Source organism: Oryctolagus cuniculus, chromosome 7, assembly GCF_964237555.1.
Source record: "Oryctolagus cuniculus chromosome 7, mOryCun1.1, whole genome shotgun sequence".
NCBI lineage: Eukaryota > Metazoa > Chordata > Mammalia > Lagomorpha > Leporidae > Oryctolagus > Oryctolagus cuniculus.
The window spans coordinates 145,405,851-145,475,448 of record NC_091438.1 but is presented as its reverse complement, the minus strand read 5'-3'; the positions used below and the strand labels follow the sequence as shown (position 1 = coordinate 145,475,448).

The following is a 69,598-nucleotide window of genomic DNA, read 5'->3' as shown; positions in this document are numbered from 1 at the left end:
GAACCGAAGAGAGACCCAGCTCCTCTTGGGGTTCTGGGTCCACCCATGTAAGACCCCCCAAAACAAGGGAGCCTTGGAGCCGACGGGCCCCAAGATCATCTGCACACGCCATGGCAATGGCACCCACTTACATATTTGGTACCAGACACTTTATGCATATGAACGTACTTCAGAAAGTTCATGGAAGGTAGAATGAAAAAATAAATTTAGTTTGGTGCAAAAAATTTTGAGATTCAGGGCTGATGCCGTGACGTAGTAGACTAAGCCTCTGCCTGCGGCTCCGGCATCCCAAATGGGTTCGGATTTGAGTCCCAGCTGCTCCACTTCCCATCCAGCTCCCTATTAATGCGCCTGGGAAAGCAGCAGAGGATGGCCCACGTCCTTGGGCCCCTACACCCATGTGGGAGACCCAGAAGAAGCTTCTGGCTCCTGGCTTTGGATCAGCCCAGCTCTGGCCAATGCGGCCATTTGGGGAATGAACCAGCGGTTGGAAGACCTTTCTCTCTGCCTCTCCCTCTCTGTAACTCTACCTCTCAGGTAAATAAATAAACCTTTTAAAAGTTTTTGAGATCCGGCCGGCGCCGCGGCTCACTGGGCTAATCCTCCACCTAGCGGCGCCGGCACACCGGGTTCTAGTCCCAGTTGCCCCTCTTCCAGGCCAGCTCTCTGCTGTGGCCAGGGAGTGCAGTGGAGGATGGCCCAGGTGCTTGGGCCCTGCACCCCATGGAGACCAGGAAAAGCACCTGGCTCCTGGCTCCTGCCATTGGATCAGCGCAGCGCGCCGGCCGCGGCGGCCATTGGAGGGTGAACCAACGGCAAAAGGAAGACCTTTCTCTCTGTCTCTCTCTCTCACTGTCCACTCTGCCTGTCAAAAAAAAAGAAAAAAGTTTTTGCAATCCATGCAGTCTTTTTCATAATAACACTTCGCATGAACTTTTTAAAAAACCCTCCTGTGCATGGATTTCACTCCTGTTTTATTTACCCTAAAGGCATCTGACCTACTGGATTCTTGTTTATTTATTGCCTGTTTCCTTCCCCCTGGGAACCAGGCTTCGGGAGGGCAAACGCTTTGATCCATGTCCCTGAGCCCTAGTACGGTGTCTGGAGAATGAGTGAATATTCAGCGAGTAAGTGGGTGTTGGATGGTGTCGTGCCTCATTTTCTGTTGGCAAGCTGACAGAAATGCGTGCTACTTTTGATCAAAAGCAGCCAGTGATCTCCGGGGAAACCGGCAGGCTGTAGACTGTGACAGAGTGAAGAGAGAGCCACAGGGCGTGGGCACACTTTTAGGAAGAGAGGCCACTTATGGGAGAAGAGGGCATCCAAGCTGCCCGACGGGGTGGGGTGCCGGACCCTGGGTTAACGGGAGTGCACACGGAGACCTGCAGAAGCAGGCAGAAGCCGGTAACTGGAGAGGCTGGGGGCGGGCGGAGCAGCTCGGACTCAGGGAAGAATGAACAAAGCCCTCTCAGCTCCGGCTGGGGCGGACCGTGTGCCTGCCACCAATGCTTTTTCTTCCTCCAGAAAGATAAGGGGAAGTAAGTCCTCCCTGTGGCACCGCCACTGCCCCGGATTCACAAAGTCCCTTTGCAGCCGTCCTGGACCCGGCCCCAGCTGATAGCTTGGGGCAGGACTCTGGCCTCGTTGGGGATTAAACAAGCTCCTGTATGTGATATCCCCCCTCCCCCCCCGCCAGGAACAAGGCCTGGAAGATGCAGGTCGTGGGACGCTCACTGCATTGCAATCCTTTCTGAAAATCTGGTACACGCTGCAAATTCTCTCTCCCGTCCACAAGTGTCCTGCCACTTGAAGTTCTGCCTGCGGTTTCAAGGGTGAGAGCCCTCCAGAGAGCCACTGAACCAGGGGTTAAGCAAGTGCCAGGAGACCAGCTGGCTGCTAGGCCAACAAGATTTACCAACGCTTTGCTTGAATATATTTAGACACCTTAAGGAACAATGTGACCAGGGAGCAGAGGTTAGAGAACCTTGTAGGAGCTCTGAGCTTTAGCCTGGCCCAGCCCTGGCTGTTGAGGGCATTTGGGGAGTGAACCAGAGGGTGGAGGATCTCTCTCTGTCTCTTTGCCTTTCAAATAACATAAGTAAAAGATAAAAAGAAAACCTTGGAAACCCATGCAGAGAGTTACAGAGGCGAATATAGGCTGTCCCCATCCAAGCACTGCTAAGAGAGGAGCACCCCGGCCCAAGAATCTGTGTGTGCATCCCCTGGGGCGGTGGCCGAGGCCTGCAATGGAGGGTGCCCGCTGGGCTCAGCCTGACATTCCTAACGTTTGGATCACGTGCTGTGATGTGCTGAGACGGAGAGCGCTGGTTTCCACCTGAATTTCCTTCTGAGCAAATTCTCTCAGGAATCCACCCAAAGGAACTCACTAGAAGCTGAGATGTGTAAATACACAAGTGCATGTAAGAGATACACAGTACTGCGGCCCGCGCTGTGGGAGACCCAGAGGAAGCGCCTGGCTCCTGACTCCTGGCTCCTGGCTCCTGGCTCCTGGCTCCTGGCTCCTGGCTCCTGGCTTCGGATCGGCGCAGCTCCGGCTGCTGTGGCCAATTGGGGAGTGAACCAATGGATGGAAGACCTCTCCCTCTCCCTCTCCTCTCTCTGTGTAACTCTGACTTTCAAATAAATAAATAAATCTTTTTAAAAAATAGACACCACTTGGGACACCTCCATCCCATTCCATCCCATATTCGAGTGCCCGGGTTCAAGTCTTGGCTCTGCTTCCAACTGCAGCTTCCTGCTAACACTCCTGGGAGGCAGCAGGTTGTTACTGGTTGCAGGGGCGGGGGGAGATGGTTGCCGGAGCAAGTTTTTTAGATTCTTTTCCTCAGCTCAGTATAGAACGAAAATGTCAGAAAACAATTTGCAAAGAAGCAGAAACTTTGATTGACAAGCAACAGAAAAGTGTCTGCTCTGAGGGGAGAGCAGGCCGGGGGCCCGCGCGGGACGCTGGCTTTGAGGAGGGGCCCGGGGTTTTCAAGGCATCGTCACTGACTGTTCATTGGGTCATTCTGTAGGGGTGCCCATTAGACAGGGGTCTCACATACTGTATGTTGATTGGCTTGGGGCTTGTGGAGATAGTGGGGGTCTCCTGGAGACGGCCCGATTCTCCTTAAGGGCTCAGCCCCCGCCCCTGCTAGCTCTGGGTGGAAGACTACAACTAACTCGAAGGTGAGGTTTAAAGCCGCAAGGTCACACTTGCAGCACAAGAAGCGGTGGGAGGGGCGATGCCGGCAGGTCTGGAGACAGCTTTCCAGCCACAGCCGGCAGCCTGCTTGTGAGGGACATTCTACCTGTGTCTGAGGGGCCCCCAGACCCCCAGCCCCACTGGACGGCCTCACAGGTGATGGCTCAAGTACTTGGGTCCCAGCCACCCACGTGGGGGACCTGGATTGAGTTCCAGGCTTCTGGCTTTGTCCTTGCTCAGCCCTGGTTGTTGCAGGCATTTGGGATGTGAACCAGCAGACGGAAGATTTCTTTTTCAAATAAAAATGAATAAAATGTAATTAAAAAAAAAAAAAAGAAAGAATATGGACTGAAGGCTGAGACCCTAACGTGGGAAGAGACAGCTCCTTGGGGAGCGAAGTCTCTGACCTCAGGGCCCAGGGACCCAGGGACAGCAGCCTTTCTCCTGAGGCAGCTTGGAGGAAGTCTTCTAGGGGCTGCAGCTCCGGGTTTGGCATTGGCTGGAGCAGGAAGGAGAGGGCGTCCCCTGGGCCTCGGCTTTACTTCTTGGAAACCAGGAGGCTGCAGAGGCCGAGCAGCAGGGCCTGGGGTTGGAGGGCCGTGGAGGCAGCCACCTAACTCACCCTGTGGTTCCACCCTCGCCTTCCAGATCTGCACCCAAGGTGGTGTGTGTGGGAGTGAGACAAAGGTGGGCGGAGCATCTCCTGTCCCGCCCCCTGCTTAGGAGCCAATCCCAGGAGGCCAGTGAGGGCGGAGTCTGGGCCTGGCCTCCTCCCTGCCTGGGCCAGAGCCAACTCTCCCAGCAGAATGCGCCCTATCTGATAAGGGCTTGGCCTGGGAGTCAGCCATCCAAGTCCCCGTCCAACCATGACTCAAAAAAGGGCAGTTCAACACGGTCATTCGATGCAGGGGACATTCGAACATGGGGCTCATGTTGATAGAACCGAGTCAAAATAAAAAATTACCAGGTAGTTTATGAAAGGCGTGCTCAACCCTTACTTCCTGTCTGATGCTCGCCCTACCCCGACCTTGCTTCCACCACTGACCTTGACCCTGTTCTTGGTTTCCACCACGACTCTGACCCCTTCCAGAGGTGGCAGCTGGCATGGTGAGGCTCGGAGAGGAAGTGAAGACGTTTGCTTCGCACATACCACTTGACAGTAAACAAGTTATCAATTGATTGCTTGGATATTGAACTCTTTTTTTTTTTTTTTAAGATTGATTTATTTATTTGAAAGAGTTACACAGAGAGGAGAGGCAGAGAAAGAGAGAGAGAGAGAGAGAGAGAGAGAGAGGTCTTCCATCTGTTGGTTCACTTCCCAGATGGCTGCAACTGCTGGAGCTGCGCCGATCTGAAGCCAGGGGCCAGGAGCTTCTTCTGGGTCTCCTATGCGGGTGCAGGGGCCCAAGAACTTGGGCCATCTTCCACTGCTTTCCCAGGCCATGGCAGAGAGCTGGATCAGAAGTGGAGTAGCTGGGACTAGAACCGGCGCCTGTATAGGATGTCGGCACTGCAGGCAGCAGTTTTACCCACTACACCAGACCTGGGTATTGAATTGTTTAATTTTTTGAAATATTTTTATTTTGTTCATTTGAAATGCAGTTATATATATAGAGAGAGAGAGAGAGAGACAGAGACAGATCCTCTATCCACTGGTTCACTCCCCAAGCAGCTGCAACGGCTGGGACTCTGAACTCCAGAAACCCTCTCCTGGTCTCCCACGTGGGTGGCAGAGGCCGAAGCACTTGAGTCATCTTCTGCTGCTTCCCAGGCACATTCGCATGGAGCTGGATTGGAAGTGGAGCAGCTGGGACTCAAGTAGGTGCTCAGATGGGATGCTGGCACCGCAGGCAGCAGCTTAACCTGCTGTGTTACAACGCTGGCCCCTGTTTTACTTAATAGGCTGAGACAGAGCCATTTCCCATCTGCTGGTTCACTCCCCCTAATGCCCACGATAGCCAGGACTTGTACCAGGACAAAGTCAGCAGCTGTGAGCTCAATCCAGACCTACCACATGGGCAGCAGGAGCCCGGGTATTTGAGCTGTCACTGCTGCCCCTCATGGCATGCATTAGCAGGAATCTGGAATCAGAAGTGGCACTGGGCCAGCGCTGTGGTGTAGCAGGCTAAGCCTCTGTCTGTGGTGCTGGAATCCCATATGGGTATCAGTTCGAGTCCCGGCTGCTCCTCTTCCCATCCAGCTCTCTGCTATGGCCTGGGAAAGCAGTGGAGGATGGCCCAAGTGCCTGGGCCCCTGCACCACGTAGGAGACCTTCAGGCCAGGGTGTTAACCTGCTGCGTCACAGCGCCGGCCCCCCAGATCGGCTTGTAGAGCGAATGCCCGCATGTGGATGGCTATTTCTAAACCTGCTCAAGGTGTTGGAAGTATTCCTAAACAAGTGAGAGGCCTTGGCTGGGGGCTCACACACGAGAAAACCAGAGGTCCCTGAGGCAGGAGAGAAAGCACCCCCTCTGGGAAGGAAAACCCTGGGGCTCACGTGGGGCTGCGGCTGCTCTGTCTGTAGGCAATCCTGCTCTGGGGGCTCTGTGCCCTGTGCCACTCCACGCGGGTCTGGTAAATTGTCACAGTGCAGGAGGTGGCCATGGCACAGGCCAGACCACCCCGGGACCTCCCTCCTGTCCACAGCAGATTGGTGGAGGGGGGCACCTGCCCCAAGCAGTGCCAGCCTCCTTCACGGGCGCTGCTGGTCAGGTCCCTGGGAGAGGACACCTCCGGGGCCTTCCCCTGGGACTGCAGACTAAGGAGGACAGGATTCTGGGGCTGCTCTACCCGTCCTGCCTCCATGTGGACGGCCAGCGGCCCCCCTTCGAATGTCCTGGGCCAGTAAGTTCCCGTTTTGCTTCCACTCCTGGGCACGCATGGGGAGGCTGCCTGTGGATGGCCCCGCCCACCTCCCCCCCCCGCCCGGCTTCTTGTGGATGGCCCCGCCCACCTCCCCCGCTTCTTGTGGATGGTCCCGCCCCCCCCCCTTCCACACACAGGCTTGGGGGGAGCCTGCACCAGCTTCCTCCCACGCTCACCAGCCAGGCTTTGCTCCTGGAGGTCTTTCAGTCGGGGAGCGCAGATTGAGGCGCGCGTTTTGGTGAAGCGTCTGACCTTTGTGAAAACAGACTTCAAAGTTTCCGGAAATGAAGAACTAAGACTTAGGCTGCCACCAGACCTCTCAGGCCAGCAGAACTGCATGCCGGAAGACAGGAAAGTGAGGGAAACACGAGTTTGTCCCTAGCACTTTCTCCTGGGTATGTTCAGGTTGTGCTGGTTAAATCGGCGTGGCCAGGGAGACGTCATTCGGGGAGCCCTGTGTGTCGAGGGGGAATCAGGTGCACCAGGATTACGCGACCACGGCCTGCTCCAAAGCAGAAGAGCAGGAGGGAATCCTGTACATTGCGGGAGAGACGGGTGTTTGGCAAAAAATAAATGCAAACGAGAGAAAGATCAGAAAACGTGGGATGCTACAGTAAAGTTACCAGACTCACGTCTCAGAATCTTCATTCCCCAAATCAGGATGTAGGCGGTACTTATCTCATTGCATTGTTGGGAAAGGGGTGGGGGCTGTGGCCCAGTGGGGGCCCGCATTCCACATGAGGGCCTGGTTCGAGTCCCAGGTTCTCCACTTCTTGTGCAGCTTCCACCTGATGCTTCCTAGGAGTCGGAAGGTGATGGCTCAAGTCCTTGGCTCCATGCGAGACCCAGATGGAGTCCCTGGCTCCCGGCTACAGCCTGGCCCAGCCTGGATGCTGCCGGCATTTGGAGAGTGAACCAAAGGATGGAAGATCTCTTTGTCTTTGTCTCTCTGCCTTTCAAACTGATAAAATCAATCAATAAGCTTTTAAAAGTTTTTGTTTAAAAGTTGGGAAAGTTACAGGAAATGATGCCTATAAGGGGGCTGGCTTTGTGGAATAGCAGGTAAAGCCACCACCTGCAGTGCCGGCATCCCATATGGGTGCCGGTTCGAGTCCCAGCTGCTCCACTTCCAACCCAGCTCTATGATATGGCCTGGAAAAGCAGTGGAAGATGGCCCAAGTGTTTGGGATCTTGCATCCATGTGAGAGACCCGGAGGAAGCTCCTGGCTCCTTGCGGTGACTGTTTCTCGCCACTGCCAGAGAATTAGGCAGGCTGCCCACAGCTTGCCTTGACCGAGGTGCCACCCGCCACTCAGCCTTCCCCAAACCTGGGGGACAATCAGGCGCGGTGTGGAGCCCAGTCAAAGCAGGGTCTCACTTTATTGTAAAAGGGAGGTGTATATATAGCTGAGGTACGGAGCAGATGAGCGGATGCGGGCAAGGGGTGGGGTGATGTGATGCAAAAGGGTCTTAGCCACTCCTGTTATACCACCTTAAGGATCCTTAGGCAGAAGCGTCCTGGGGCTGGGGTGTTTGCCACCAGGGATTTGAAACTTAAAGACAGGTTTTCAAATTCGAGGCAGGCTCTAGGCCTTTCCGGATTCAGCCTCCCCCACAGCTCCTGGCTTTGAATCGGCGCAGTTCCAGCCACTGCAGCCATTTAGGGGTAAATCAACAGATTTAAGACCTTTCTCTCTGCCTCTGCCTCTCTGTAACTCTGCCTTTCAAATAAACAATCAAATCTTAAAAATAATAATAATAATAATGCCTCTATTCCCCAGCTCAATTCCCGGAACAGGCAAATTCCGTAAGTATGAGTATTAACTCCTGGTAAATAAGTTGTCTGAGACCACACAGCTAATAAATGGGTGTCTAGGATTTGGGCATCTTCTGTGACCCCTAAGTCCAGGCCTGTAGCCACTGTATCCTAATGAATACTGACGACACTAACAGCCACTCACTAAACATGGTAATTCCTGCTCCACCTTGGCTAGCTCATTGCCTAGCACGGCTCTCTTTCACACAAGAAGACAAAATGGGTCATCACTTTCCCCCCTTGCTCACGCCCACCTGCTCTGGGGCCCTCTCCCCACCCCGTCCCTGGCAGTCAGGAGGTGTGGGTCCCATCCCCACACCTGCCACTGAGCAGCCTGCATCACCGGGCCCCGGTTTGCCCACTCTTTGCAGAGCAGAGCAGGGGCTAGGTCAGAGAGTGAGCTGTGGTCCCTCTAAGCTCTGGTCTGTTTCCGGAGGGCAGAGTCTATGAGATCAGGCCGCGTTCAGGAAGGAGAGAGGGGTCTGTATGAGTCTGACAGGTACCCGTCCCCACCTGACTGCACATCAACCAGCAGAGGTCCAGAGGCGCCGAGAAGTGAGTCCGGGTCTCTGAGGCATTAGCCACCGTCTGCTCCTGCTTCCCGGGGGACTCCGGGGGCTGCTGCTCCAATTACCCCGGGGTTGATGAGGGACTTCTGGGCTGATGAAAGGGTTAGCGAGACCAGAGGACCCCGTGGGAGATCTGAATCACACAGCCTGGAGCAGAGGAGGCAAGAAGGGCCTGGCTTTGGGTCTCCGGTGAGGACGGGGAGGGGGACAGGGCAGGGTGAGGAGAACAAGCGGTCAGGATCAGGGCCTCTGGGCCTGGTCCCGGCGCTGCGAGCCACGTGACTTCGCTTGACCAGCTCCTTCACTTCTCTAATCTTTCGTTTCCATATAGCAAAATTGGAGAAAGCCTTTTAAACCAACAAGTTATCGAAAGAAATGTATTACAGCTAAGAACTAGAAACGGCTCAGCTGGCCTGGGAGTGGGGGGACAGGCTCGGGGAGAGGGGGTCGAAGCAACAGAGCAGCATCGCCCACGGGCAGGCACTGGGCAGAGCCAGCCCTTCGCACCTCATCGCCTTTACAATCTTCAAGAATCTTCTGAGGCAGGTGTCGGTGCCACCGTTCCACCTGTGCCGAGGCCATGGGATGCTGAGTCACCTGACTAGTTAATAAGTTATGACATCAACACTCACATCTAGGGTGCCACCTGAGCCGGAAGCCCCTGGCCCTAACCTCTGCACCGTGCTGTCGCAGACAGGCACGTATGGAACGGTGTGCGGTGCAGGAACCCTCAAGGCTCCAAATGCACGTTAGGTTTGGAATTTTTTTTTTTTTTTTTTTTGACATAGTGGACAGTGAGAGAGAGAGACAGAGAGAAAGGTCTTCCTTTTTTTGCTGTTGGTTCACCCTCCAATGGCCGGCGCGGCCGGCGCGCTGCGGCCGGCGCACCGCGCTGATCCAATGGCAGGAGCCAGGAGCCAGGTGCTTTTCCTGGTCTCCCATGGGGTGCAGGGCCCAAGCACCTGGGCCATCCTCCACTGCACTCCCTGGCCACAGCAGAGAGCTGGCCTGGAAGGGGGACAACCGGGACAGAATCCGGCGCCCCGACCGGGACTAGAACCTGGTGTGCCGGTGCCGCTAGGCGGAGGATTAGCCTAGTGAGCCGCGGCGCCGGCCTAAGGTTTGGAGTTTGTAAGTCACAGGCCATTCCAGATCTGGGAACTGCCTAGAGTTTAGCTCTTTCTGCGGAGGTTCTGGTAGGAGAACCCGGTGAAGCCAGCAGACCCTGAGGCGGTGGGTCTGTGCAGTTCTAGACGAGCAGAGGGGGAGGGGACAGCTGCGCTTCATCCCCGGGGAGACAGCAGCTCTGCTCTCAGGACTCTGCTGCTCCGAGCCCCCCCCCCCCCCCCCCCGCTTCCTTCCCGGTGCTGCGGCTCTGCTTCCCAGCCTCGGCTGTGGGTCGGACTCACTCGTGACACCGCGCCCATCCCCAGAGATCCATGTTTGACGGATCTGGGAGTTGCTTTGGCATTGAGTACAGACCACTGCCTATACGATAAAGGCTGAACTCCAGTGTCTTCAATAAGTGCCCCATAGCCTTAGTTTCCACCAAACCAGTTACAATGTCCTGAACATGCTATGCCCTGCCTTTTTTTTTTTTATTTTAAGATGTATTTATTTAAAGGCAGAGTTATAGACAGAGAGAAGGAGAAACAGAGAAAGGTCTTCCATCTGCTGGTTCACTCCCCTAATGGCTGCCAAAACCAGAGGTGAGCCAAGCCAAAACCAGGAGCTGGGCTTCTTCTGGGTCTCCCACATGAGTGCATGGGCCCAAAGACTTGGGCCATCCTCCACTGCTTTCCCAGGCACATTAGCAGGAAGCTGGATTGGAAGTGGAGCAGCCGGGACTAGAACTGGCGCTCATATGGGAGCTCATATGCTCATCGCAGGCTGAGGCTTTACCCACTGTGCCACAGTGCCACCCCCTCAGCCTTCTTTTACAAAGCTCCAGAGCACAGTTGCTGGCAATCACGGATGTCATGGTGAGGGGGTCCTGAGAATTTTCTTAATAATCCAACGAAATCCTGCCACTCTGGGTGTATCCAGAGCTCCAGACAACAGGACAGGAGATGTGGGTTTTAGTTCAGGTTTTGCCAACTGCCTGCTGAGCCTGCCTGACTCCGGATGTCTGTCTGTCCTCTGGACAGCCACCTGCTGAGCTTGCCTGAGCTCTGGTTTCCTCCTGGACGGGACAACTCCAGGGCTCTCTTGATTCCAAAATTTAATTATGATTCTGCATTTCTGGCTGGCAGCTACTCCTGTTTCATGAGCGAAAATAGGCAAACAGGCTTAAACCATAGCAAGGAGTCTCAGAACGTGGCTGTGTGTCAGGAATACTCCTGGAGCTTGTATATGCGTATCTCCCTCTCCCTCCCCCTCCCCCTCCCTCCTCTCTCTCTCCCTCTCCCTCTCCCTCTCCCTCTCCCTCTCCCTCTCCCTTCCCCTCTCCCTCTCCCTCTCCCTCTCCCTCTCCCTCTCCCTCTCTCTCTCTCTCACACACACACACACACACACTCCTGGACCCACACCTTCCGGAATCAGCACCTCTGAGACACGGCCCAGGCCCCTGTATTCTCACGTGGGCCCCAGGTGATGCCCGAGAGCTGGGAATCGCGCTTCTACAACGCGTGGACGTCTAGTGTTTCTCTGCCGGCTGCTTGGCTGCGGGGCTCACAGAGCACAGCACTAAATGGCTTTCTTCCCTGAACTGTTCACTTCATACGAGGTGTGTGGCTGGATGGCGCCCATTCTTACGCTAGAAAAGCAACGCAGGACAGAGTCGAATCTTCAACAGTGCCCCAGCTGTACTCAGCTGGGCTGTTGGAGCCGTCACAGCGTCAGGAAGCTCTGTCTGGGAGGGGCAGTAATGAGCGGGCACTCAGAACACTGACTTTAGGTTCAAATCCCGGCTCCAGCACTTGCATATTGGATATTTGGCTGGGTCAGCAAATCTTCTGCTTTGTGTGTTGAGATCAATTTGCATAGGATATAATCCAGCCTTTTAAGATAAATAACCCAACAGCTTTGGTTTGTTCTGAGTTGTGCTTTAGGACATTTTTATCACCCAAAAAAAGAAACTCCAGAACTAGCAAATCTTTCCAAAGCTCAGCGTGGTGAGGACAACATACACTGCCTTGCAGGAATGGCGTTAGGGCTCAGCGGTGGGGTGCACATGGAACACGTAGCACAGTCCCTGGCACAGAGTAAATGCTCAGTAAGGAGTAACACGTCACGGCCGAAGCTAAGCACGGCCCTTTATGTTATTAACAGCAACACGCAGTCGTCCAGAGCTCTGCACAGGACACGCACCTGCTCTCACATCTCACCTGCACCTGCTCCTCAGCTCTGCCCAAGCCACCCTGGGGTGGGCAAGGCAGACGGCAGGGGCTCCATTTTCCAGAAGACGAAACAAAAGCTCACGAGGGTTCACGGACTCCAGAGCAAATGGTGGGGAAAAAAAAAGCGTCCCTGCCGGGATTCAAACCTGGGTGTGATTCCGTGAAGATCTGTAATTATCTATGCGCACTCGGCAGGCTGAGCTCTAGGGGCCATCTGGCTGAGCAGCCTGAGGGGGCCTGAATTTCTGAGCGGCTTCTTTTTTTAGATGAAAGCAAGATGGGGAAAGCAGGCTGGCAAACCGCTTTCCCGCACTGCCAAGCCCGGTCCGCTCTGCGCTCTGCGCTCTGCGCTCAGCCCTGCCCTCCTTCTGACGGCCATGTGCTCCTCGGCCCTGGCGCTCAGAGGCTGGCTCTGGCCACCCTTGGCCGCACGGCTGCTGGCTCTGCCCTGGCCCCACAGCTGGGGTCTGGGAAATCCAAAGGCCAAGGGAGCAGGGGCAGCTGGAGCCACCCCGGGGCTGGGCGGACACCAGCTGCTCCCAAATCTGGCTGGGGAACAAGAAAATGATGGGAGGGTGGGGGGCAGAGGGTGGGGATCCCTGCTCCCCACGTCAATCAACAGGAGGCTGCTCTTTCCCGACCAACAGATGGGTATGGCACGGGCTGTGCTTCCCCCGGGGGCAGAAGGCCAAGGGATCAAATGTTAGCTGAATTCAATCAAGGAGGCGCTCAGGGAGGAGTGGGACTAGCAGCAGCATTTGTATATTCAGAGAGGAGGCTGGGAGGGCTTGGCAAGCAGGAAGAACATAGCGGAGGCGGAGGTGTTGGGGGGAATGAGTGGGGGTACCAAGGGGACTGTGGGGCGGGGAGGAAGAGCGCAAGGCAAGGAGACAGGAGGAGAAGGGCGAGGCCGACAGAATTAGGACAGGAGAATGTGAGATGCTGCGATGCGAGATGCATTCCTGACAGCCACCAGCAACCACCGCCCACACTCCCAACTGCAGACAGGGACGCTGCTGCTGCCGTCCCAAGAGGAGCAACACACCCAGTAGAGACGACCAGAATGCGGGGCCCCACGCAGCCCCTGTGGGCATCTGACCCCAGACCATCTTGGCAACCCCCGCTGTTGATACAAAGTAGAGATTCAGGCGGATCTGGCAGCAGGAAGCCGAGGGAAAGGAACAGAGAATTCAGGGAGCTGTCCCCCCCCCCCGGCCCCCCCGACCCACGCTCACCCCAGGGGAGCACACCACGGCCAGGGCTGGATGGCAGTTAGGTGGCTCCCTGTGAGGAAGGGACTGAATCCACAGCAGCTAGACTAAGACTTAGACTCGATCAGGGGCCGGCACAGGGGCACAGTGGGTTACGCCCGCTCCCTGCTAATGCACCCGAGGGGACAGCGGAAAATAGCCCAAGTACTCAGGCTCCTCACATGGAAGACCCAGATGGAGCTCCTGGCTTCTGATTCCGCCTGGCCCCGCCCTGGCTGTTGTGGCCATTTGAACCAGTGGGTGGAAGATCTCTCTCCCTTTCTGTTGCTCTGCCTTTTGAATGAATAATTAATTAATTAATCTTTAGACCAAGACCAGCGTGGGCCACTTGATGAAAGGGCCAGTTGTCTCCTTGCAGGTTTGTGACGGCCAAATAGAAGAGCGTTATCCGACCTAACGTTTCCTGTGCCCTTCATACACACACTAAGGGCTCCCAGCTTTATCTCATGCGAGTGTCACAGCACCCAGTACTGTGAGAATGCTCTTTTTACCAGTGAGAAAACCGGAAGTCACAGGAGTTAACAAATCAGCATGGAGTGACAGGACGAATAGTGATTTTGAAGACCACATTCTTCTTCTTCTTCTTTTTTTTTTTAAATTATGTATTTGAAAGTCAGAACCACAGAAAGAGATGGACAGGGATCTTCCATTCGCTCCCCCAAATGGCTGCTATGGCTGGGGCTGAGACAGGCGGAAGCCAGGAGCCAGGAGCTTCAACCGGGTCTTCTACGTGGGTAGAGGGGCCCAAGCACTTGGGCCATCTTCCGCTGCTTTCCCAGGCCATTAGCAGGGAGCTGCATCAGAAATGGAGCAGCAGAGACTTGGACCGGTGCCCACATGGGAGGCTGGCATCATAGGCTGCGGCTTAACCCACAGTGCCATAACACTGGCCCCCAGGAACTTGGGTTTTCAAGCCTAAATAAGCTTTTCCAAATTCTTGCTGACAGTGAGTGTGATGAACTCAGGTCTCTACCTTCTGTCTCCTCGTACCTAAAACGCAGCACACACCGCCGACCTCACAGGGGTCCTGTGAGCAGCAATGGGCGAGGCACCAAAGCACGGAGCACAAGGACAGGCCCGCTGAACACTGGCGACCACAGCCTTGGGCTTCTTCTTGCCAGGAAGCTCTGGCCAGGGGCACGTGGCCTCTGCATCTGGCTGTGGTGGACAGAATGTGAGCCGCATGACAACAAGGAGTCCCAAGCATGGCCTCTCCTGTCTGTCCCTTTATGGGCCTGGGAACAGCTGTGTCTCCGGAGAGAACGTGGGCAGCGGAAGGCCCCCGCACGCCAAGGCACGGAGACGATTCCAGACCCCAGCAGTTTCCTTGCAGAAGCCAAGCGGCTGTGTCAGGACACACAGTGGAAAGGTGTCCAGGGATCGATCGTGTTGGGGACTAAACGAGAACCCAGGAAGTGGGCAGGGTCACAGACCCTCCCAGCAGGGGTACAGAACTACAGTGGGGTGGGGGTGAGGAAATGCACATTGAAAGATTCACGGGCTGCAATTCCTCAGCACACGTCAATCAGCGTCAGGAGGACCTTGCTTACCTAAACGCCATTGGTCAGGTGTTCCCTGAGAGCCAACCCCAAAGCGGAACAAGCGGCCAGAGGTCCCACTCCGCGCAGCCACGGGGACCTCAAAGCCCGAGTGCGAGTCTGATTGCAGGAGAGCCCCTGGAGGCCTCTCGCCAAAACCATCCCATCTTCTTTCAATTTTTTTTTTGACAGGCAGAGTGGACAGTGAGAGAGAGACAGAGAGAAAGGTCTTCCTTTGCCGTTGGTTCACCCTCTAATAGCTGCTGCGGCCGGCACGCTGCAGCCAGGGCACCAGGCTGATCCAAAGCCAGGAGCCAGGTGCTTTGACTGATTTCTCAGTCCACTGCACCCCAGAAGTCCCCAATGTGAGGAGGACAGGGAGGGCTGCCAGGGGCTGGCACATTCAAGGCCGTGAAGAGAGATGGCCAGCATTATTCTGCTTCTCGTTCCTTTAACTAAAATACCCGAGAGGCGGTTCCTTGGGAGAGCCAAGGTCTGTTTCAGCTCACAGTTGGGGTCATGGGATCAGGCGGTTCCATGGCCCGGCGTCCACGATGGCCGGTTACGGTGGGTGCAGGGGCAGGACCACACCGCGGCCAGGGAGCAGAGAGCACAGCGAGGCAGAACTTGAACTCAAATCATCAAAACCTCTCCTGAGAACCACCCTCCAAGGGCACGTCCCCAGAGACCCAAAGACCTCCCATGGGCCCCGCCTCTCAGGTGCCGTCGTTAGATCAAGTCTCCACTCCTTTTTTTTTTTTTTTTTTTTGACAGGCAGAGTGGACAGTGAGAGAGAGAGAGACAGAGAGAGAAAGGTCTTCCTTTGCCGTTGGTTCACCCTCCAATGGCCGCCGCTGCAGCCGGCGCACCGCGCTGATCCGATGGCAGGAGCCAGGATCCAGGTGCTTTTCCTGGTCTCCCATGGGGTGCAGGGCCCAAGCACCTGGGCCATCCTCCACTGCACTCCCTGGCCATAGCAGAGAGCTGGCCTGGAAGAGGGGCAACCGGGACAGAATCCGGCGCCCCAACCGGGACTAGAACCCGGTGTGCCGGCGCCGCAAGGTGGAGGATTAGCCTATTGAGCCACGGCGCCGGCTCAAGTCTCCACTCTTAATCAATCATTGAGACATTAAACAGCTGCACGAACCTGGGGAGACAAATCCAGCTCAGCGTCTAACACTGACCGACACATCCTAAAAGCTGAGTGAGGCCAGCTCACTTTGATCCAGAAGTGTGTGTGTGTGTGTGTGTGTGTGATCTTTCTGGTACATTGCCACTCAGAAACATTAATATTGTACTGTGTGGCTTAAGGAATAATTTTCAGCTACTGGGAAAATTCACCTACTCCAAGGTTGCTGGGAAAAAAAAAAAGTGAGCACTGCGGCTCACTAGGCTAATCCTCCGCCTTGTGGCGCCGGCACACCAGGTTCTAGTCCCAGTCGGGGCGCCGGATTCTGTCCCGGTTGCCCCTCTTCCAGGCCAGCTCTTTGCTGTGGCCAGGGAGTGCAGTGGAGGATGGCCCAAGTGCTTGGGCCCTGCACCCCATGGGAGACTAGGAGAAGCACCTGGCTCCTGCCATCGGATCAGACATGAGCCCAGTGCAGGAGAGGGGGCTTCCACGTCTAACACCGCCTGTCTCTGGGGGTGCTGGGTCTCCTGTCAGGGTCTTGCCAAGTTCACCTGCATTGTTTAGGGCGCCCAGGCAGAGGGTGGCTCCTGCCTGTGCTCCCAGCACAGGGTGGCATCTACCTAGGCTGGCCCAGGGCTGGCTCCGTGACTGCTGAAGGGCTCTGGTCCCCACGCGAGGGCTGGATGGCTCCATCACCTTCCTGAGTGCTTTAACCCATAGTGTGCTGTTGAGGACGAAAGTGAACAACTGCAGGTATCCGTGGAACATCTGCAACTCAACCTCACCCTGGGCCAACAAGCAAGTTTCAACAAATCTTTTTTTTTTTTTTTTTTGGATTTATTTGAAAGAGTTACAGAGAGGTAGAGAGGTCTTCCATCTGCTGGTTCACTCCCCAAATGGCTGCAACAGCTGGAGCTGAACCAATCTGAAGCCAGGAGCTTCTTCTGGGTCTCTCACATGGGTGCAGGGGCCCAAGCACTTGGACCCCCTTCTACTGCTTTCCCAGGCCATAGCAGAGAGCAGGATTGGAAGTGGAGCAGCCAGGACTCAAACTGGCGCCTATATGGGATGCTGGCACTGCAGACTGGGGTTTTAACCTGCTGCGCCACAGCACTGGTCCCTTCAACATATTTTGAAGGATGGAAGCCACTGGGTCATTGTCCCTGGACATGAAATCATTAAGCCATAAAATCATAACTATAAGACAAAGAGAAAAATCTCTTATTTTTGGAAAGTAGGAGATATGCTTTAAAATAACCAAAGGGATATGCATCTTGTCACTCAATCCTCCTAACTATTCATAACGCAGGCACTCATTTTAGAAATGCAGAACTGAGATTGGAAAGAGAACATAATTCGCTCCCGTTCACCCAGTTAGCAGCGGCAGAGCCAGGACTCAAAGCCAGGCTAGGTTCCAGGCTCCAGGCTCCAGGCTCCCGGGCACCAGGGCTGTCCTGTGAGGCCGCTGAGGCTGTCGCTGGACCCACAGATCCACCCCAGGTCCACAGGCTTGCTGCTGGGAGGCGATGGTCTAGTCCCAGCTGGCTGGTGGCCCTGTGCTGTAGACGGGTGTTGGCTCCTGCCTGCCGCAGGGTCCCCTCCTGGGAGCAGGGTGAGAAGTCCTCAGTAGTGGAGACAGAGTTCCAGGTTGATCTTCCCACACGGCCTTGAACCAGATACCCGGGAAGACTTCCCCTCTGGGGCCCAAGGGGAAGCGAACAATTACAGACAGAAGGAGCAGGCATTTCCCATCTTGCTTTATTGCAGATTAAACAGAGACCATTCCAACTTTCATTGGTATTGATGTCATTCATATTGTAAATGGGACAGAATGGAAGTGTGGACTGTATTCTGACTTATGCTGGGGCAAAGGCCTCAGAACCAAAAGACCAAACAATCGAAGCACGCTGGCCCTGAGCAGGTTGGCAGCTCACGACCTCAGAGTTAAGAGGCGAGACACAGGTGTTCCTACGCCTCACCAGGGAAGGCCTCCCGGGTCAGACTAACCAGCCTCCTTCCCTCTTGCAGCAAGGGCCTGCTTAGCACTGATCCTAACACTCCCACCTCAACCTACTTGTGTTTCTCCTGTCAAGACACATTTTTGGCAAGACCTCAAAGACTTCTGGAGCTTCTGAGGGAGCCCTCTGCCGGGAGACCATGGCTGCTGGCCCCGCCGTGGGCTCCCAGGTGTGGCCCAGTACTGCTAAGTACCCAGTACTACATCTCACGCAAGGGGCAAGGCCTGCAAATGATCAGAAAATCTGAGGATGTCCACACTCCAGCAAGTTTGCTCATGTGCTCACTTTTCACCAAGCGGCCCAGGAGGCAGCAGGCTGAGAGCGAGAAAGAGACAGAGCCAGGCGGGGCTGGGGGCCCTCTGGCGTTGACACTTCCACTAGAGAAGCAACTGTGGTGGGAGCAGAGGGAGCAGGTGGGGCCCAGGCTTCCTACTCAGCCTCAGGGCACTAGGCTTCTTCCCCACACCTGCAGGGCGCAGGCCCCAGAAAGTCACTTGGCCAAGCTTCAGTGATCCAAGCCCCAGGGTGAGTTTAAGATCAAGTCCAAGATCAAAGCCCCCCATTATCCAATCAGCAGTGTGATTACATCCTCTCAATCTGAGGAAAAGGGTGGAGCTGACCACTTCCAGACAGAGGTGACGGTGCCCCTGGGCAGCCCCCAAGTGGACACAGCTCAGGTGACCTGTGACAAATGGCCAGCTGTGCCTACAGGCTAGACAGGTGGGTGGGGGCGCCAGGAGTGAGCCACGGCCCAATGCCTTCGATGAGACTGTTCCATTGATCGTAGTCCTCCTTCAGGTCTGAATGGGAGAAAACACGAAGGTTAGGCAGAGCGTCAGGCTGGGACAGAGCGGCTCCCGTGGATCTAGCAGGTCGTCCCAGAGAGAGGGGCGCCGGGGAAACACGGGGACCAGGCGCAGTGCGTATGATGGTGGAGACGGCAATGGTCACTATTCAGTGCATTTACGAATGACTGACTTTGTCTATGACAACCCAATACTGAAAATAAGAGGACAATTCGTCCCGGGGATTGTGCTTAATGCTTCAAGTGCATTGATGCATTTAATTTCCACCACATCCCTACGCACTAAGAGAACTCTGTCAGCCGTACTTAGAGCGGAGGACACTAGCTCAGGGAAGCTAGGCGAGCTGTCCAGGGTCGTTACAGCTGGGGAGAGATAAAATATTCACACCCAGAAACGCAGAGCAGATGCAAAATCTCCCAGGCTCCGCTTCCACTGCTGAGGAAGAGGAGGCCCTCGGGGCCGGCGCTGTAGCGCAGTGGGCTAAGCCTCCACCTGCGGTGCCAGCATCCCATACTGTGCTGGTTCAAGTCTCGGCTGCTCCTCTTCCGATCCAGCTCTCTGCTGTGGCCTGGAAAAGCACTGGAGGATGGCCCAAGTACTTGGGCCCCTGCACCCTCATGGGAGACCCAGAGGAAGCTCCTGGCTCCTGGTAGGCCCAGCTCCAGCTGTTGAGGCCATTTGGGGAATGAACCAGCAGATGGAAGACCTTTCTCTCTGTCTCTCCTTCTCTCTCTAAGTATCTCTCAAATAAATAAATAAAATCTTGAAGAAGAGGAAAAGGAAGAGAAAGAAGAAGAAGAAGAGGTCCCTCGGGCCGGAGTTGTGGTGTAGTGGGCTAAGCTGTCACCTGCAGTGCCAGCATCCCATGTGGGCACTGGTTTGAGTCCCGGCTGCTCCACTTCCAATCCAGCTCCCTGCTCTGTGCCTGGGAAAGCAGTGGAAGATGGCCCAAGTCCTTGAGACCCTGCACCCACGTGGGAGACCTGGAAGAAGCTCCTGGCTCCTGGCTTCTCCCTGGCCCAGCCTAGGCGGTTGCGGCCATTTGGAGAGTGAACCAGTAGATAGAAAATCTCTCTCTCGCTCTCCCCGCCATGTGTAATGCTGCCTTTCAATTAAATAAAATAAATCTTAAAGAAAAAGAAAAAAGATGAGGTCCCTAGCACTCCGGTCTGTGGGAGCAGATCCAGTGTCTCCTTGGTGAAGGGCAGAACCACAGGGCCACAGCATCAGGTAGCCGCCCAGCACAGACCAGGCAGATGGGCCTAGTCACAAGGCAAGGACGACCCAGCTGGGTCCAAGTCCTTGGGCACAGCCGAGCAGGCAAATGGTGTCACAGCTCAACGCGAGCAGAACCCAGGGCAGAAGGGAGGGGCCACTCAGTTACCGCCAGATCCCCGCTCCTTGCCAAGCACCTGGCGTGGAGCGGAAACCTGTACCTTCCTAGAACTCCTCGTCCAGCAGGCAGCAATACATAACACAATCAGTTACACAGGAGGCAAGAAGGGGTCAGATGGGAAAGCACAGGCAGATCAGGGACGCGTGGTGGCAGCTGGGGAAGTACAATGCTTTACAAAGGGTGGTCGGGTGGCCTCGCTGAGCAAGGGTTTAGCCAGGATTATTGTAGGAGAGGGGACAGCAGTGCAAAGGCCCTGAGGCAGAGGTGTGCCTGGAGCACTGCAGGCCCTCACAGGAACAGCAAAGCAGGCAAGGCAAGAGCAGCAGGAGCTGGAGGGCCACGTCACACAGGCTGGGCAGGGGGCAGGACTGAGGCGGGACTGAGGCCCAGGGGAGCCACTGAGCTGAGCAGAGGGCGTCAGGACGGACTTCCTGAAGGGAGCACTCGGCTGCTGCACTGAGAAACAACTGTGCCGCGGTCAGGAGACGGAGGCGGGGTGGGGGTGGGGTACCTCCTGCAGGAATTTAGCTGTGGGGTACTGACAAGCGATTAGATTCCTTGTGTAGCTTGAAGGCGGAGCCGGAGCCGTGAGGATGTCCCAAGGGACCGGCGGGTGAGGGTGTGTGTGTGCGAGAGAGAGACAGAGACAGAACAGATGGGATTTGAGAGAGAGAGAAAGAACAGATGGGACTTAGATTCTGACCAAGTAACTGGAAGGATGGAGCTGAACGGAGAGGCTGCAGTTGCCATTAGCTTTCTTGGCAGTGTTGCATCCGTTAGATGTCCAGGTAGAGACGCTGAGTGGCAGCAGTGGGTCCTATAAATCCAGTGTTTGTGGGCCATCACACTGCAGATGCAAGCCAGGGAGTGGCCGGCACAGAAGTGGTATTTACAGCCATGAGAAGTAGAAAAGTAGGCCAGAGAGGGGCCAGTGCTGTGGACGGAGGGTTAGCCATCACTCGCGACGCCAGCATCCCACAGCAGCGTGCGGCTGAGAGTCTGGCTGCTTGGCTTCTGACCCAGCTCCCTGCTAATGCACCTGGAAGAGCAGCGGATGATGGCCAAGTGCTTGGGTCCCTGTCACCTCCGTGGGAGGCCCGGGCGGAGTCCCTGATTCCTGGCTTCAGCCTGGCCCAGCTCCCACCATCCTGGCCACGTGGGGAGTGAGGATCTCTGTCATTCTGGCTTTCAATAAACTAAATCTGAAAGAGGCCAGAGCGGAGCAGACATGGAGACAGCAGACTCCACAGTGCGGCTCTCCGAAGCAGAGGTGGCGCTTCCCAAAGGAGGGCACCATCCACTCGTGGGCAGCCACTGCGAGGGGCGAGGCGAGGGCCGAGGACTCCTGGACTCGGCACCGCGGCGGTCGCTGGGGCGGGGGACAATGGCAGCTTTCAGGGAGCCTGGCTGGAGTGGGTGTAAGGGAGAACAGGAAGGGACGGAGTAGGAAATTCTCTGAGCAGTTCTGCTGCTGCAGAGAACAGGGTAACCGGAGGGCACACTGAGGCCAAGAGAGATTTTTTTTTTCTTAAAGAGAGACTTCATCATGAAATGAACCAGCAGGGGTGTGGTGAAGCGCAAGGGGCGCGTATCTGACTCGGCAGCTAAGACGCCCGCGTCCCACGCTGAGGTGCCTGGGTCCGCTTCTGGTCCAGCTTCCTGCTAACGTGCACCCTGCACCCTGAGAGGCAGCGGGTGATGGCTCAAGTACTTGGGTCCCTGCCATCCATATGGGGTCCTGGATGGAGTTCTTGGCATCTGGCTTTGACCTGGCCAGACTACTGCAGGCATCTGGGGAGTGAACCGGCAGATGGAAGATTCCTCTCTCTTCCTTTCAAATAAAAGTGCTGTTAAATAAATAAACAAGGTAAAGAGGGAAAGACAACTGGTGCAATCATGCCCACAGATGGCAGGGTGAAGTCTGGCATGGGAACAGTAGGCTGGCCCGAGTCCCACACCTGGAACGGAAGCTGCATCTATGTAGGAAGGTGTGCGGTCTTTTTTTTTTTTTTTTTTTAAGATTTGTTTTATTTTTATTTGAAAGGCAGAGTTGCAGAGAAAGGGAGGGAGGGAGAGAGAGATCTTCTCTCCACTGGCTCACTTTCCAAATGGTGGCTACAGGGCTAGGCCAGGCCAAAGCCAGGAACCCAGAACTCCATGCGGGCCTCCCATGTGGGCAGTAGGGGACCATGCCCTCATGCCATCTTCCACTGCTTTCCTAGGTGCATTGGCAGGGAGCTGGATCAGAAGCTGAGCTGCTGGGACTCGAACTAGCGTTCCCAAGGGCTGCACTGCAGGCAGCAGCTTAACTCGCTGTGCCATAATGCCAGCCCCAAGGTGCAGTCTTTTTTTTTTTTTTTTTTTTTAAGACTTATTTACTTATTTGAAAGGGAGAGTTACAGAGAGGCAGAAAGGAGAGACAGATTGGTTTGCTGCCATGGCTGTGGCTGGGTTCTGGGCCAGCCAAATCCAGGAGCCTGGCACTCCACCTGGGTCTCCCACGTGGGTGCAGGGGCCTAGGCACTTGCGCCATCCTCTGCTGCTTTCTCAGCCTTGTCAGCAGGGAGCTGGATTGGAAGCAAAGCAGAGCAGCCGGGACTCAGAACTGGCACCCGTGTGGGATGCTGGCATCACAGGCAGCTTAATCCGCTTCGCCACAACGCCGGCCCTGGCCTCGGGTACACAGTCTCGAGGGAGTGAGTGGTGAAGTGGGAGGCAGAATTAAGCAGCTGAGGGAAGAGGGCTCAGAGGTCAGAGGAGGAGGGAGGGGAGATGGCAGGGGTGGGGTGGGTGGGGGTGATTTCAGGGGTGGAGGCGGCAGCTGCACACGGTGCCTGTGAAGGCGGCACGGGTCCTCTCACAGCTCTCTGGGATTTTCCAGAGAGGTTCAGCCGGGCCGCCGGCAGCTGATTTTTGTTTCCCAGGTGACTGCACGATGTGGCCACACAGAGGCCTCCTTGTCGTTGTGAGACGTCAGCCTGAGAGCCGGGGCCTCTTTCAGACCCTGTCCGATGTCCCACCACCTGGATTACTGCCCGCGCCGCCCACCTGAGCTGTCCACCTGCACTGCCGCCCGACCGCAAACACAAGTCCAGTCATGACGCTCTCCTGCCTGGAACCCACCAAGGGCGCCCCACAGCCTGGAGGATAAAACCAAACTTCCCTCAGCACCCGCATGGGCCTCCACCTCTGCCATCTGCTCACTTCTCCGCCTTCGTCCGTAAGTCACTCTCTTGAGGTGGGCGCAGAGGATTAAGCCACTGCCTGTGACACCAGCATCCCAAATCTGAGTGCTGCTTCAAGGCCTGGCTGCTCCACGTGGACCCAGCTCCTTGTTAATGCACCTGGGAGGCGGTGGATGACAGCTGAAGGACCTGGGCCCCTGCCACCCGGGAGGGAGACCCAGATGGAGCTCTAAGCTCCTGGCTTCAGCCTGGCCCAGCCCCAGCTGTTGCAGCCATTTGGGGAGTGAAGCAGAGGATGCAAGATCTCTCTCTCTTTCAAATAAATAAATAATCTTAAAGTCACTCTCCTGAGAGCCAGGCTACAGAACCTGTTCCCCAAGGCACCTGGGCCGCCCAGCCCGTGAGCCTTCTCCTCACTGTGAAGATGAAAGGCAAGCACCGCGGTGCGCAGGATACCTTCCTCCCGCCCTTCTCCCTCCCCTCACGGTGGGAGCCGGTCCTGGGTCTCCCCAGTGCTGGGTGCAGACTACACCATCATAGTCACCGACGGACAGCACTGCGCAGCGGCTCGGCGCGTGGGCTTCGCAGCTGGACGGCCTGGCTCGCATAGTGGCTTTGCCACTTAACACCCAGAGAACCCTGAACAAATTACCCAAATTTTCTTTTTTTTTTTTTTTTTTTTGACAGGCAGAGTGGACAGTGAGAGAGAGAGACAGAGAGAGAAAGGTCTTCCTTTGCCGTTGGTTCACCCTCCAATGGCCGCCGCTGCAGCCGGCGCACCGCGCTGATCCGATGGCAGGAGCCAGGATCCAGGTGCTTTTCCTGGTCTCCCATGGGGTGCAGGGCCCAAGCACCTGGGCCATCCTCCACTGCACTCCCTGGCCATAGCAGAGAGCTGGCCTGGAAGAGGGGCAACCGGGACAGAATCCGGCGCCCCAACCGGGACTAGAACCCGGTGTGCCGGCGCCGCAAGGTGGAGGATTAGCCTATTGAGCCACGGCGCCGGCTAGATTACCCAAATTTTCTAAGCTGCCGTGTCCTCATCTGCCCAGCAGAGTTAGTAACAAGGGTCCCTCCTGGGAAGGGCTGTCTTCAGACCCTTACTCCAGAACGCAGCTGCAATGCTCAAGCACCGGGCACACAGGAGTCCTCAGCGAGCGGCCAACCGTCAGAGCCGCCTGCCTCCCTCCATCGCCGCTTCTGTGGTCGCCAGCGCTGGGCACCTCAGCTCACAGGCGCTGCCCCTAAAGCGAGCCTGCTCACGCCTTGTTCCCCATCGTCTCTGCTCTTAGCCCTTATAATGCCATGGTGCTCGCGAGGAACAGGGAGAGTGGGTGGGAGAACGGGACACTGACACAGGGATCCCTTCCCCTGCCAGGGTCTCTGTTATCAGCCCTGAAGTCTCTAAACCCAATTGCTGACAGCTGGCTGGATGAAACGACAGGCATAAATACAAACACGAAATCTAGGTTCAAAAGGTCACTGCACTAAATAAAAGGATATACGTTTTAAAAACAAACTCAGTCCAAACCAGACTGCTTGTGCACTTATGGGAAAGGGGGTGCACTCGGGTCATCCAGCCAGACATCCAGTGTCCAGGGCACAGGAGCAACAGTCCCACTGGCCCGGGCTCTGGTCAGGCCCTTCCTAGCACGTCACACGCAAGCCAGGACTGCACACTTTAAAAGGGCGCTGATGAGCAGCGCATCCAAGGGGCATGGGTGCCGAATGGCAAACTAGAGAATTAGACAGGGTACAGTGGTGGTGCCACGGACACTGAGCTGAACAGAGAAATCTTGGAGGACATCACAGGTGTCTTCTCGGGGGATAACCCCGCAAGTGGAGAGGGGCTAGTCTCAGGTCTCGCCACTACCCTGGAGTTAGGTCAAACCTTAGAAATACGGGCAAGCCTGGCTCCCTTCGGATGGCAAGTGCTGCCCAGGGCCCAGCCTCAGGTAGACAATGGACCCTCCTGTGTCCTGACTGTCGCAGAAAGGGGCTTGTGACCTGGAGAGCGCAGGCCTCGGCTGCACGGCGGCTACCGTGTGTGTGGCCAGCAGGGTGCAGCTGATGCGACCGCCTTGCCCCTCTTGTGAATCTGGCCTGGAAATCATGTTCACGCGGCTGCGAGCAGTGAGAGCTGAAGACTGGCGGGCTGTGAGCAGTGGGAGCTGAAGACGCGGAGGCTACAAGGCGAAGAGAGCAAGCCTCAGCGGCTCGGGCCCGGTGAAGTCATGTGGAGCAGAAACTCAATGAGCAGATCCCCTCCGCGAGGAGAGAACACAGGGAAGAAGGGAAACAGAAAACCAGACACAGTGAGAGGAAGGAGACACAGACTGAGCCCGCGAGACAGACCAGGAGATCAGCTCTGCACGTTGTGACTTCGGCTCCTAAAACTCTACCACTTCCTTAGGCCAGCTGCACTCTCATCAACTCCCCTTTGCACTCAAAGCAAATTGGTGAACTTCCAGTCTTTGCCATTCAAGCTTCCAGGGCTGCAGCGGACTTGACAGCAATGTGGGGAAGAAACAGGCGCCGCCTCCTCTGAGTGGAGGCTGGACAGAGACCTCTAAAGACCTCGCCATTCATCCAGCCTGTGATTTTTTTCTTAAAAAGACTTATATAGAGAGAGGGAGAGACAGGGAAAGAGGGAGAGACAGAGAGAGATCTCTCATCTGCTGGTTCACTCCCCAAACGCCTGTGACAGTCAGGGCTGGACCAGGAGCCTGGTTCTCTACCCAGGTCCCTCCCATAGGAGGTACTTGAGTCATCACCCACTGCCTTCCCAGGATGTATCAGCAGGAAGCTGGACGGGAAGCGGAGGAGCCAGGACTGGAACTGGTGATCTGATATGGGATGTGGGCCTCCTAAGCAGTGGCTTAACCCGTTGTGCCACAACGCCCACCCCTGGTCTGTGGTTTCTGACATCAGTTACAACCCACCAAGGGTTTCTTTAAACCTTCCATAGATTTAGCTCAGGTATCATCAGGAGCTCCCCCACAATTCAGACACAGTGAATGATGATAAGTTTGGATTAGGACAGAGATAGCAGAGCGGAGAGGTAAGGAAACCAAGGCTCAGGGAGGCCAAGGTCATTGACACAGTAAGAGAGCAAGATCTCCAAACTCTGTCAAGTGCTTTTCCTATAACTCCATTAACTCTCTCCTTCATGCTTGTTTTCCATACGCCGTAAAGTTTCCTGGTTCCCAGCTGTGTCAGTATAGACCACTGGGCTGCAGGGGAATCCAAGGGACCCACTGGCTGGCTGCCCCAGGGGCCCCAGGGCGCTCCTTACCCAGGTGCTTCTGCAGGAAGGCCAACATGGCGTGCACCATAGTCTCCTGACCTTCGTAGGGGTCCAGGCTCCCACGGGTGTGGCTGGATAAGTATTTAACAAGCAAGTTGCCAGTCACAAAAGCAAAGTCAGTTTGACTGTGATGAACAGAACCACTAGAAGAGAAGAAAAACAACGGCAGGGACCTGAAGGTGAGGCACACGGGCATCTGTCATGCACCTGTATGTCCAAGGGGCTCCCCACGCATCATCACACTTGCTCTTCACAGCAACCTCGTAAGGGGAGTGTTTTCCTCCTTAACAGAATCCGAGGAGAGAAACGGCCTGCCCAGAGTCACGCAGGAGGGAGGGCATGGCGCGAGGATTAGAACCCAGGTGTGCATGGTGTCAAAGCTGACTCAACCCCTAGCACAATGCCTCACAGTACAGGGAAAAGGCGCAGGGACGGGGCACGGGGCGAGGCCTCCAGCACCTGCCATTCCTCGGTCACTATAATCTCCCACCCTGTGGCTTTTCCTGGGGGTGACTTCCAAATATTCATAAAACCCACAAGCCCCTTCTTCAGCGGTGCACACAGAGTAACAGGAAAGAGGAGCTCCTGGCCTTCAGCAGTGGAAACTCGTTCTGCCTAGGGCCATTTAGATTTTTTATAACATCATCTGCAGGCCATACAAAATTATCAACTTGCAAATGTGCCTGCTGTTTGAATTTCGAGTCCCACCTGAGGTTGCCCTGGCAGGGCCAGATCACGTGATTTCGGCCTGTGGGCCGGCCGTCCCCCACCCCAATAGGTGCATTTGTAAAAGGGAGTTCTGGATTAGAACTTAAGTCCTCTGGCATGAAATACATGTAGCTCCCAGGTGAAACCCTCTCTTAATTTATGAGTCAATTCAGTGAGGTTGGAAAAGTCTAAACACCAAAGTATTTGTCTGACGTCATGCAGAAAAACAGGTTTTTTTTAAAAAATGCGTTATTCGAGGCCCACCAGATAGGATACAGCAGGATGTATCAGAGTTGTGGGTCCTGTGCGCAGCCAGCAGGGAGCCCCTCGAGTGCTGCTTGTCAAAGGCTCTCATGTCCCTTCCCAACAGGTGCCACTGTCCCGAGTATTACCGGGGCAACCTTCCAGTCCTCCACCGCCAAGAAATCAAAACGACAGGAGAGGGAAGAGAGCTGGGGCCAAGGTGAACCATGGAAGATACTGCCCACTGAGCAGAGCCCTGGTGCTCAAGGCCTTTGGCTCTGGCCTTCTAACACCTGTGCGACTCCAAGGGTCCGTGGCGCACCGGCACTCAGGGTTGAAACAGGGCCTGGAGTCCTCGAAGCATGTGTGTGGCTGCGAGGCCCCAGTGCAGGTGGCAGCAAGCTGGGGTGACTCAGCCCTCCCCCCTCCCCATAGAGTCAGCATTGGAAAGTCACGGAAATTCTTTTTCTTCCCCTCTCTGAAAAATGGTTCCCAGAAGAAAACCAATTGCTGGTGCCAGTGATGGAGGTGAAGGTGCTGTGGTTTCTCAGCCAGAACAGAGGTGGTTTATGGAAGACAGCACACAGGGAGTTCTGTCTCGGACTTCGGTGTGTATACAGCTCTCTAGAAATCTCTCTGGTGAATGTCAAAGGTCTACTACATCCGCACTCTCCAAAAAAAAACCCCTCATAAAATCCCCCAATGAGGGCCCTACCCACACTCCGGCCCTTCCCTCCCCACCACACCATCCCACAGCACCCATTTCCAGACAGCACCAGGCGAGTCCCGTCACAGTCACAAACTACTGCAGAAGTCACTCTACGTGGCGCTAAGTGGACAAGGGGACGGATATGAAATTCCAAGGGAATTAACACTGGACATTCGGGAAGTATCCAGGTATTCTACCAATGGACAGAAAGTTCTGGGCAACCTGGGAGAAACGAAGGGAGCCACAGCTGAGTGGAAAGCGGGGGCCACACCGGGACCGGGACCGGGGGGTTACTCACAGCACAGTTATGATCCTGGACTGTTCGTGCTGGGCACATATCTTCTTCATCAAGTTGATACTCTCCACTGTCTGGAATTTCTCAGTGTTGATAAAGAACACAGGGCCCCGGGCCTGTGGGTAAAGGTCTCGTTCCAGGGGGAACATCCACGCGTCCAGGGCCACAGCACACCTGGAACAGGACGAGACGTCCGGGACTGCCACGCAGAACTGCAGGCAGGAACAGGGAGGGCGGAGGGGAGGGCTGGAGCTCTTCCCTCCGCCCTGAGCTGCAGGCTCAGAAAGCCCAGCAGGGGGTGCCAGGGCCCACATCCTACAGGCAGGCTAGGGATGCTTCTACCTGCCTCCAGAGTCTAACCTCTCTGAGCACAAGGGTCAGGTCTCCTGCATCGACTCTCGCGTGGCTGACTTGAGCTCCTCAGAACGGTGCTTCACCCCTCTGATCAGTCACCACCAGCCTTCACTGAGTGCCGGACACGAGCTGGCCCTGTGCTTCTGGTACTCAGATAAATGACACAGTCCTTGCTCTCAAGGGGCTCTGAGTCCAGCAGGGGACAGTGGATGAACAGCTCCGTGCCCTGAGTGCGAGACAGGCTACGAGCCCAGAGCACAGGTAGCAGGGAAGTTCTCTTGGTGCCAAGAGTAGAAGTCTCCCACCTAAGGCAAGGTTACAGCTGGAAGACTGAGCCACCCTGCCCCCAGTCTCCTCCGTCTCAATACTGGACAATCCTACAAGTGATGGACAAACCCATCGCCAAGTCCTGAACGCTGAAACACATCCTAACTCCATTCACCCTGACCCTCACTCTAACGAGCCCCCAGTTCTCAGTCCTGTCCTGCTCCAGTGCCCCCTCACACAGTAGCTGGAGGGCTCTTTTAAAATGTAAATAAGATTTTTTTTTCCCCTTCTGCTTAAAATCCTTCAGTGGTCTCCTATCGTGCTTAGAATGAAACCTAAGCCTCTTTATTCTGGCCAATAGACTCTGGGCTCTGGACCCTGCTTATCACTGTCGTCTTCAATCTCTTCCCCGTGGCTTACTACCCTCTCACACCCACACAGCAGGCTCCCGCGGGCCTCAGGGCCTTTGTACCAGCTATTCCTGCCGGCTTGCGTGATCTTCCTCCAGATCAGGGGTGGGGAACCTTTTCTTTTTGCAAGGGTCATTCGGATATTTATAACATCATTTGCAGGCCATACAAAATTATCAAGTTAAAAATTAGCCTGCTGGGACATAACAGGTTAAGCCTCCACCTGTGGCACCGGTATCCCATATGGGCGCTGGTTTGTGTCCCAGCTGCTCTTCTTCCGATCTAACTCTGCTTATAGCCTGGGAAAGCAGTGGAAGATGGCCCAAGTGTTTGGGCCCCTGCACCCACATGGGAAACCTGGAGGAGGCTCCTGGCTCCTGGCTTCAGATCAGCTCAGCTCCAGCTGTTGCGGCCATTTGGGGAGTGAACCAGCGGATGGAAGACCTCTCTCTCTTTCCCTCTCTCTGTCTGTAACTCTGCCTCTCAAATAAATCAATAAATCTTTTAGAAAAAAAATAGCCTGCTGCAGACTTATTGGATTGTGGGTCACCCCCGCTGCTGCCTTGGCAGGGCCGGGTAAGGCCCCCTGGCTGGGCGATCCCCACCCCTGCCCTAGGCCCCTGCCTCTGCAGTCTTGGTTTGTGCGACTCTCTTGGGGAGGTGTCCAAGCATTTTTATTTTCTTCACTGCACTTGGGTGCTGCGATTGCATTTGTTAGCTTCTTTTGTGGCCTGGCTCCTCCCACAATAACATAACTCCATGAAATCAGAAACCTTGTTGACCCCTGAATCCCCCCACAAGGCTGCCTAGAACACAAACCTCGTGTAACAAATTCTTGCTGAACGAGTGCATGGAGCAAGGAGCCAACAGCGACAGCATCACCTGGAAACTCACCGAAACTGAGTCTCCTTGGCTAGCGCCAGGACAGCCGTGGCCCCTCCAAACGAGTGTCCCATCACGGCCACCCGGCTCGGGTCGATGCTGCCCTGAGGAGAGCACAGAGTCAGAAAGTCGGGACTGCTTTGTTGGGAATTCCTCAGGGCCAAGAGGGAGACACAGTGAGGCAATGGGGCTGGAGGACAACACAGCGGCCGAGCCTCCAACACCACCCAGTAAGAACCCTGGCCCAACCCTGGGCAGAAGAGCGTGCCCCAGGCGGGAGTTCTGAGAGCCCCGCTTCTCACCTTTATTCTTGTACTCTCACCACCTGCACCGGGGCAGGCATCCAAGTGTCTACGTGTGAATGCGTGGACAGAAACTGTCAGATTCCATCCCCCCCGACGAGCCCAAGAGCCCGCCGACAGTAAGGGCTTGCTCCACACTCCAGAGCTCCCGGCCTAGAAGCTGCTCCCAGCGGTCGCCCACCCTGGGGACGAGATGGGGAGCTCCTTAGAACCTAAGGACTGCCTGTGCAGAAACTACCTTGGGCCCCACTTCCTCTTTAGGCATCTGTCCTGATTTTTGCCAGCAGTCCCACGAAGGGGAAATGAGTCTGCTCACTCGAACATGCTCTGTGCTATCTATTTTGGGTTGTCCCTAGAAGCCATCAGGGCCTGGTTATATAAAAAGCCACCGCAGCTGCCTGCAGAGGGGCTTGGGAAATCTCACAGGGCTGTGGTGGCCAGCTGCTCTGAGGCTGTGCTCCCCCAGTTTCCATCCCAAGGCTTCGGACCTCACTTCTCCCCTTTGCCCAGGACCTTGAGATCCGTAAGTCGGCTGGACGGCTCCTTCAGCTTTCATGTATTCGTAGACCTCTAAAATCAGAAGTAGCCACAAGTCTCCACCTTCTCCTTTCTCTTCCACTGTTGTAACCTTCCTACCCTCAAACAGGCTGCAGCGTCTCACAGGTCCTCCCAGAGACTGCTTCTGCATACGCAGGTAAGCATGCACACAAACCTCCACGCTCTGTATACACTGTGAACTTCAGGCCCGCAAGTGAAAGAGGGCGGAACTGTAAGACAAAAGGAGCCTGGATCCCTGAGTCACCCCAGCACAGGAGCGCCCTGTGGGCTTTATGGGGGAGAGAAACCAATTTCTACTGTGTCAAAGCCACTGAGATAGGGGTTTATGTGGTAGCAGGTAGCATCATCCAAGCGAACACATCCACTGCTCTAGAGTCTGTTAGTGTCACCAGTGCTCTTACTGGTGAGCACTTAGGTCACCACCATTCTTTTGCTGTTATAAATGAGACTGGAGGGCTAACCCTGCACGTGCATCATGCTGCGTGTGTGCACGTGTTACAGGATAAATGCCCAGAACTGGAAATCACTGGGTCCTAAAGCGTTCGTGCCGCTGACAGCCATTGCCAAACACCCTCCACGGGGCAACGTGCGCCCCTGCTGGCCGTGCCGGAGAACAGTGTTTCCCTACAGCTTTGTCAACGAGGAAGTGATCTCAGCCCGACAGGTGAAAATGTAGTCAGCTTCTTCATTCTGTATTTCCTGCAAAAGGCTGTCTCTTACCTAACCCCACTGGACTGTGGTCGGCCTTCCTCCCTGTCTCAGGCTCACAGGTACATAAGTCTGGACCTCAGCGCCCAGGGCCCCTACTTGTCCCATGGGGACGCCAAGCAGCTGGTCCAGCATCTAGATCCCAGGTCCTGCCTCGTCACTGGCCACCCAGGCAGATGCTTCTCCCTGGAGGACATTACCAAAGCCTTTGAAAGATTTTCTAAAGGAGCTTTGGGGTTCACAGTGCAGGCTTTAGGTAAAACAGGCCCAGTTGCAAGTTCGACTCTATCATTTAGCTTGGTAATCCGGGTAGCTACTTAGCCTTTTTGATCCTTGGTTCCTTTCTCTATAAAGAGGTCATAGTGCTTACTTCATACATTCATTTGAGGTGTTCTTATTGTAAGTATTCATAATGTAGTAACGTTATTGTTAACAGACGTATGTATGTATACACACACACACACACACACACCCATACCCATGAACACAAAGTTCATGGAAAACGTACATTATGAAAAAAACTATGTATGGATTTCAAATTTTTTGCACCACTTCCCATGAGGGTACTTCATATACCATTCTCACTCAATGGTAATGAAATCAATTACATGGCTATTAACACGCATGCCACAGAAAAGTATTAACTGTAAGAGAATATATTCATACTGCGTGGCTATGAGAAAAAGGCTATGAGACAGCTTATATTAAATGATAATAATATTATTAAAAGTATACACATATATGTTAATTCACTTTAAAAGAACTGGTGAGACAAACATTAAAATGTCAAAAAAACTGTTTCTTTTTTCTTCATGCCTTCGTGCGATGTCCTGGTTCTCTGAATAGAGACTGAACTATATTTGAAGTTAGGGGGAAAAAGATTGGATGGAGACGGGGGTGGAGTGTGTACCTTCTCTAGCCAATTCCAAGCCGCTATGGTTTCATATCCTCACGGGAGGGTTCCCGGGATTCTCCCCAAGGAAGGAATTAGCTTGCAGTAGGCACCGGTGTTGCTCCACAGCTCTGCCTTTGGGGAACAAACCACCTCACGCCTGTCCACGTGGCCCAGGTGGCCTGACAAGCCCACTGCTCAGCTTTCCCTGACTGCCACATACACAGGCCAAGGAGTGTGCGGCAGCTAAGTGCCAGCACAGTGCCTGGTCCAGGAGCGGCACGGGACCCACGCAGGCCACAGCCTTCCCAGACTAGTGGAAGCTAAGAGTCTCCTTCCTTGACATCTGCCCCTGTGAGTTGAGACACAGGCCTGGACTGGCAGCAACCATCTAAGAAAGTCTGGTGGAAATGAAGCCCACACACGCAGAGAGAAACTAGCCAGGGAAGGGAGAGAAGGGTGCCACGGCTTTGATGAGCGCCCCTGACACTCTGGATCCAGTCCCCCGGCCTAAAGTCTGCCTTCTAGTTATGAGCCAATGTGTTCTCTTTCCGTTTAAGCTCATCAGTGGGGTTTCTGGCACTTGCAACCAAGAAAGTCCTGATGAACACGTGATGAACACGTGAACTCTGAGTCATGCCCCCGCTGCCTTACCCTCAAGGTCTTCAGATCCAAACCTCCAGGCAAGATGTTGTCGATGGGCTGGCCAGCAGCAACTTCTTGCAGGATCCTCAGCACCCGCACACACTCCCTCGCCCGCTGATGCACCTGTAGCAAAAACAGGCCCGGAGGGAGTTGGAACACTCCACAGCTATCCAGCGAGAATCCCACTGACCTACGGAGCCAGGGGAGAGTGTGGGGACAGTCTGCCCATGCATGTCGCAGCAGGCGCTGTGTGCCCCATGTCCTGAGGGGGGCTCAGCTCCCTCGCGGCTCACATGAGCACTGCCTGGCGGCACAACGAAGCCAGCCCTGTTGTTCAGACTCTACCTGCCTACCCACACAGTTATCAAGAGGATTAGACGAGTTGCTGTATATGGAAACAAAAGGAATTGGGAGTGTTCTCATTAGCCACCCAGCACTGGAGTCTGCTCACCCATCTATAACACACATCTGCTATTCTTATGTGCTGGGCACTCAGCTGCCACCCCCTTGTTCTCTTTGCCTTCAAGGACTGTCCCTGGTTCCAAATCTAATCGTGGATTTCTGGTGGGAATTTCCCATTTGGGTTCTCTCTCTACACGGGGAACCCCTTTCTAGGATTTTGCAAACTGCAAAAGAAAGGAGACTGTCTCAGCTTCCATTATTCTGGGAAGGCTGTGGCCCTACATGTAAACTGCACATGAGACAAACCACAGAGAGGCAGGGGTGAGAAGCCGATGCACTGAGTCTGCTTCCAGGGTCCTGCTCTCCCTGCAGTCTCCCCACACAGCCAGTCAGCCCCTTCGCAGCCTCAGCAAGCTGCAGTCAGGCTTCTGCCACTGGCAATTTCAAGCATCCTGATAAAGATCGCACTGCTTCCTGCTGGTGCGGCAATTCAAACCTTCCATGACTGAGCTCTCGAGAGACAGGCTGGCTCCGTCTTGCTCAGTGAGTCCAGGCAGGCAGGCTGGCTCATGAACTCCCTCCTCCCAGCTGGCACAGCCTACCTGGGGATTCCGAACATGAAACTCCTTCTCTCCTTCCTCGATTCGACGGAAGGGGATCCATTCCTCCTCTAGCAACTTGTTGGTGGGCTGGGTCTCCTCGGGGGCCTGCTTACAGAAATAGGTGGTCGCAGCCGACTGGTCCCTGAAACACACGTGACATCAGGAGCAAGCCAAGGCCTCTCCTGACTCTCCTTCCCCACTTCACCAACTCCTCCCTTTCAGCCAAGACACTTGGGATCACCCTTTGTAGTAAGGAAGGACATCAGGACGGGCAGAGCAAAGTAGAAGAATCAAGGATTTCTGAGACAGATTTGGGTTTGAACCACAACTCAGCTGTGTCACTTTGGGCAAGTTACTCAAATCCTCGAACCTCGGTTTTCTCCTCTTTAAAATGAATATAATACCTGCCTGGAGTGGTTGTTGGGAAGATCAGAAATAATACACTGAGGGGCTGGCACTGGGGCACAGCAGGTTAAGCTGCCATCTACAGCACCAGCATCCCAAATGGGCACCAGGTTCTAGTCCCGGTTGCCCCTCTTCCAGTCCAGCTCTCTGCTGTGGCCCGGGAGGGCAGTGGAGGATGGCCCAAGTGCTTGGGCCCGGCACCCACATGGGAGACCAGGAGGAAGCACCTGGCTCCTGGCTTTGGATCGGTGCGGTGCCAGCTGTAGTGGCCATTTGGGGAGTGAACCAAAGGAAGGAAGACCTTTCTCTCTGTCTCTCTCTCTCACTGTCTATGACTCTGTCAAATTAAAAAAAAAAAAAAAAAAGGAAAGCATTGATAGGGCCTAGCCTTCCTCCTAGCTCCCTGCAGGCACCTGGCCCACCTGGCTCCTCACGACTGCACCTCTCACCTGTGCTCTGGTAAAGCGACCACGAAGCCATGGGAGGCCAGCTCCATGCAGAAGGCGGAATACAACGTCCTAGAGATCCAGAACAAGGGGAGGAATCAGGAGAATGGCCCAGTCTTTGCCCCCATTCTAGCCGCGCTGTGCCGGTGGCCGCTCAGCAGACTGGAGGGAGGTTTCCCGTGGGGCGGCCTTCGCCGGTGCCCTCTCCGGCTGGCGCAGCTCTTCTCCCACCAGGCTCCTCCCTGAGAAAGGATCTGCAGCTCAGCCCGCAGGTCCTCCCAGCCCCACCAAGAGTCAGTCCAGCACCATCCCCCAGATAGACTTTGGCTCCTTCTGTTTCATTTTTATTGCCTATATACGGTATGTCTCCCGAATTAGGTGCTAAGTTCATTGTCTCCCGAATTAGGTGCTAAGTTCATTGAGGATGGTATTCATATGGGATCATCCATAAAGAAATATTCTGATATTTATTTAATGTGCAACTCTTCTGGGATTTCATTTTTATTTATGTATTTTTATTTGAGAGGCAGACAGAGACATACCCTAAATGCCTCCAACAACCCTGACTGGGCAGGGCCAAAGCTGGGAGCCAGGAACTGAATCCAGGTCTCCCATGAAGGTGGCAGGGACCCCACACACTTGAGCCATCACCTGCTGTCTCCTAGGGTGTGAGTCTGCAGGAAGCTAGAACCAGGAGCTGAGCTGGGATTTGAACCCAAGCTCTATAATATGGGATGCAGATGCCGCGAGCGACATCACACCTGCTGCACTGAACGCCTACCCTGTCATCTGTGACTTAGCAGTGGATTTTCTGTGGGTCCTCCAGCTTCCCAGGAAGAAAAGAGATATGGCAGATGTTGCTGATGGCCTACTCCAACACCTACAAAGACAGGGAAAACCCTTCCCTCCTTAATAATAGCATCGATTTTTGGTTGGTAGCACTGTCATGCCATCAAAATGTTACCTTTCCCAGCCTCCCTGCAGCCAGGTTTGTCTGTGTAGTGAGTTCTAGTCTGACATGGTCCAACAGAAACACAATGCTGCCCCAAAAAATAATTAAAAATTTTCTCGTCAATTGATTTTAAAATTAAAAAGAAACAAACGAGGGCCGGTGTGCGGCACAGTGGGCTAAGCCACCGCCTGCAGCGCCAGCACTGCATATGGCCAGGTTTCCTCTGGAGCCACGGCAATCAGGACACGAGTTCTCTGCCACAGGGGCCAGCGTTGTGGTGCAGAGGGTTAAGCCACAGCCTGTGATGCCGGCACCCCATATGAACACTGGTTCAAGTCCCAGATGCTCTGCTTCCAATCCAGCTCCCTGCTAATGCACCTGAGAAAGCAGCAGAAGATGGCCCAAGTACCTGGGCCCCTGATCCGTGTGCAAGACAGTCAGGAATGAACAGCAGATGGAAGACCTTTCTCTCTCTGTAATTCTGCCTTTCAAATAAGTCTTTTTTTAAACAAAGAAATGAATGAATGAACTTTAATAATAGATTTTAATCCACTGCAAATAAAATACTATAATTTCCACATATAACCAAACATTTTTAATTAATGGAATCTTTTGTTATCTATATTAAAGTACTTATTTGAGAGGCAGAGAGAGAGACAGCATTCCAACCTGCAGCCTGCAACGCCGGGGCTGGGCTGGGCTGAAGCTGGGACTCCCCCGGCGGGGCAGGAACCCGGTTCCTTGAGCCATCACCACCGTTCCCAGGGTGCAGATTAGTGAGAAGCTGAAGTCAGGAGCGAGCCACACACTGACCCAGGCACTCCAGCACGGGACGCGGGCACCTAACCAGTGTCTTAGCCACAGGCCAAGCACTCACCCCGAGAACGCTCCTTTTAAGATTTCCTGAAAGTTCTATGTAACATGACGATTATAACTCATCGGCTACAGCTACTCTACTATCGCAGCTTCTGGCTGCATGTGATTATCAAACACTTGAAACGTGGCTGGTCCAGCCTGAGGTAGGCCACCAGTGTAAAACATGCTCCAACTTCAAAGACTTTAGATTTTTAAAAGGACACGGGGGACTTACATTGAGTTCCTGGCTCCAGGCTTTGGCTCCAGCAGGGGCCTGTTGTGATGAGCAAATGGGAGTGCATACTCTGTCTCAAATAACTAAATAAAATTAAAAACAAAGCAAAAACAAATGGACAGTGCTCCCTTCTTATTGCCTGGAATACAGATGCGGTGGCTAGAACCAAACAGCCACCTTGGGTCATGAGACACCCTAGAAATGGAAGCCACACGTGGCAGAGCTGGATTCTACAAGAAGTCTGGGATTCTGATACCTTCATGAAACTGTTGTCTACCTCCAGCCTTCCTTCCTCTGAGAGCAATAAAATCAATTATTTTTAACTCTATTAGGTGTTTTGGCTAAACACAACTTGCCCAAAATCTAAATGATACAAGAAGGCCAGTTTAGGTTTCTTTTCACCTTCTCCCACTTTTCTGTGGGAGGCACTGTCGGGACCTAAGAACCAGAGAAATCTTCCATCCCTTCCCAATTCAAACTGTGTAACTCTGGGCAAGTCTGCCACTCGGAGCCTGCCGGCTGTGGAGCACGCATCGCCGTCTGCCTGCTTCACGGGACTGCACAGGCACCAAATGAGAACATGGCACGTGACACGTGACTAGGCAGCATTTGACTGCACACAGGACGGGAAGCCAAAGGCCTCTGATCCCCAGGAGGGACTGCGGAGCCCAAGTTCACCACAGAGGCAACAACAGGAAGCAGCGCCCCGACCCTCCCTGCTCTTTCTCTCAGAGCTTCACTCTGGTTAACAGATTGTCTGTGACGGACTCACCCCGGCCACTGAGGGCTAAAGCCTCAGTGCAGATTCTCAGACCAACAGGGCACCTCCAGGGGGTGGCCCTGCGGCGCAGCAGTGGAGCCGCTGCTGGGATGCCTGGAGCCGGGGTGAGCCCCAGGTCTTCCACTTTCAGCCCAGCACCCTGCTAATGCGCGCGGAAGGCTGCAGGTGACAGCCCAGGTACCCAGGCTCCTGACACCCACGTGGGAGAGCTGGATGGAGTCCCTGGCTCCTGGTTCCACCTGGCCCAGCCCCAACTACTACAGGCAGATGGAAGATGGGTTTCTCTTTCTCTGTCACCCTTTCAAAAGCAAAAATAAATAAAAGCCTAAAAAAAGTCACCTCCAAAGTCATGTGCTCATTAATCTTTCTATAAAAGATCTCTGGGCTTAGGAGGGGATGCTTCTTAGCTTCTTTTCCCTGATAGATACAATATTCCTGAAGGCAGGGCCTCCCTCTAACCCACCACTGAGTGCCTGCCCGTGGCACAGGCCTGGCACAAAGCCTTCAGCCATGCCCAGCCCGAGAGGCAGCAGGTGATGGCTCAAGTAGTTAGGATGCTGCCACCCACATGGGAGACCCAGCAGAGTTCTCTGCTCCTGCCTTTGGCCTTGGCCAAGTCCCAGCTATTGCAGGCATTTGGGGAATGAACCAGCAATGGGAGCCCTGTCTGTCTCTGCCTTTTAAATAAACTTTTTAAAAAATGAATTAAAAAAAAAAAGTTTCAAGAAGAAAAAAGAAAAAAAGCAATCTACTTCCCTCTCCACATCCACTGTGCACTACTTGCTGCGGGCTAGAGTTTGTGAGTCTGCACTGCAGCCCCTCTAGGAGCTGTGCATCCTTGACCTGTTTATCTCTAATGTCCCACCTTGCTCTCATGTCAAGGGGCCGGCAGAGAGCAGGTGCTCAACATGTCTGCTGAATCATGAAAACTCAGCAAAACACAGCCCTCCAGCCATTCAGGAAATATGAAAGTTCTTGGGAAATAGAGTTCAAAGTTTATTTTGCTGTAAAAATTTTTGAAATCCATGCATGTTTTTTTCATAATATGCATTTTCTATGAACTTTTCGAAGCCCTCTCACATTTCCTGTGAAATCACTACTTCGCTGGTACGGTCCTAGGCGCTGGAGCCACAGCAGACAGTCTCTGCCTTCATGGAGCTTATGAGAGAGTGGGGAAGACAGACAAACGGAGCATAAGTGCAGTGGGTTAAGCAGTCACTCGCAATGCCAGCAACCCATTATCAGAGCACCAGTTCACATCTCAGTAAGACTGCTTCTGATCCAGCTTCCTGCTCATGCGCCTGGGCAAGCAGCAGAAGACAGGCCAAGTACTTGGGCCCCTACCACCCATGTGAGAGACCCAGATGAAGCTCCTGGCTCCTGGCTTTGGTATGGCCCAGCCCTGGCTGTTGCAGGCATTTGGGGAGTGAATCAGCAGAGGAAAGATCTCTGTCTCTCCCTCTCTGTAGGTTTGCCTCTCAGATAAATAATTTTTTTTAATTATAAAAACAATGAATCCAATACAATTATGTTAAGTACTGATAAGAACAGGTTGTCTTATACAAGCATATAACTGGAAAAGTTAACCGAATATAAGGATCAGGTTGGGTATCTCTAGGAAAGTAACATCCAAATTAAAAACCTAAAGATAATCTGGAATCACCAGACAAAAGAAGGAGAGGGGGAAGAAGAAGAGAAGAGCAGAAAGCGAGTATTCTAGGCAAAGGAACAGCCACGGAGTACTGCACAGCTGAGACCCCAAGGCAGGACATAACAGTGTACTCGGTAAGTGAAAGAAGGTCCGTTTGTCCAGAATGCTGGAGGGGGCAAGGAGCAGGGAATGAGACTGGAAACATGGCCCGCGAAAAGAACTGAATGAAGTTCAAAGAACTATTAAAAAGTTTTGGTAGGTAGGCTGGCGCCGTGGCTCACTAGGCTAATCCTCCGCCTTGTGGCGCCAGCACACCAGGTTCTAGTCCCGGTCGGGGCGCCGGATTCTGTCCTGGTTGCCCCTCTTCCAGGCCAGCTCTCTGCTGTGGCCAGGGAGTGCAGTGGAGGATGGCCCAAGTGCTTGGGCCCTGCACCCCATGGGAGACCAGGAGAAGTACCTGGCTCCTGCCATGGGATCAGCGCGGTGCACCGGCAGTGGCGGCCATTGGAGGGTGAACCAACGGCAAAGGAAGACCTTTCTCTCTGTCTCTCTCTCTCTCACTGTCCACTCTGCCTGTCAAAAATAAAAATGAAAATGAAAAAAAAAAATTTTGGTAGGGAGTCGTGGCAAAGCAGGGTAAGCTACTGCTTGGGATGACTGCATCCTGTATGGGCGCCGGTTCCAGCCCTGGCTGCTCCGCTTCTGATCCAGCTCCCTGCGAATGTACCTGGGAAGCAGCAGATGATGGCTAAAGTATCTGGGCTCCTGCCACCCATGTGGGACACTAGACTGGAGTTCCTGGCTCCTGGCTTCAGCCTGGTCCAACTCCAGCTGTTGCTGCCATCTGGGGAGTGAACCAGCAGATGGAAGATCTGTTTCTCTGCCTTCAAATAAATAAATAAATCTTTTAAAAAATGTTTAATTTGGGGGCTGGCACTGTGGCGCAGTGGGTTAAAGCCCTGGTATACAGAACCAGCATCCCATATGGGCGCTGCTTCTTGTCTCGGCTGCTCCGCTTCTGATCCAGCTCCCTGCTAACGCACCTGGAAGACCCAAGTGCTTGGGCCCCTGCTCCCATGTGAGAGACCCAGAAAAACTCCAGGCTCCCGGCTTCGGATCAGCCCAGCTCCAGCTGTTGTGGCCATTTGGGGAGTGAACAGAGGATGGAAGACCTTTCTCTTTGTCTGTCTGTCTCTCTCTCTCTCTCTCTCTGTCTCTACCTCTCTCTGTAATTGTGTTTTTCAAATAAATAAAGAAATCTTAAAAAAAAAAAAAAGGTTTAACTAGAGGAGGGACATTCATTCATTCAACCAACAAGTCTTTCTTGAATACCTGTGACATAGTAGGCACTGTTCTAGGTGCTAGAATGATAAGGTCACATTTGGTTTTCAAACAGCCCTCCCTGGCTACAGTGCACACAAGGGTGTGGGGGCAGGAAGGCAAAAATAGATGCTTTTGAGATGTCTAACAGTCTGGGGTATAAACTAGATGCAAACATTGCCAGATGAACACAAGAGAAAGTATGCACAAGTTAAATGAGAGCATATGAGCTGCAGGTGCTAAGCTACACAGCACACCACAGCAGAGACACCGGAATTCATGGGAAGAATTTCCAAATGGACACCACGTTATGAAACTTGGGCCAATGTTTGTGAGAGACATCTTGTGGTTTCACGGTGCCCATGGCCCTCCATGTGGAGAAGGCGCCACTCGAACTGAATCCTCAGAAGCCGCCCTGGAGGAGCGTTGTCCTTGCCAGGTGGTGAAACCTGGGCTCGCACAGGGCACCGGTGCCGTGGCTGGGACCTGCAGGGAGGGCTGCTATCTTCCCGAGCGCAGGGCGCGAGTCTGTCTGCCCCAGCGCTACCCCGTGTCACACCCAGAGTAGTCCCTCGACACTTAGGGAAAAGACGACTCCCACGGGCAAGCTCGCGCTCCCTGGAGCACTGCTGGGCATTATACAGGCAGAAAGTGAACGTGCGTATTTACACAAGTGCTGGGACGCGAGACGCCAGGGCTGTGGAGGCTGCCTGAGGCTCCGGCAGGTGGCGGGAGTTTGGGAAAGGCGCTCTGGAGAAGGTGGGCCCCGGACTACGGGGAGGAGCAGTCAGGAGGGGAGACGCTGGCAGATTCTGCCCTTTGAGAAGTCAAGACTCAGCGGCGAGGAAGATGGCAAGGTGTGTGTCCGCGGGGAAAGCTCTTACCTGAAGCCTCCCAGGCCGTGGGAGAAGATGATCAACGGGTATCCAGAGTCCTTTGTCTTAAAGGGGCCATTCCAGCTAACAGGCAGCCGATAAGATCCTGGCAGAGACAGGGCTATAGAATCTCTGGCTGCCCCAAAGTCGTCATCCCAAGGGCAGCGTGGGCGCAAGCATGGCGGGGACATGCGCTTTTCCCTTCTGAAAGACCCCATTCACCCCTGGGACAGCCCAGGGCAGCCAATCACCTAGTTTTGTTTTGTTTTGTTTTGTTTTGTTCTCTTCCCCCCATCTTTCCCCAAGGGAGAGTAAACACAATAGAAAATGGGAAGATACATCCCAAGGGGTCCTGGGTGCTGGCAGCAGCCGGGGTGGAGTTCCTGGTGGTGGGGCCTTTCCTGGTGGGGGGCCTCTGGCAGAAGTGGGTGGTGCAGCACGACCCCACCCAGAAGATGGCAGGACTGCAGGGAGAGCTGCAGGAGGCTGCATGCCCCTTGACAGATAAGAGGGTGCCTTTGATCTGCAGATAGCAGTGCAGAGTTTGAATAAACAAGTAAGAGCTGCCAATAATGGCAGACATTTGCTGTCCCAAGCACTGCCCCAGGGCTGACATTCTACCCATACTGCAACTCTGCAGAGGGAGGTGCTCAGACAGGTTAAGTCACTTCCAACAGCCGCCCGGCTGGCAGATTACAAAGTCTGGGTTCCAGTCCCGCAGAGTCAGAGTCCACAACCAAAACTTTCACTATGAGGTTCTCTCCCAACTCGCACACCATACCCACCACAAAGGTGGTGGACACTGCAAGCACTCAGGCCCGGTGCCTGCCTGGGAATGTAACCAAGCAAAGTGGGACAGCATCTGGGGGCCACGCTGGTCCTCACCCACGGCCAGGTTGAACAGCAGGCCCCCCCAGCGCTTATTGAACCGCAGGTAATCAGCCAGGCCAGTGTAGTACTCGTAGCGGGGGATCCACAGGGGTTGCTCCGGGGTCTCCTCTGCCTCTTGGCAGGGGTAGAAGATTCGAAAGAAGCTCCCCTGTAGGAAAGAAGAGAGCAGGAAGCCAAGCACTGCTGGATTCCCCAGCAGACACGCCCAGTAGGTGTCTGGGGCACTAGCAAAGCAGGCACCGACACGAGCCTCACAGTTCACTAACGTACCCAAACCTCACCTTCAGGAAACCCAGAGAGGGGCAATTTTACTTGGAGCGAACACGTCAGGCTTACGTTATTTCAAATAGCCATCTATATTTACATTTACACCTGGGGGTGCCCCCAAAACTTTGGGCACTTGGGTCACTGAAGGACTTAAATCTGGCCGTGAGCCCAGCGCCAGGGGAGCCCCAAGAGCTGCAGGCCCAGCCCCCGCGCTGAACGGGGTGGCGTTGGTAGGTCGCCTGGGCCTCCCCGGCAGGCTGGCCGGCCCTCAGAAGTGGCAACACGCACTGTCCATGGGATAGGTGAGGGGTTAGCAGGCCACGCGTGCCTCCTGCGCAGCAGAGGGGAGTCCACGGGCCAGCGGGGAAAGGCCTAGGAACTGACCGAGACAACGTCCAGAAGCTGACGCAGGAGGGAAACAGGTGCAGGCAGAAGCCACGGAGATGTTTCGGGGCAGGGCTGGAGACACTTACCTGCAGACCCTGGCCTTCCATCACGTCCCCGCAGCCTACGCGGTGGGGTCCTGTGACCGGGGGAAAGCACACGGACTGGCTGGCCCCCATCTCATCACCGCTGGACGCAAGTGACTCGGGCAGAGCTGCGCTGGGCTGGGAGGAGGAACACAGGGCAGTCTCACGCTGGCTTCCTCGTAGCTTCTTGCTTATCCAGGCCATCGGCCATCCCTTTCCCCATCTTATCACCCCATCCGCCCTGCCAACCACACGCGGAATCTTGCACAGCATCTACTCCTCTGCAACACGGACTTTGCCAAGGTTTGGGGGGGGGGGGTTGCTTTTTATTTTTTGGTAGTTTGAGGACACGATCACGGAGATAGAACTTCCCTACTCCTGAAAACCGACCAGTGAGCATTTATTCAGCACCTACTATGTGCCCCGAACGGCAATAACTGCTGCTGAGACCACAACAGACCCTCATGAGGCTGACAATAAACTATTGATCCCAGCAGCACTGGGCAAGCTCTTTCAGCGCATCCGCCTCCTTTCATTCTCTCAGCGGCTCTGAGACAGGCACTGGGAAGACCCTGCTGGACAGAGGAAACCAGGGCAGAGAGAGGCGGACTCACTTTCCCTGGTGACCCAGCCTGTCTAACCCAGAAGCCGAGCTCTCAACCGTGACTGATGCGCTCATGGAAGGCGCAGCTACACAAGGGCAAAGTCACCAATCCAAAGTTGTGCTGAGCCTCGGAGGATGAGGAAGTTTAGAGAGGCAAGGAGGAGGCAGGGAGAATGCTAGACGTCGTAGAAGAGCAAAGAAAGGGCAGAGATGGGGAGACAGGTGGACAGCGCATGGAACAGGAGGCACCAGCGTTGAGGGCGTGCACGCTTCTGACCACGCGGCATCCCGAGGACTCCTCTGCTTCCTCAGCTGGCGCTCTTCAATTTCACCATCAGCAGCGGCACCCCCACTACCACACTGTTTGCACCAGGGACTGTTTGTGCATATCATGGATTTAATCCTCGCAGAAATCTCTATTTGTGTTATCATTTCACGGTACACGCGGGGAAACTCAAGCTTGATAAAACTGGGTCATCCGCCCCACAGGAAGCAGCTAGCACAGCCGGGTTTTGCTCAAGGGCAGTGTGGCTGGCCCGCGGAGAATGCGTTCCAACCTCCCAGGACCCGCTGCCTTAGGATTTCAGTGGGGCAGGCCCCTCCCTGTCCTCCAGGACTGAACCCTAATGCACCTGAGCCCATCAGCCCTCGTTATCCCAGTCACTCTGTGGATGAAGAGGGGACACGTGACATTAAGTGGGTCCTGTCTGAGCAGAGCCCAGGGCTTCAGTTTGATGGTTGAAGGGAGCGAGTTCTCTCTTGTTTTGAACAAGAGTGATGAGAAGATGTCACGTGTGGAGTGACCTTGAACTATAGCAGCCACTTTAGCACCTTGAGGATGAAGTTTCTACCCAAGGAGAAGGGCAGAGGCGACAATCACAGGGAAACGAGTCACTTTTTTGAAGCCATGAAATCCCTGGCTCAGGCCCTACCTGAAACCTGAGCCCTTCCTGGGCTTTCTGCTGTAAAAGACTTTATTTATTGGAGAGGGAGAGCAGCCAGCATTCTGGTGTAACGGGTTGAGCTGACGTCTGCAATGCCAGCATCCCACATGGGCGCTGGTTCAAGTCCTGACTGCTCCACTTCTGATCCAGTTCCCAGCTAACGTGCCTGGGAAAGCAGCAGAAGATGGCCCAACTGTTTGTGCCCCTGCACCCACATAGGCGACTCGATGATGCTCCTGGCTCCCAGCTTCGGCCTGGCCTAGCCCTGGCCATGTGGCCATTTAGGGAGTGAACCAGAGGATGAGAGACCTCTCTCTCTCTCTGTAACTCTGCCTTTCAAATAAATAAAATAAATCTTTTTTAAGAAAAGAAATAGGCCAGCGCCGCAGCTCAATAGGCTAATCCTCCGCCTTGCGGCGCCAGCACACCAGGTTCTAGTCCCGGTCGGGGCGCCGGATTCTGTCCCGGTTGCCCTTCTTCCAGGCCAGCTCTCTGCTGTGGCCAGGGAGTGCAGTGGAGGATGGCCCAAGTGCTTGGGCCCTGCACCCCATGGGAGACCAGGATAAGTACCTGGCTCCTGCCATCGGATCAACGCGGTGCGCTGGCTGTAGAGGCCATTGGAGGGTGAACCAACGGCAAAGGAAGACCTTTCTCTCTGTCTCTCTCTCTCACTATCCACTCTGTCTGTCAAAAAATAAATAAATAAATAAATAAAAATAAAGAAAGGAAGGAAGGGAAAAGGGAGAGTGACAGAGAGAGGGGGACAGACAGAGAAAGACATCTTCCGCATGCTGGTCACTCCCCAAATGCCCAGAACAGCCAAGACTGGACCACATCAAAGCCAGGAGCCAAGACTGCAACCAGGTTTCCCACATGGGAGGCAGGAACCCAAGGATTTCAAACCTTCCGCTGCTTTCCCACACACATTAGCATGGCGCTGGGTCAGAAGCAGAGCAGCCAGGGCCTGAATCAGTGGTCCAATATGGGATGTTGACGTCACAAGCAGTGGTTTAACCTGCTGCACTACAACACCGGGCTCTAGGCTTTCTTTCCCATTTAAAACACCTGGGGGCCAGCGCTGTGGTGTAGGAGGTAAGGACTCCACCTGCAGTGCTGGCATCCCATGTGGGGGCTGGTTCGAGTCCCGGCTGCTCCACTTCTGATCCAGCTCTCTGCTATGGCCTGGGAAAGCAGTGAAAGACAGCCCAAGTTCTTGGGCCCCTGCACCCACATGGGAGACCCAGAAGAAACTCCTGGCTTCGGATCAGTGTAGCTCCAGCCATTGCGGCCATCTGCAGAGTGAACCAGCGGATGGAAGACCTCTCTCTCTCTGTAACTCTGCCTTTCAAATAAATAAATAAATCTTTAAAAAACAAAACAAAAAAACCTTGTATTTAGATTCCCATTGTTTACAACCGAAAATATCTATAGTTAGATACACTGACTCCCAGGGCCACACTGTTAATTAGATTATTCTGCACCTTTAAGACACTCCGGGAGGAATGAGAAAGTTCAAGTCAAAGCATGTATGGGCGAGCAGAGACCTCAGAGATCGTTTCTGCCACGCCACCTGACAACCAACACCCCGCCTCCAGTACACACATGTGCTTTATTGATGGAGAAACCAAGGTCCTGAGATTAACCTGCTGCTCGGGGCACGAGTGGAGCTGTCATCACACACAGATCTCTAGTCTGCCAGCTTCCAAGTGTCTGCTGCAGTGAGAAACACCCACATCACGCTAATGTCGTCCTACTGAACTCTGCAAGAGAACAATTTTCTGGTGTGGACATTTGGCACAGCAGGTGCGACATCAGCTGTGACATCCACAGCCCATATAGGAGTGCCCGGATTCAAGCCCCACTTCTGCTCCTGATGCCAGCGTCCTGCTAATGCACACCCTGGGAGGCAGCAGGTGATGGCTCAGATAGTTGGGCCGCTGCCACCCAAGCAGATCTATATTGAGTTTCTGGATCCTGGCCTCAGCCTGGCCCAGTCCTGGCTCCTGTGGACATTTGGGGAGTGAAACAGCAGGCAGCAGATCTCTGTCTGTCCATCTCTGTCTCTCTGCCTTACAAACAAATAAATAATTTTTAAAAATTATTTTCTGTGGCGTAGCAGGTAAAGCTGTTGCCTGCAGTGCCAGCATCTCATGTGGGTGCCAGTTCGAGTCCCGGCTGTTCCACTCCTGATCCAGCTCTCTGCTGTAGCCTGGAAAAGCAGTAGAAGATGGCCCAAGTCCTTGGGCCCCTGCACCTGTGTGGGAGACCCGGAAGAAGCTCCTGGCTCCTGATCGGCACAGCTCAGGCCGTTGCAGCCACTTAGGGAGTGAACCAGCAGATGAGAGACCTCTCTCTCTGCCTTTCCTTCTCTCTCTGTGTAACTCTGAGGTAATAAATAATCTTTTTTAAAAATTATTTTCTTTCCTGGGGCTGGCACTGTAGCATAGTGGATTAAAGCCCTGGCCTGAAGCACCGGCATCCCATATGGGCACCGGTTCTAGTCCCGGTGCTCCTCTTCCAATCCAGCTCTCTGCTATGGCATGGGAAAGCAGTAGAAGTGGGGCCCCTGCACCCACGTGGGAGACCTGGAAGAAGCTCCTGGCCCATTGCGGCCATCTGCAGAGTTAACCAGTGCTTCAAAGACCTCTCTCTCTGTCTCGCTCTCTCTCTCTCTGTAACTCTGTCTTTCAAATAAATAAAATAAATCTTAAAAAAAAATTATTTTCTTTCCACCACAGGCTTAATTTCCTCATTTCACTTCTCTGAAGCAAATTTGAAAATAAACCCAATTCTTTTTCAAAAGAAGTTACGCTCCTAACTCAGCCAGCGGATTGTTCAGTGAAGGTGGCCAGAGTGCTGCTCTCACTCCCTGACCTCTTCCTCCCTGCGGCTGTTGAAGGCTTGCACAAGGATGACCTGCGGCTGGGGTCACAAGACGCGCGCCAGCCACATGACAGCAGGGCAGCTGCACGTCCCAGCCATCATGAAAGATAGTCGGATAAGCTGCAGGAGTTCAGAGAAGAGTGCCCCGCTGGCTCGGGAGCAGAGGGCTGCGGACGGGAGATGCTGCTTGGCCAGCAGAAGACGGTGTGAACAAAGGCAGCACTAAGAAGGCCTGCACGAGCCACGGCCAGGGCTCAGGGACAGACACGAGGGGAGGAAAGAGGGCAGAGACTGCACTCAGAGGGTGGCGCTCCCTCAGGGACGGCGGGGGTGGGCAGGAGAGACACTAGCGGGCCCAGCAGTCCTGCAGCCTGGCTCTCCTACCTTGAGCACTGCGCATTCTTGTGAGGTTGAAATAGCGCATTGAAAGCGTTACTCAAGTTACTCAAAGAGGTGGGCATGAGCACAGTGGTCGGTCGAGGGGTCCCTAACTGCCAACACCCCACAGCAGAGCGCCTGGAGTCCCTACCCTCTTCCTGACTCCAGCTTCCAGCGATGACGGTTCAAGCCGTTGGGTCCCTGCCACCCACGTGGGAGACCTGGCTTTGGCCAGGTCTGGCGCCAGCTGTTGCAGGCAGGAGATCTGTCATCTGCCTCCCCCGTTCAAAAAATTAAATTAAAAAAATTTGAAAAGCACCTAGTCCAGTGGTAGCTGGCCCTTAGGAAACGCTTGTTGACTGAATGAAAAACAGAAACAATAGGATCTGCGACTGAGTGGACCTGGAGAGGAAAGGGAGAGGGGCGAGCTGAAGGATTTGGTGACTGCAGTTTACGGGAAAGTTTTTTTTTTTTTAGATTTTATTTATTTATTTGAAAGTCAGAGTTACAGAGAGAGGGAGAGACAAAGGGAGTGGTCTCCCATTCGCTGGTTCATTCCCTAGATGGCCGTAACAGCTGGAGCTGGGCCGATCTGAAGCCAGGAGCCAAGAGCCTCTTCTAGGTCTCCTATGTGGGTGCAGGGGCCCAAGGACTTGGGCCATCATCGGCTGCTTTCCGTGGGCACATTAGCAGGGAGCTGGATAGGAAGTGGAGCAGCCAGGACTCGAAGCAGCACCTGTACGGGATGCCACTGCCACAGAGGCTTAACCTACCACGCCACAGCACGCAGGCCCCGGCAGAGTTCTGTCTCACTGCACAGAGACTAACGCTTGGGGCAGGCATCAGATAAGTAAACAGCCATGCAGGGGGAGCAGAACGCTCTGGTGGTCCTGCCAAGTTCCTGGCAGTGTCATCAATGAAGTTACGTTTGGAAATAAGGAACGAGAGAAGACAGCAGGCCACAGTGAGGTAACAGGAAAACAAATCCGTGTACCCCAGGCTCACACCAATGCACGCCCAAGGCGGATGGGCAGATGCCAAGATCCAATCTGACTTGCAAATTTTGCCAGACAGAAATCCACCCAGAGCATCCGGAGTGATCTCCAGTAAACGCCAGGGCCTTCGCCCAGGCCATCAGTCCAGGCGCCGCTGCCTTCTCTTGCTCACCTGTCTAAACAACCAGGGCAGTGCCTGTCCAGCAGCCTCACAATGCGTCAAGCCCCAGTGTCAGCGAGTCCTCTGTGGCGCCTTCCCGGGGCCTCCCCGCCACGCCTCCTCAACCCTGGGCCCGCTTCACGTCCCTCGGCTCTGCCACAGGGCAGCTCTTGGATTAGCGCCCATGCTAGCGGTTGTCAGAGACGTGTCTGCAACAGAGGTCCGGAGACTCTAGGTCAGAAGTTCCAGAACCTACCCTCATAATTGTCGGGAAACCTGTTAAAAATGTATGCGTATACTCTAGGGCCTCCATTCCCAGAGACCATGAGATTTTGTATTTACTTGAAAGGCTGAAGAGAGAGAGAGAGAGAGAGAGAAAGAGATAGTGAGAACCTCCATCTGCTGGTTCACTCCTCAACTGTCCTCAGTGGCTAGGGTTGGCCAGGCCAAAGCCAAACGAAGGGACACGGATTGAGCCCCTACTCTGTGAAGAAAACACACGGATAGAGGGTTGGCCTGCAAAGAGGATAAAACACAGTTTTACCCCCGGGAGTATGTCTGAAGAGGTAGAAGGATAAATAGCATTCTTAGGATAAATTAATTCTTGAGATCAGCCATATGAGGCCACTACATTAAGTGTAGGAACAAGCCTCTGGGTGGCCACGAGGACTGCACCAAGTGGAATCACTGTCGTGAGGGTGGTGGCCTGCAGCATGGCACACACGTGGGCAATGCTCATGGCACTCACACACACCCATGTGAACAGGACTTTTCTACCATCTGGACCAGCTGTTCTCACACCCTGCTTATCAGAGACACCTGGGAAGGTTTCAAAGAATGACTAGGGGGCAGATGTATAGGGCCTAGCGGTTAGGACACCACTGTCCCACATGACAATGCCTGGGTTCAATACCTGGCTCAGGGGCTGACATTGTGGCACAGCGGGATAAGTCAATACTTGAAACACCAGCATCCCATATTGAAGCAACAGTTTGGTCCCAGCTGATCCACTTCCAATCCAGCGCCCTGCTAATGTGCCTGGGAAGGCAGTTGAAGATGGCCCAAGTACTTGGGTCCCTGAAACCCATGTGAGAGACCTGGATGGAGTTCCAGACTCCTGGCTTTGGTTTGGCCCAGCCCCAACTATTCTGGTCATCTGGGTAGTGAAGCAGCAGATGGAAGATCTCTTTGTCTCTCTCTCTCTCTCTCTCTCTCTCTGCCTTTCAAATGAATAAAATAAATTAAAAAATAATAATTCCTGCCTCTAGCTTCCTGCTAACGTGAGTGCAGGAAGCGATGGTGAGGGCTATGTAACTGGGTTCCCACCACACCCACAGGGGAGACCCACATGCACTCTTAGCTCCCAGCTTCAGCCTCACCCAGGTTCAGCCATTGTAGGTGTTTGAACCGTGGGCCAACAGATGAGACATTTCTCTCTCTTTCTTCTTTTTTCTGTGTTGTTCTGTCATTCAAGTAAACAAAATAAATCAAATAATAAAAATAAAGCTATTAGTGGGAGAAAGAAAACTTACAATGACTTTATTCATTCTGCCACTTATTAGTTGTATGATTTTTTTTTTAAAGATTTATTTATTTATTTATTTGAAAGGCAGTCACAGAGAGGCAGAGGCAGAGAGAGAGAGAGCAGCCTTCCATTCGCCGGTTCACTCCCCAGATGCTGCGCCAGTGCAAAGCCAGGAGCTTCTTCCAGGTCTCCTACGCGGGTGCAGGGGCCCCAGGACTCAGGCCATCTTCCACTGCTTTCCCAGGCCACAGCAGAGAGCTGGATCGGAAGTGGAGCAGCTGGGACTCAAACCAGCACCCATATGGGATGCGGGCACTGCAGGCGGTGGCTTTACCCGCTGTGCCACAGCGCCAGCCCCAGGTGTGTGATCTTAAGCAAGTTTCTCAAACTCTGCCCCTCTGCTAATTCATCCACTCGACAGAAACAACCAACACCCGTGAACTTGTTGATAAGGTTGGAGCAATGGATGAAAGCCCCTGACGTACACAAGTCACTACAAATGCAGAGAGTAGCTATAACCACAATTACGTTAACTAGATGACCCCTCGAGCCTACGTTCCTCGTAGGTAAAATGGGGACATGTTACAAGTGGAACTTAAATAAGAAAAGTGTTACTGCCCGAGGCCTGGGACACTGTACATCCCCGGAAATGATAGGGACAGGTGAATGATGCTACGCCTGTCTCAATACACCCAGCCAAAATCTCTTTCATTTTTCCTGGATTAAACCCTTTGGCAAAATGGAGTCTCTCTTCCCAGATCTGACACACTCCCACCCAAGCCAGAGAGTCTACGACCCAGGCCCAGAACAGGCCCGAGGGACTGCAGGGGCTTCCACTGCAGCGACTTTGTCCCGCCCTGGCGCTGGTGCTGGGGGCACGGCCGGCCTTCCTGCCACTTGTGTGGACTTTTCATCTCTGGCTATTCCAGGACGGAGGCCAAGATCAGCACGGCCCCGGCTCTCTGGGGACTCAAAGCTGCCAGCTCTGACCTTTGGTATCTGCAGGAAGCGAGGAAATGCCATCCTGCTCCTAGAGAACATGGAGACACCAGGGCTCAGCGACAGCCTGGGCAATGAGCGGGCCAAAGAGGCCAGGCGCTGCAGGCCGTGTCCTAGGGCAGGAAGAGAGGTAATAAAAGTCCTCGCTGTAGCCAGTGGAGGTCTCAGCTTCATTTATCGTTTTAGATTTTTTTAAAAAAGATTTCTTTATGGGGCATAGTAGGTTAAGTCTCCACCTGTGGCGCTGGCATCCCATATGGGAGCAAATTCGTGTCCCGGCTGCTCCTCTTCAGATCCAGCTCTCTGCTGTGGCCTGGGAAAGCAGCAGAAGATGGCTCAAGTGCTTGGGCCCCTGCACCTACATGGGAGACCTGGGAGAAGCTCCTGGCTCCTGGCTTCAGATCGGTGCAGCTCTGGCCGTTGTGGCCATTTGGGGAGTGAACCAGCGAATGGAAGACAATGCGCTGATCCGATGGCAGGAGCCAGGAGCCAGGTGCTTTTCCTGGTCTCCCATGGGGTGCAGGGCCCAAGCACTTGGGCCATCCTCCACTGCACTCCCTGGCCACAGCAGAGGGCTGGCCTGGAGGAGGGGCAACCGGAACAGAATCCGGCGCCCCGACCGGGACTAGAACCTGGTGTGCCGGCACCATTAGGCGGAGGATTAGCCTAGTGAGCCGCGGCGCCGGCCCTCTCTCTCCTTCTCACTGTCTGTAGCTCTACCTCTCAAATAAATAAAATCTTTAAAAAAAAAAAAAGCTTTACTGATTTATTTGAAAGGCAGAGACACAGACAGAGACAGAGAAGTAAAGGGATCTTCTATCCGCTGGTTCACTCCCCAAAGTGCAGCAGGGGCTCAAGGACTCGGGCCTCCTTGCACTGCTTTCCTAGGCCACTAGCAGGGAGCTGGATCGGAAGTGGAGCAGCCGGGACTTGAACCGGCAGCCACGTGGGATACTGGTGCTGCAGGGGGTGGCTTAACCCACTGCCCACAACACCTGGCACGGTCTCAGTTTTAAAGCACTTTCACCCGTCTTCACTTACTGGCTCCACCACACAACCTCGCCCTAAAACTGATGGTCATTTCCTTCTCATCCATGAAGAGTCAAAGACCCAAACAGGCTGTATGATTTCCCCAAGGTCGCAGAGAGCGAGAGGCTGGGCCGGACTAGAACTGTGCCGGCTGACATCAAGTCCAAGGCTCTTCTGAGGATCCGCAAGGAGGAATGGGGACCCTTCTCCCAACAGCAAGGAAAAAAGGACAGTGAGAGAAACAGCGACACACACGAGGTATGAAGGCCCATAAGGCAGCCCAGGTTTGGGACCTCGTGGCTCAGTGGGTCAAGCCACCACCTGCATCCCGTCATCAGAGTGCCCGGTCCAATTCCTGGCTTTCGATCCCGTTCCCTGCTAACGCTCCTGGGAGGCAGCAGAACTTAGGTCCCTGCTACCGATGTGGGAGACCTGGGTGCAGTTCCTGGCACCTGGCTTCAGCCTGGTCCGTCCCGCTGTTGCAGCCATTAGGGGAGTGAACCAGTGGGTGGAAGACCTCTTTCTCTGTTTCTCCCTCTTTCTCTCTGTTGTTCTGCCTTTCAAATAAATAAATAAATTGCTAGAAGAGTAAGCAGGTTAAGCTTCTGCCTGTGTCTCTGGCATCCCACGTGGGCACAGGTTGGAGACCCACCTGCTCCACTTGCAGTCCAGCTCTCTGCTATGCCTGGGAAAACAGCGGAGGACGGCCCAAGTGTTTGGGCCCCTGCACCCACTAGGAGACCCAGAAGCAGTTCCGGGCTCCTGGCTTCAGCCTGGTCCAGCCCTGACCATTGTGGCCATTTGGGAAGTGAACCAGCGGATGGATGAGTTCTCTCCGTCTCTCCCTCTAACTTTGCCTTTCAAATAAACAAAATAAATAAATAAATCTGGGGGGGAGGGGGACAGCACCAGCCCAGGTTTCAGGGAGGTGAGGCTCCCCCAGGCTCCAGGACCCAGAGAGAGGCTGCAGATTGAGCTCAGGGTAGGGTTCCAGGGCCGGGGGAGGGAACCAGCGACTGGACCGCAGGGGGCTGAAGGGTGTGGCTGGACACTGGGGGTGTCTGAATAGGAAACAGGGCGAAGGTGAAAGATCAGTGCGCAGTGCCTGAGGTGGTTGACAGACGAGGAAGCCCCAAACCGGGCTGCCCCAGGAAAAAGTCTGCAGACAGTTCAGTTCAGAACAGCTTTCTCCAAACACACTTACCCAGTCAAGGTGATCCCTCAGAAGTAATCCCTGTCGTTTAACTCGACGGAAAGGAGAAACCGCCCAGGAGCCCGTGGCCCTTTGGTAGTTGTAGTTTTCAGGATCAACGTGGGCGCTTGAAAGCATTGCCCGCGTCCATGTCAGGAACTACAACTCCCGAGGTGCACCGCGCGAGACGCGCAGTATGGTCCTGGGACTACAGTCCCCAGAGTTCCACGCGACCCCGTGGTTGGAAGAGGCTGCCCTAAGGCGTAGGATGCGATGCGATTCCTCCCCCTGGTGGTCTGAGCCGCGGCCGCAGTCGAAGCCACGGTTGTAGGCACGAGCGGAGGGTTACTGCTTATAGTCATGCGGCACTAAGAGAGACGGTCGGTAACTCTCCGCCTCACTGGTCCTCGAATAGTTCCCAGGCGTGCCTGGAAAGAGCCGGAGTTTCCCTTTATTCTCGCAGCGTGGGGAGGGGGTCCGAGCTTGCTTGGTGTCCCCCGCGCCCCCGCACCGGGCTTCCTCTGAGAGCTTGAGACAGTCCATTCAAATGATGGGCAGGTTCCCTACTGACCTGCGTCTGTTGACACCTGTGATTTTCCATTGTGCTTTAGCGACTCTGGCGCAGAGGAGGGAGGACGCACTCCACCCTCGCCCTGGCCCCTCCATTCACCCCTTTGACTCCCCTGTGCTGGCTCGTGGGGCACACCGGTGATCAAGGGGTCGTCCGTGGCCTCGGCAGGGTTCAATCAAGCACAGGATTCGGACAAGTGAGTAATTACGACACAGCAGGTGTGCCTCAGGAGGAGAAACACAGCCTGGAAAGGGGCACCTGCCCTGCGTGGGGGAGGGGCAGCCTTGTGAGGGAGCGGTGTCACGACTGAGACCCCAGGGAAAGGACTTAGCGCTGAGGACACTCGGACCAGGTATGCTGATGTCAGCGCCGGCGCGAGTGCAGAGGGCGGAGATGGAATGGAGAGAGAAAAACAGGGCCGCAGGCACGGTCAGGTCTTCGAGTCCTCTAACTTGGGTTTCAATGGAGCAAGGACAAAAAGCCTTAGATCAGGCTGACCTCTCACCTACATAGAGCAAGCAGGCCCCCAGTCCTCTGCCCTGCTAACACCCTGCCTTGGCCAGCCCCGCCCTGCGTGGACTGCTGGACACAGCACTATCTGAGGAGTGCAGCCATCAGTCAGCCTGGGCTCCCCCCACTGCTCCCAGGCTCTCTGCCCCCAGCTCAGCAGCTCAGCCCAGACCCCTGCCTGCTCACACTGATCTCGCAGGACCTTTAGAAGGAGCCCAAGTTCTCCCTCTGTCTTGGCAGCCAGGGTTTAGCTCAGACCCCAAGCCCCTTCCCGCCACTTTGTACTGTAGAAACCGCTCGTCTGTAAGGGAGGGGGACCTCGCCCTGCTGTGTGTTCCCCTGGGAGTGCGCCCCTCCCAGGCTCTCTCTTCTGCATAAGCCTGGTCTGGCTGTGGCTTCATACTCTGTGGGGAGCAACTCGGACTAGACTAAGTTACTGGAATTAAGACTTATTCTATGCATCTGCTCTCCCACAATATGGCGCTGAGAAGGGAGAAACAGCCTCTACACAGCTGCCTCCAGTTCAACCAATAAGCAGCAGGACCTGCTCCTGATTGGAGGAGAGCAGCGTACTCGGCGTGTGGGTAGCAGAGTTGGGATGGGTGGAAGAGGACTATAAAGGAGGAGAGAGACAACATGCACCAGGAACATCTAAGGGGAACATCTATCTGAAGGAACACCTGTGCAGCCCCCGAGAGAGCCGGCCGGCGGTGTGCCGCTCCCCCGCGGAAGTGGGGAAAGTGGCAGGGGGAACCGCCCTTCCACGGAGGTGGAAGGGACGGTAGCCAACCCGGGAAGAACCAGCAGCAAACCCGGGGAGGGCCGAGCAGACAAAAGAACAGCGCAGGGTCCTGTGTCGTTCCTCCACGAAGACGGGGAGCGACATAATGGTGCCGTGACTCGGATATGAAGCCTAGGCAGGGTTTAGTGTCGTTCCTCCAGGAAGAGGGGGAGCAACAATACTCGCTCTCTTCTCTCCTGACATCAGAACCTTCGACAGCTCCCTGGAGCCTTCTGAGTGAGGCCCCAACTTCTCAGCCTGGCATTCAGGTCCTCCCAAAGTGGCCCCCTTCCCTCGTGCACTCCGCGACTCGCCTGCCCCGCTGCACTCACCTCCTCTCCTGCAGGTTCCCATTGTTCCCTGGCCAAGACCCTGGTACCACCAGTACTCTGCCCCGCCTGCTGGGCTGCCTGCTCCTTCTTCCTTTGCAGGCCCCCTAATCCCCTGCTCCCCGTGAGGCTTCCCTGACCCCTGCAGGCCCCCAGGACCTCTGCTGGGATGTGTGTGTGTGTGTGTGTACCTCTCACTTGGAGGCTTAACCCCACTGCCCTGTGGAGGTCTTAACTTCCCAACCAACTGGGAGCTCCTTGAACTTGGGTGCTGTGCTGAGTCCTACACGCGCTCTCTCCACCCACCTGCCCCACACTCTCCCAAGTCTCCAGGGTCCAGAGTCCCTGCTGTAGGCATCTTTGAGCTGAACTGTGTCCCTGGCATACTCTTGCCTCCACCAGCCTTCCAGGAGCCAAGGTGAAATCATCAGGAGGGGGCCAGCGCTGTGGCGCAGCGGGTTAACGCCCTGACCTGAAGCGCCAGCATCCCATATGGGCGCTGGTTCAAGTCCTGGCTGCTCCACTTCCCATCCAGCTCCCTACTAATGGCCTGGGTGAACAGTGGAAGATGGGCCAAGTGCTTAGGCCCCCTACACCCATGTGGGAAACCCGGGAAAAAGCTCCTGGCTTCTGACTTCAGATCAGCCCAGCCCCGGCCACTGCAGCCATTTAGGGAGTAAACCAGCAGATGGAAGACCTCTCCCTCCTTCCCTCTCTCCCCCCGCCTCTCTCTCTCTCTCTCTGCCTTTCTAATAATAAATAAATCTTTAAAAAAAAAAAGTCATCAGGAGAGAGGGTCGTTGGCACCGCACTGTGGTAATTAAAGCTCTCGATTTAGTTAAAGCTGTGGTTGGTGGTGGTGGCCACAGATGAGAGAGTGGCTCGCCTCAGCTCATTTGCTGAGCCTGAGACACAGGACACACCAGAGTCCCTGGTCATGACAGGGACAGCTTCTTCCAGTCTCCTACTCTCAGATGATGCCACACGGGGGATTTAAGATTTCTCAGGGATGGGACTGTCACAGCCTGGTTTACTTCTTTTTCTTTTTTAAAGATGTATTCCTTTGAGTGTGTGTGTGTGTGTGTGTGTGTGTGTGTGTCAGGGGGAGAGATAAAGAGAGGAGGAGAATCTTCCAAATACTACAGCCAGGGCTGGGCCGGGCTGAAGCCAGGAGCCTTAAGTGGACCTGCCACATGGGTGGCAGGGACCCAAGTACTTGGGCCCTGTTCCAGTACCTTCCCAGGCGCGTTAGCAGGAAGCTGGATTGCAAGTGGAGCAGCATGGCAGGCGGAGGCCTGACTGTGCCACAAGGCCCACTTGCTCCTGCTTCTCCTCCTCTGTCCCCATTAGCCGGGTCTTCCTTGGGCCCAAACTCTTTCCTCAAGCAAAATAAAGTAGCTGAATTCAATTACATTTCCTTTTTTATTTTAATGTTTATTTGAAAAAGCATAGGGATAAAGACAGAGAGAGAGCTTCCATCTGCTGGTTTACTCCCCAAATGCCTGCAACAGCCAGGGCTTGGCCAGGTCAAAGCCAGGAGCCAGGAACTCCATCCTGGTCTCTCACGGGGCTGGCAGGGGCCCAAGCACTTGAGCCATCACCTGCTGCCTCCCAGGGTGTGCGTTAGCAGGAAGCTGGAATAGGAAGTTCACCTTTTCTGGGATAAACCACACATGTAGGTTTTCAGCAAATCCTTGATTTTCTAGCCTTTCATCATAGCTCTTGTCCTCCAATAGAGCAAAGTTTACCATGCCAACTGTGGCCTGTCACTTGTTAAATGACTTCCAGCTGGTATTTGGGTGGCTGGCTTTGGGTTTCTTGTTCTTCCCTCTACTTGCCAAAGTTGGTCGACAATGGTTTTTTTTTGTTTGTTTGTTTGTTTTTTTTTTGACAGGCAGAGTGGACAGTGAGAGAGAGAGACAGAGAGAAAGGTCTTCCTTTGCCGTTGGCTCACCCTCCAATGGCCACCATGGCCAGCACGCTGCGGCTGGCGCACTGCGCTGATCCGATGGCAGGAGCCAGGTGCTTCTCCTGGTCTCCCATGGGTGCAGGGCCCAAGCACTTGGGCCATCCTCCACTGCACTCCATGGCCACAGCAGAGAGCTGGCCTGGAAGAGGGGCAACCGGGACAGAATCTGGAGCCCCGACCGGGTCTAGAACCCGGTGTGCCGGCGCCGCAAGGCAGAGGATTAGCCTAGTGAGCCACGGCGCCGGCCGACAATGGTTTTTAATCAAAGTGTAATAGGTATATAATCAAGAACACTAATCTTAACTATCCAGATTAGATTTTGTTTGTTTGTTTATTTTTGACAGGCAGAGTTAGACAGTGAGAGAGAGAGACAGAGAAAGGTCTTCCTACCGTTGGTTCACCCCCCAAATACCTGCCACAACTGGTGTGCTGCGCCGATTTGAAGCCAGGAGCCAGGTGCTTCCTCCTGGTCTCCCATGCAGGTGCAGGGCCATCCTCCACTGCCTTCCCAGGCCACAGCAGAGAGCTGGACTGAAAGAGCAGCAGCTGGGACAGAATCTGGTGCCCCAACCGGGACTAGAACCCGGAGTGCTCCACAAGTGGAGCATTAGCCTAGTGAGCCACGGTGCCGGCCCTGTTTGTTGTTTATTTTTTTTTAAACTTTTTTTTTTTTTTTTTTGACAGGCAGAGTGGACAGTGAGAGAGAGAGACAGAGAGAGAAAGGTCTTCCTTTGCCGTTGGTTCACCCTCCAATGGCCGCCGCTGCAGCCGGCGCACCGCGCTGATCCGATGGCAGGAGCCAGGAGCCAGGTGCTTTTCCTGGTCTCCCATGGGGTGCAGGGCCCAAGTACTCAGGCCATCCTCCACTGCACTCCCTGGCCACAGCAGAGAGCTGGCCTGGAAGAGGGGCAACCGGGACAGAATCCGGCGCCCCAACCGGGACTAGAACCCGGTGTGCCGGCGCCGCAAGGTGGAGGATTAGCCTAGTGAGCCGCGGCGCCGGCTTTGTTGTTTATTTTTTAAAGATTATTTATTTGAGACCGGCGCCGCGGCTCACTAGGCTAATCCTCCGCCTTGCGGCGCTGGCACACCGGGTTCTAGTCCCGGTCGGGGCGCTGGATTCTGTCCCGGTTGCCCCTCTTCCAGGCCAGCTCTCTGCTGTGGCCAGGGAGTGCAGTGCAGGATGGCCCAAGTGCTTGGGCCCTGCACCCCATGGGAGACCAGGATAAGTACCTGGCTCCTGCCATCGGATCAGCGCGTTGCGCTGGCCGCAGTGCGCCAGCCGCGGCAGCCATTGGAGGGTGAACCAACGGCAAAAAAGAAGACCTTTCTCTCTGTCTCTCTCTCTCACTGTCCACTCTGCCTGTCAAAAAAATAATAAAAAATAAAAAAAGATTATTTATTTGAAAGAGTTACAGAGAGAGAGGAAGAGATAGAGGGATCTTTCATCCACTGGTTCACTCCCCAAGGGCCTCAACAGCCAAGGCTGGGCCAGGCTGAAGCCAGGAGCTTCATCCGGGTCTCCCAGGTGGGTGGCAGGAGCCCAAGTACTTAGGCCATCTTCTACTGCTTCACCCAGGCTATTAGCACGGAACTGGATAGGAAGTGGAGCAGCCGGGACTTGAACCAGCACCCATATGGGATGCCGGCATTGTAGGCGGTGGCCTTACCTGCTACACCACAACACAGGCCCCTACAGCCTAGCTTTTAAAAAGCATTTGTTGTAACCACCACCCAGCTCAAAGTTCAGAACGCTTCCCATCCCCCCGATCGCTGCCTCCTCTGTGTACAGGCAGCCCCCACCTCCTCTCCCCCAGAGGGAACTGCCGGTTTTCCTTCTGTCATCATCAGCTGCGTAGGGAGGAGCAACCTTTTCTAACTTTTGACAGTGAGGTTTTATGCCAAATGATCCATCAACAGGTGACGCCTGTGTCGCTGTCATCCCAGTCAGAGTGCCGGAACGCACCTGTAATTAACGAGCCGTCTTTCCTGCAGGGACACCTCAGGGGGAGGGTGTTGGGCGGAACTCCGAGGAGTCTGCACTTTTCTTACGTGCTGGGGGAGGGGTAGCCAGCGGGGCGCTGCTCTGCAGGGGGTGCTGGGAGGAAGCGGGCGTGAGTCCACCGCTGTCTTCGTGGCGGCCATCTAGAAGGAGGGCCGTCTAGACCAAGCCCAGGTTGTCGTTAGGGAAAACCCACAGCTTCTCATGTTGGCTGGGCCAGGAGGGGAACCTGCCTTCCTGCAGCTGGGACAGGCTGGGGTTTTGTCTGTTCAGACGTGATTATGTGTGCTGTGACCTTTCACACAGTGGCCTTGCCTTCTGTCACCATTCTGGGAAATGATTTCGTTCAGCCTGAGGCCACCAAAGCCAGCCAAGTGTCAGGCCACATCTGGAGGTCAGGGCTGCCCATCACTCGCGTACTGCCATCGAGTGTCCACCATGCCCTGGGCTGAAGGCTGGGCGTGTGTCCACGTGTGTCCTGCGCTGAGGGCTGGGTGTGTGTCCACGCATGCCCTGGGCTGAGAGCTGGGCGTGTGTCCACGTGTGCCCTGGGCTGAGGGCTGGGCGTGTGTCCACCATGCCCTGGGCTGAGGGCTGGGCGTGTGTCCATGTGTGCCCTGGGCTGAGGGCTGGGCGCGTGTGTCCACGCATGCCCTGGGCTGAGGGCTGGGCATATGTCCACGTGTACCCTGGGCTGCAGGCTGGGCGTGTGTTCACATGTGCCCTGGGCTGAGGGCTGGGCGTGTGTCCACGTGTGCCCTGGGCTGAGGGCTGGGCGTGTGTCCACGTGTGCCGCAATCTGAGGGCTGGGTGTGTGTCCATGTGTGCCCTGGGCTGAGGGCTGGGCGTGTGTCCACGTGTGCCCCAATCTGAGGGCTGGGCGTGTTTCCACATGTGCCCTGGGCTGAGGGCTGGGCGTGTGTCCACGCGTGTCCCAAGCTGAGGGCTGGGTGTGTGTCCACATGTGCCATGCGCTGAGGGCTGGGTGTGTGTCCATGCATGCCCCAAGCTGAGAGCTGGGCATGTGTCCACGTGTGCCCTGGGCTGAGGGCTGGGTGTGTGTCTACATGTGCCCTGGACTGAGGGCTGGGCGTGTGTCCACGTGTGTCCTGGACTGAGAGCTGGGCGTGTGTCCACGTGTGCCCTGGGCTGAGGGCTGGGCGTGTGGGAAGGGCTGGCAGTTACGTGCTTGGGAACTTGGGGTCACCATTCCCCCTCAAAGCCCTGGAGCGAAGGTCGGGCTCTGGAGCCGGGAGACCATCATTCCCAGTGGGACCTCTCACGGGAGACCATCATTCCCAGTGGGACCTCTCACGGACCGTGCAGTGACTGTGACATCTAGGGCAGTCACTGTCCTCTCTGTTCTCCTGTAAATGGGGTAACAGGAACGGGTGCTCTGCCGCAGCTGGTTAAGCCACCGCATGGGACGTCCGCATCCCACGGCAGAGAGCGGGTTAGAGTCCTGGCTGCTCCGCTTCCGATCCTCTTCCTGCTGACATGCACGCTAGGAAGCAGCCAATGATGGTGAAGTGCCTGGGTCCCTGCCACCCAGAGGATGGAATTCCTGGCTTCAGCCTGGCCCAGCCCCAGCTGTCACAACCAATTTGGGAGTGAACCAGGAGATGGAAGATTCTCTCTCTCTCTCTCTGTCACCCTGCCTTTCAGGTCAGTCACTCAATCTTTTTTTAAAATATTGGGATGACTGCAGTATTTACATTACAGAACTGATGTAAGGGTTCAGCGGTCCAGCCCAGGTATCACTGGTTACTCCAACCTGATGGGACAGAGGTGCATCTAGGTTTTGTGGGGCTTGAAGCTTATACCATTTGGAGGGACCCTCTTTAAGAGAAAGACTTTGAGGGCCAGCGCTGTGGCACAGCAGGTTAAAACCCTGGCCTGAAGCACCGGCATCCCATATGGGCGCTGGTTCTAGTCCCAGCTGTTCCACTTCCGATCCAGCTCTCTGCTATGACCTGGGAAGGCAGTGGAGGATGCCCCAAGTCCTTGGGCCCCTGCACTCACGTGGGAGACCCAGAAGAAGCTCCTGACTCCTGGCTTCGGATCAGCTCAGCTCTGGCCATTGTGATCATTTGGGCAGTGAACCAGCGGATGGAAGACCTTTCTCTCTTTCTCTGGCTCTACCTCTCTGTAACTCTGTCTTTCAAAGAAATAAAATAAATCCTTAAAAAAGAAAGAAATAGGGCCCTTTGATGGACAGTGGAGGGAGCGAGTTGCTCTCAACAGGAAGGCCAAGGAAGGATTCTCAGAGGGCGTGGCCTGGGAGCTGAGCCTAGCCTCACCTGCCAGTCTGCAGATGGTCCACTCTGGGCCAGCCTTGCTGCATGTCCTCATGGAGCCCTCCCGAGAGGCTGTCCAGTTTCAGATGAGAAAGTCGTCTTGCTGTTGTTCAGATGAGAAAACAGGCAGAAAAGGTCACAGCTGTAGCGTGTGGTACTTGCCTCCTACGCCACGCCCTGCTTCGAGTTCCCTTGCAGCGTTTGCCAAGCACCCCTGCACCCAGAGCCCTTCTCCGCCGTCTATGAACCAGGAAAGGGGCCTTGTCGCGCACCCCACGGACAGCCTCCAACCATCAAGGAAGTCGAGGCATGAATTGCCCAGGTCCCCGGGTAACTGCTATGCCTTGGGCCTGCGAGCTTGAGCCCAAGCCTGTCAGCCGGCCTCCAGGCCCTCCCATGCCGACTCCACTGATCTGTCTTGTCTCGCCTCTTCGTTCTTGGCTCCAACCTGTACCGCACACAGCGAACTGCCTGGAGACACGGCCCTCTCCAGTCCTGCCCCGCCCCCTGCGCGCCTTTGCCGCGTGCTCGCTCCTCTGCTGGTACAGGTGCTGAATCCACGTGGTCAGCCCCTGTCCACTTCCCTCCGAACTCGGGAAGGCGCACGTGTGTGCCCGGTGCTGGCCACGTGCGATCCGATTCAACTGGCATAACCGCGTTGGGAGGTCAGTAGCAGGAAACTGAGGCTCACGGAGGCCAGCTGGCTTCCAGGTAATCACTGGCCAAGCCAGGCGAAAAACCAGGTCTACTGAGCTGCTCCCTGGCCTTGCTGCCCGGCCGCGGCGGCTCCGAGGCCGCTCCCACACTCCCCCTCTGTCAGGCCTAACTCTTGAGTTGGGGGGATGCCCCCAAGGCAGTCAGTCCCCAGTGGAGCCCAGAAAAAGGAGGCCAGGCCGGCCGGAGGTGCTTTCTGCAAAGAGAGGGAGGGGGAAGCGGGGGAGGGCGTGGCCGGCTCTGCCCTTCCCGGCTGTGGGAGTTCCCTTGGCTTCAGCAAACCTCTGCTTCCCAGAACCTCTCATCAAAAATGATCCTTGGAGGCTGGGCCAGTGCAGGGCCGCCCAGAGGCCAGGGCAGGCCTGACTTCCCGCTCTCGGTCTCCTGCTCCCAGCCTTGTTATCGGCAAGCCCATCACACGCTGGGCAAATGCGTGCTAAGCTGCAGAGCACCAGCTGGCCCGGCGAGCACCACGCTGCAGGCCGGGTTAGGGGAAATGGGGGTGAGGCGGGGTGGGGCGGGGCAGAAGCCTCACCAACAACACCGTGCCCTCCCCTGCTTTAAACTTCCGCTGGGGGCCCGTGCTGTGGCACAGGAGGTTAAATTGCAGCTTACGACAGTGGCGTCCCACATCAGAGCGCTGGCTGTTCCATTTCTGATCCAGCTCCTTGATGATGTGCCTGGGAAAGCAGTGGAAGATGGCCCAAGTGCTTGGACCCTGCCACCTGCCACATGCTCCAACCTCGATGGAGTTCTGTCTTCCACCTGAACCAGCCCTGGCCATTCCAGCTATTTAGGGAGTGAGCCAGCAGATAGAAGACCTCTCTCCCTCCCTCTCTCACCTCTCTCCCTCTCTCTCTATAGTTCTGCCTTTCAAAATAAACAGATAGAATCCTTCTAGGACTGCTTGCAGCCCCTACAGCAAAGGCCACTGTTGTCACCGGAAGCCCTTCGAGGTAGAACACCCCACTGCCAGCTCCACTCACGCCTCTGCCACACCGGCGTGACCAGCCGGTCCCAGGACTCGCATGTGGCCGCTCCTTGTGGTTGCTCATGCACGTTCCTGTCTGCCCGGTCTCCCAAACCCCTGAGAGACGCGACTTTCTTCGGGGGATCCTCCCTGGCCCCTGGATGCTCCCCTAGCCCTCAGCGATGTCCCTGTGACAGCCGCGGTGCAGGGTGCATGCGTGCACAGCTGCCTCGCTGCGTGGCCAGGGAGCCTGGAGGGCAGGGCGGCCTCACTCCCCTCCGCAGGCCTGGCACAGGGCCTGGCAGAGCGGGCGTGGAAGGAGTGATGAATGAGTCAGCGGCAGCCTCATGCACAAACACGAATGTCTTCAGGGCCCAGGCAAGTCGGGTAAATCAGTGCAAGACAGTAGGGAGCAGCAGGGACTGTGGCAAACTGGACAGTGAATGACTTGCCCAGCGGATCTCAAATTCAATGAAAGAAACTGCGGAGTGAAATTCAGGCTCGGGTAGAAACGACAACAATACCAGCAATAGCTAATATTTACTGTGAATCTCGTCTGCACCAGAAAGTAAGGTGCAGTGGCTCTGTGCACAGATTCTGACAATGGCTGCCAGGTTGATTTCTTCGTAAGATTCCTTTATTTGAAAGGGAGAGAAGGAAAGACAGAGAGACAGAGGTCTTCCATCTGCTGGTTCACTCCCCCAAATGCCTGCAACAGCTGGGACTAGTCCAAGATAAAGTCAGGATCCAGGAACTCCATCTGGGTCTCCCGTGTGAATGACAGGGCCCAAGCCCTTGGGCCATCATCTGCTGGTTTCCCAGGCTCATTAGCAGGGAGCTGGATTGGAAGTGGAGCAGCCAGGACTTGCACCAATGCTCCCGTATGTGATGCAGGCATTGCCAGCTGTAACAGCCTACTGTGCCACAGTGCTGGCCCCGGGGCTGCCCAGTGTGAGTCCTGGTTCTCCTGCCCATGAGCTGTGAGACTTTGGTCATATCACTTCTCTGAGACAGTTTCTTCACCTGGGAAATGGAATTAGTAACAATACCCACCCTACATGGTTGTTGTGGAGATTCAAAAGTGAACATACGAGGCCGGTGCTGTGGCACAGTGGATTAAAACCCTGGCCTGCAGTGCCAGCATCCAGTATGGGCGCCGGTTCAAGTCCCGGCTGCTCTGCTTCTGATCCAGCTCTCTGCTATGGCCTGGGAAAGCAGTGGAAGATGGCCCACCTGCTTGGGCCCCTGCACCCACGTGGAAGACCCGGAGGAAGCTCCTGGCTCCTGGCTTTGCATCAGCCCAGCTCCGGCTGTTGTGGCCATTTGGGAACCAGAGAATCAAAGACCTCTCTCTCTGCCTCTCCGTAACTCTGACTTTCAAATAAAATAAATAAATCTTTTTTTAAAAAAATGAACACACGGGAAGCATATAAAACTGTGTCTGATATACGGAAAACACCCACGCGGTGTTAGTGATCATTGTCCCGCGATGGCCCATGTCCTTGGGCGGCCCCTCTGAGCAGGCGCCATGGCTGCTGAGCCAAAGCTCCGTGGCAGGCTCTGGGGCAAGAAAGCTCCCGGCAAGGGAACAGTGAGGGGAACAGCCCCAGAGCAGAAGCAGCTTTGTGGGGGTGGGGGCTGACCACCATGGGGGGGGGAGCAAGTGGGAGGCCAGGTCCTGGAGGGTGGCCAGGGCCAGACCACAGAGGGCCTGCTAGGCCGTGGAAGGGAGGCTGGGCTCTCTCCTAGGTGTGATGGAAGCCACTGGGGCTTGCCTTAAAATACAGGTTGCGTTGCTAGGTGTGGTGAGGCCGACAGGTCTGAAGATGAGTCCATTGAAAAGAGAGTGTGCTGGACTCGAAGATCAAGCAGAGAGGAGGCGGCTGGCGCCCGGGAAACAGGTGCACAGGAGCCTTCAGCTGGCTTCCTCGGGAAAGGGTGGGCCGAGCAGGGGAAGCAGGCTTAGGGCTGGCCACCTTGGAGAATGGCGGTAGGCTCTGGGGTGGAGGGGCTATCCCCAGTTATCTGGCCTCTGGCCCTGGGGTGATCCAGGAGAGGACTGGTGAGTGAGCTGTTCAGAGCCTCCGGAGGGGGCTGGGACCGGGGCTGGGCACAAGGAGAGCGCTTTCCCCTCGAGAACTGGCTGGCTGGGAAAGGCTGTCCCGTCAGGATCAGTGAGGCCCAGGCATCCAAAGATCTAAGTACAGCAAATAAAAGGACATGTTGAGGCTGGGCGTTTGGCTCAGCAGTGAAGACGCCCCGTGTCTCATGTCAGAGCGCCTGGCCGGAGTCCCAGCTCCTCCACTTCCCATTAAGCTTCTGCTCATGTGCACCGGAGCCGCAGACGATGGCCCAGCGCTGGAGTCCCTGCCACCCGTGTGGGAAACCAGCATTGAGCTCTGAGCTCCTGGCTTCTGCCTGGCCCAGCCCTGGCTGTTGCAGGCATTTGGCGAGCAGATGGAAGATCTCTCTGTCTCTCTCAGTCAAAGAAAGAAAGACATGGTTAATACAGAGGCAAAGCGGAGGAGAGCAGGGTTTGTATGTTTACAGGATGCTCTGCTGCCATGAGCAGGTGTTTTACTGAGACTGGGACAAAGTGGAGACTACAGGCCAACACTGATCTAAGTGACAAGTGACAGTGACTTAGGCCAGTGTGGGGCCAGGGCAGGAGGGCAGGAGGCTGGCTTCAGGGCTGTGTCGGAGGTGGGTCTGACAGGGCCTGATAACCTCCAGTGAGGACACAGTTCCTCTCCTTCTCACTCCTGGGATTCAACTCAGTGCTTCCTCCCCCAGCTATGGCCTGTACAAGGGGACGTCACAAACGTCACAGAAAATGCCACTAAAAGGTAACTTTATTTTGGCACAAAATTTTCTGAGGTCCCTTCAGACAAGGGGACTCCAGAAAGTTCATGGACAATGTATCTCCTGAAAAATATTACCCCTGGATTTCAAAAAAGTTTTTGCACCAAAATAAACTTTGCCTTTTAATTCCATTTTCCCAGGAACCTGGTGGCGTCCCCTCACACTGTCTCACCCTTCTGATGTTAATGGCTTCGTAAGTGGTTCTGGGTAAAGATATCTTCAGGGTCAGAATCAGGCAAAAGCGTCCGACACAGAGCACGTAGCAGGTGCCCAAACCACCTGCGTCTTCTTCCACAGGGGAGGGCACAGCACAGCAGCTCTGACGTCAGACAGGTCCTGGTCTGGGTCCCCCAGTGGGGAGACTTCAAATGTTGAGGTTGCTGCTCTGCATCCCCCCTCCGGAATCCACAGTTAGACAAGTGGTGGTGAGAGTCAAACCAGGCCAGCCTTCAGGGGCCCAGCGGCAGCAATGATCACAGATGAAGGGAAGCCTTTCTGAGGCCAAGACGCCAAGAGGAAGTGGGTCTGAGCCCTTCAGAGCCTCCTGGGAGCCCGCCGCTGCCCTGTTTCCCTTCCTGCCGGCCTGACCTCTTCCCTGGCTCCCAGCCCCCTGCTGGGCCCTCATCTCTCTCTGCCCAGAAGGGACCCTGGAGGCCCTCAACTGCCCATCAGCCTGCTGGGTAAACACCTGCTGGGCCGGCTCCCTTCAGTAATCCCTTGGAGCCCAGGGCTGAAGTGGAGGTGTCTGGGCATGGGCTACTCCAGGAGGGTCTGGGTCCAGGAACTAACTTGAGGGAGGCTGGGCATGGCTTCTGGAACCTTCTGAGAGTAATTCCAGTGAAGCATCCAGGAGGATGGAGCAGACTGACTCCAGGACCAGAGCTTGGAATTTGCTCTACTGCACTTGTCCAGTTCGGCTGCTCCCCAGACCTCTGCCCCGGGAACACACAGGCCTGAAGGGAGAGGCTGGGCCAGGAGCTCGGAGATAGTGAGAGGCAGGGGCAGTGCTAAGCCAGCCCCTGGGACGCCCACATGCCACACTGGAGCGCAGTTCAAATTCTGGCTCCTGCGCTTCCGATGCAGCTTCCTGGTAATGGGCCTGGGAGGCAGCAGGTGGCCCAAGCACTTCGGCCCCTGCTACCCAGGTGGGAGAGCCGGATGGAGTTCCTGGATCCTGGCTTTGATCTGGCCTGGCCCCGGTTGTTGCAGCCATAGGATCTGTGTCACTCTCTGCCTTTCAGAGTAAGTAATTAATTAAAAAGCAGTTATCCCAGGAGCGCACCAGTGACAGAGCCGGGTCCGAGGAGTCCCTGCTGATGGTCAGAAGCCCGGCAAGTGCTGGTGAGACTCCAAACTGGCAAGTGCGAGGCAGTGGATGACCTGCCGTCTTTGGGGCGCCCCCTTCTGGTCAGAAATCTTTTCTATCTTAGCTGTGTTCTGCAAATTAGCACCTTAGTTCTCAGACTCATAACATGCCTGGGTCCTAATGCCTAAAGAGTGAAAAGTCAAGCAAAATGGCCCTCCCTTGGGGTCTCGGGGCACCTGGGGGCTTGAAAGGTCACAGTCTCCTCAGTCCCTCACCTCTATGTTTTGTACGAGTTTTCTTTTTTTAAAAGATTTATTTGCAAGGCAGAGTTAGAGAGAGAGGTCTTTCATTTGCTGGTTCACTCCCCAAGTGGCCACAACAGCTGGAGCTGGGTTGATCTGAAGCCAGGAGTCAGGAGTTTCTTCCAGGTCTCCCATGCCAATGCAGGGACCCATCTTCTGCTGCTTTCCCAGGCCATAGCAGAGAGCTGGATCAGAAGTGGAGCAGCCAGGACACGAACCGGTACCCATATGGGATGCCGGCACTGCAGGCGGCAACTTTACCCACTACGCCACAGTGCCGGTCCCTGTACATGTTTTCTTAACAAATCCAAGTATTGAGGGGCTGGTGTGTGGTGCAGCAAATTAAGTCATCACTTTTATTGCTGGCATCCCTTAGCAGAGTGCCAGTTCAAGACCCGGCTGCTCCACTTTTGATCCAGCTCCCTCGTAAAGGCCTGGGAAAGCAGCAGATGATGTTCCAAGTACTTGGGCCTCTACACCTATGTGGAAGACCCAGATGGAGTTGCTCCTGGCTTTGGCCTGGCTCAGCCTTGGCTGTTGTGGCCATCTGATAAATGAGCCAGGGATGGAAGATTTCTCTCTCTCTCTCTCTCTCCCCCTCTCTCCCTCTCTCTCCCCCTCTCCCTCTCTCTCCCCACTTCTAATAAATAAACAACTTTATTAAAAAGGAAACGAAAAAGCCAGATGTCCACAGGATGGGAAAAGGAA

General features: G+C 54.9%; 1 protein-coding gene across 5 annotated transcripts; it reads right to left on the bottom strand.

Annotated features, from left to right (window-relative positions):
* Nucleotides 1-17,471: 17,471 nt before the first annotated feature.
* Nucleotides 17,472-54,444, bottom strand: PAFAH2 (platelet activating factor acetylhydrolase 2). 5 transcript variants are annotated; one of them, XR_011390832.1, is made up of 12 exons: nucleotides 54,290-54,444; nucleotides 43,572-43,706; nucleotides 42,826-42,979; nucleotides 41,950-42,046; nucleotides 40,473-40,589; nucleotides 35,275-35,343; nucleotides 34,421-34,562; nucleotides 33,426-33,539; nucleotides 30,324-30,415; nucleotides 28,402-28,610; nucleotides 26,432-26,586; nucleotides 17,472-18,549 (listed from the first exon to the last, which is right to left on the bottom strand). XR_011390832.1 is itself a non-coding variant. In XM_051856854.2 (12 exons), the coding sequence occupies exons 1-12, from the start codon at nucleotides 54,413-54,415 to the stop codon at nucleotides 18,455-18,457; spliced, it is 1,467 nt and encodes a 488-aa protein (XP_051712814.1). In that variant the 5' UTR covers nucleotides 54,416-54,444; the 3' UTR covers nucleotides 17,472-18,454. The 5 variants fall into 5 exon arrangements, 2 of the variants coding, with proteins under 2 accessions (XP_051712814.1, XP_002716152.3); XR_011390833.1 differs by having other exon boundaries at nucleotides 28,402-28,514; XM_051856854.2 differs by having other exon boundaries at nucleotides 28,402-28,572.
* Nucleotides 54,445-69,598: the final 15,154 nt, after the last annotated feature.

What these genes read in the sequence shown, in the direction of transcription:
- PAFAH2 (XM_051856854.2), bottom strand. Translation starts at nt 54,415, where the DNA reads ATGCTTTCAAGCGCCCACGTTGATCCTGAAAACTACAACTACCAAAGG. An exon ending in GTCGCTTTACCAGAGCACAG is followed by an intron (nt 34,563 to 35,274) that starts GTGAGAGGTGCA and finishes CGTGTGTTTCAG; the next exon opens with GGACCAGTCGGCTGCGACCA. An exon ending in GCCAAGGAGACTCAGTTTCG is followed by an intron (nt 28,573 to 30,323) that starts GTGAGTTTCCAG and finishes GTCCTGTTCCAG; the next exon opens with GTGTGCTGTGGCCCTGGACG.